The sequence below is a fragment of the Glycine max genome, chromosome 8, assembly GCF_000004515.6.
Source record: "Glycine max cultivar Williams 82 chromosome 8, Glycine_max_v4.0, whole genome shotgun sequence".
Lineage (NCBI taxonomy): Eukaryota > Viridiplantae > Streptophyta > Magnoliopsida > Fabales > Fabaceae > Glycine > Glycine max.
The window spans coordinates 14,678,583-14,749,774 of record NC_038244.2 but is presented as its reverse complement, the minus strand read 5'-3'; the positions used below and the strand labels follow the sequence as shown (position 1 = coordinate 14,749,774).

General features: G+C 29.9%; 8 protein-coding genes and 1 pseudogene across 13 annotated transcripts; 2 read left to right on the top strand and 7 right to left on the bottom strand.

Moving 5' to 3' along the window:
* LOC100788907 (WAT1-related protein At1g68170-like) overlaps positions 1–304 on the bottom strand; it is a 1,240-nt pseudogene extending 936 nt beyond the window's left edge.
* An 8,452-nt stretch (positions 305–8,756) lies between these two features.
* Positions 8,757–15,546, bottom strand: LOC100788378 (WAT1-related protein At1g68170). Of its 4 annotated transcripts, none has more exons than XM_014779074.2 (8): positions 15,046–15,533; positions 14,262–14,324; positions 12,413–12,529; positions 12,048–12,303; positions 11,624–11,782; positions 11,206–11,357; positions 10,089–10,405; positions 8,757–9,185 (listed from the first exon to the last, which is right to left on the bottom strand). In XM_014779074.2, the coding sequence occupies exons 1-7, from the start codon at positions 15,234–15,236 to the stop codon at positions 10,102–10,104; spliced, it is 1,242 nt and encodes a 413-aa protein (XP_014634560.1). In that variant the 5' UTR covers positions 15,237–15,533; the 3' UTR covers positions 8,757–9,185; positions 10,089–10,101. The 4 variants fall into 4 exon arrangements, with proteins under 4 accessions (XP_014634560.1, XP_014634559.1, XP_040874193.1 ...); XM_014779073.3 differs by lacking the exon at positions 8,757–9,185 and having other exon boundaries at positions 9,895–10,405; positions 15,046–15,307; positions 15,406–15,546; XM_041018259.1 differs by lacking the exon at positions 8,757–9,185 and having other exon boundaries at positions 9,895–10,405; positions 15,046–15,304; positions 15,406–15,533.
* Positions 15,547–24,367: 8,821 nt separating this feature from the next.
* LOC100787839 (WAT1-related protein At1g68170) lies at positions 24,368–28,629 on the bottom strand. Of its 2 annotated transcripts, XM_014779072.3 has the most exons (8): positions 28,405–28,629; positions 28,164–28,330; positions 27,860–27,922; positions 26,627–26,743; positions 26,265–26,514; positions 25,718–25,876; positions 25,275–25,426; positions 24,368–24,861 (listed from the first exon to the last, which is right to left on the bottom strand). In XM_014779072.3, exons 2-8 carry the CDS (start codon positions 28,307–28,309, stop codon positions 24,636–24,638), a joined length of 1,113 nt encoding a protein of 370 aa, XP_014634558.1. In that variant the 5' UTR covers positions 28,310–28,330; positions 28,405–28,629; the 3' UTR covers positions 24,368–24,635. The 2 variants fall into 2 exon arrangements, with proteins under 2 accessions (XP_014634558.1, XP_006585457.1); XM_006585394.4 differs by having other exon boundaries at positions 28,164–28,628.
* Positions 28,630–41,575: 12,946 nt separating this feature from the next.
* Positions 41,576–42,598, bottom strand: LOC100798232 (FK506-binding protein 4). The gene is made up of 2 exons (XM_003531519.5): positions 42,193–42,598; positions 41,576–41,852 (listed from the first exon to the last, which is right to left on the bottom strand). Exons 1-2 carry the CDS (start codon positions 42,358–42,360, stop codon positions 41,700–41,702), a joined length of 321 nt encoding a protein of 106 aa, XP_003531567.1. The 5' UTR covers positions 42,361–42,598; the 3' UTR covers positions 41,576–41,699.
* Positions 42,599–44,063: 1,465 nt separating this feature from the next.
* Positions 44,064–47,743, bottom strand: LOC100797157 (fructose-1,6-bisphosphatase, cytosolic). The gene is made up of 13 exons (XM_006585393.4): positions 47,582–47,743; positions 47,266–47,489; positions 47,071–47,118; positions 46,578–46,652; positions 46,384–46,445; positions 46,216–46,282; positions 46,000–46,113; positions 45,795–45,881; positions 45,269–45,339; positions 45,084–45,149; positions 44,920–45,006; positions 44,670–44,745; positions 44,064–44,326 (listed from the first exon to the last, which is right to left on the bottom strand). Exons 2-13 carry the CDS (start codon positions 47,422–47,424, stop codon positions 44,210–44,212), a joined length of 1,029 nt encoding a protein of 342 aa, XP_006585456.1. The 5' UTR covers positions 47,425–47,489; positions 47,582–47,743; the 3' UTR covers positions 44,064–44,209.
* Positions 47,744–51,366: 3,623 nt separating this feature from the next.
* On the bottom strand, positions 51,367–54,319 carry LOC100797704 (actin-101). Its single transcript, XM_003531518.5, has 5 exons — positions 54,017–54,319; positions 53,341–53,410; positions 52,832–53,225; positions 51,969–52,582; positions 51,367–51,834 (listed from the first exon to the last, which is right to left on the bottom strand). Exons 2-5 carry the CDS (start codon positions 53,398–53,400, stop codon positions 51,769–51,771), a joined length of 1,134 nt encoding a protein of 377 aa, XP_003531566.1. The 5' UTR covers positions 53,401–53,410; positions 54,017–54,319; the 3' UTR covers positions 51,367–51,768.
* Positions 54,320–61,280: 6,961 nt separating this feature from the next.
* On the top strand, positions 61,281–63,101 carry LOC100796100 (cytochrome P450 71D10). Its single transcript, XM_026129655.2, has 2 exons — positions 61,281–62,294; positions 62,471–63,101. The coding sequence occupies exons 1-2, from the start codon at positions 61,346–61,348 to the stop codon at positions 63,052–63,054; spliced, it is 1,533 nt and encodes a 510-aa protein (XP_025985440.1). The 5' UTR covers positions 61,281–61,345; the 3' UTR covers positions 63,055–63,101.
* Positions 63,102–63,456: 355 nt separating this feature from the next.
* LOC100787312 (26S proteasome non-ATPase regulatory subunit 12 homolog B) lies at positions 63,457–66,213 on the bottom strand. 2 transcript variants are annotated; one of them, XR_003267891.2, is made up of 5 exons: positions 65,648–66,213; positions 64,247–64,347; positions 64,053–64,165; positions 63,801–63,953; positions 63,457–63,701 (listed from the first exon to the last, which is right to left on the bottom strand). XR_003267891.2 is itself a non-coding variant. In XM_026129656.2 (4 exons), the coding sequence occupies exons 1-3, from the start codon at positions 65,803–65,805 to the stop codon at positions 64,080–64,082; spliced, it is 345 nt and encodes a 114-aa protein (XP_025985441.1). In that variant the 5' UTR covers positions 65,806–66,213; the 3' UTR covers positions 63,457–63,953; positions 64,053–64,079. The 2 variants fall into 2 exon arrangements, 1 of the variants encoding a protein (XP_025985441.1); XM_026129656.2 differs by having other exon boundaries at positions 63,457–63,953.
* Positions 66,214–67,317: 1,104 nt separating this feature from the next.
* LOC121175311 (vacuolar iron transporter homolog 4) lies at positions 67,318–68,436 on the top strand. The gene has a single exon (XM_041018257.1). It carries the CDS (start codon positions 67,595–67,597, stop codon positions 68,246–68,248), a length of 654 nt encoding a protein of 217 aa, XP_040874191.1. The 5' UTR covers positions 67,318–67,594; the 3' UTR covers positions 68,249–68,436.
* Positions 68,437–71,192: the final 2,756 nt, after the last annotated feature.

The window sequence follows — 71,192 nt, the reverse complement described above, 5'->3', positions numbered from 1 at the left end:
GTACGGACAAATTGAAGTGGCTGGTGATTAAGTAATTAAGCTAACCTGAATGATGAGCCATAATGCAAAACAGAAGCAACTTCCAAGACCACAAAATATCCCAAGCAATTTACTACCAGAGTTACCATTTAGTGTTCCCGTGGTACCCTTTTTATGCAAAAGGTTAATGTGGAAGGTCCAAATGTTAATTTCTACAGCTTTGAGAAATGCATGTCAGCATCATTGCCCCGCCAACTCCTGTTATCGTTCCAAGCACCTTAGCCTTGCCTGCTGCCCTTTGCAAATTTAATTTTTTCGTAACTAGAGAAATTAAAAAAGAATGTTGATTTATCAGTAATCATCTATGTCATATGAAAAGTATAGTGATTGGGGGAGGGGGGTGACTTGTGTGTTGATGATTAATCAATTTCAAGGATTCGAAATAAAGGTTTTGGAATTAACTTCCCCTCTGTTATGTTATTGCTTGATCATGTGAAAAAGAAATAATTGTTAAAAGCTTTACTAATGACAATTAGTCGTGGAGCTTAAGTGGTTAATAGAAAAGATAATAAATTAATAACACATTCGCTTTCTTTAGTCAACAATATTTTTTTTTTTAATCAAGAAATTGTATTAATTCAAAAACCAAGATAGGTACAAGGTGATCAAAAGATCCAACCACAAAAAGACTAAACAAAATAACCTAGCACATCAAATTAGCAATGTGTTTTCTAAGTTTCTTTGATGACCAACCCCTATACATAATTGTTTCTATAATATCATCCTTTAGATCTATACTAACATATCTTTGATCTCCAAAAAAATTTGCATTTCTAAGTCTCCAAATGCTATAGATTGTCTGAGTAAAAGCTAATTGAAGCAATCTAGCTTTCCAACCTTTCTTCACAATATTCTTCAAAATCTAAACAATTTCTTCATTCCAAGGTTGAGGACTATGTTGACAATCAATCCAATTTAACACCTCACTCCAAACTTTTTTGGATTCACTACAAGCAAAGAACAAATGATCATGTGATTCATCTACTTCGTTACAAAGGCTGCAAATTTTCTCTTGGATCAAACCAAATCGACACAATCTATCTTTAGTGGCCAACCTACCATGACAAGCTAACCAAGTCGTATGAGAAGCGCGAGGTCTAGCATAGTTCCTATAGAATAAGTGTCTCCAAGCAATTCTAGAATGATCATCAATCATAACCGTATAACATTTCCTCGAGGCAAATCTGTTATCCATCATCAACCTGTCCCAAGTATATTGAAATTCACCAATAAACTCTCTTTGATTCATAATATTCTGAAAAATTCAAGAACTATTCAACTTGGGTTTGACCTCCATAGTATCTTTTCCTTTCATGTAGTGAATATGCACCCACTTCACCCAAAGATTATCAGTCTTTTCACAGATGTTCCATAAACACTTCAACAGAGTAATTTGGTTCCAAACATGTAAGTTAGTCAACAATATTAATATTATTTGTTATGTATATTTAGATAAGAGTTATTAATTTTTTTAAAATTTTCAAAATTTATAAATTAAAAAATATTTAATATATAATTTTTTAAAATCATTTTATATGTTTTTATTTTGAATAATTTACATATTTTTATTTTATCAACTTATAACTAAATTTCATAAATTAATTTTAATATATAAATTATTTTTACTCTAATTATTTACATAAAATTAAAAATATTTATATATTCAATATTTTTTAATTTGAAAAAAATAATAACTCTTCATGAATATTAATGATATATAAAAGTTAATGTTAATATATTTAACTAAATAAATCAAGTATTTTTATTGTCTTGTTTAAGAATAATTTTACGTGAATAATTAGAGTAAAAATAATTTATATATTAAAATTGATTTTAAAAAAATTATGTAAATAATTTATATATTAATTTATGACATTTAATTTTAAATTGGCAAAATAAAATAAAAATATGTAAATTATTCAAAATAAAAACATATAAATTATATAAAATGAAATTAAAAAGATTTATAGATTAAATATTTTTTAATTTATAAATTTTGATAATTTGAAGAAAAAAATTCTTTACTAATGATACATTGAAAATAATATTAATGTAGTTAATTAAATGAAACAAGTGTCTTAGTAATTTATTACTTTGTATATAAATAAATAATCATGAGTTCAATTTTTATTAAAATATTTTTATTTATTTATTTTAATTATTTTCCACATAAACTCTATGTAAACAAACTATCATATTAAGGGTAATTAAATCACGTAAACTTACCCAAATAGGCCAAAAACAATGACTTATAAATCACCCTCCAAGTCAGCTTTGGTCTGTTTTTCATGTAAACAGTAATAAAGAAAAAGGCATTTTAACCATTCATATTAGTAGTAATATCGGACAACACTAATATGGTTTGATATATAGTAAAGAGTGTGGAAATTAATGTATATAGGAAGTTTTTATTGCATGGTACAAAATTATTACATATTTATGATTTATGTCAATTTTCAATTAAATTTTGTTAACATGTCGCGTAGAAATTGACATAAATGATCGGGAGCAAGTGAGCATGTCATATTCCGGACCATGATTTTAAACTGCAACTGTAATTGTGATTGTAGTGAGTCAGAAAAAAATTTATATTACGAGAAAATGTAATTGATATTGTCGTGATTATAATTACTAAATGTCAAAAATACCTTTATGTTGGGACCATAATTTAACACTATGCTCTGGATCGAATAATAATTTCTTGAATTAAGCAGTGGGATATGGAAGTATGGACCTTTAAAAAATAAGAGCAAGAGGAACTGTAGAAGCTGTTGCGAAAATGAGACCGTAGGCAGTAACTATTCTGACACTCATTCCATCGTTTGTGGCAAGTTTGTGCACCGAAGCAAATGAAATCTGAACCACCAACATAAGCAAGGCTGGCTTCAACCCATGCACTACTTTCCCTGTATCTCTCCTTTTTACGTACGCTTGTACTAGATATATGTATGTCTATATGATCACAACTAGCTGCTGCAAAAGGGTTTGCAATTGAAGCAAATAGAAAGCGTTATGGAGTTATGAAATAACAACTCAACCATGACTTGTTTATATAAACGATATCGGAAAACACTAAGATTTACAAATTCTAAGAAGCATTTAATTATTTTGCTCCTCTGAGTTAGTCATTTTGCTACATCAATTGCCTTTCAATTTCATCTTGGTTTCATATTGTTAAAGGTTGGACCGTGAAGATCATGTGCGTCTGCTTTAGCGTCGGGAAGTCAAATCTTTGTACACTTGTATTTGTGCAACTGTTGCATGTCATATACCATAGTTACATGGGATTATGTTTACACTTTACACCTAGTGCTAGGATCAGAGGAATTTCACACTTTAAACTACATTTTTCACTAAATTAGGTTGTTTTCGAAAACAAATTATCCAAGGTGTAGTATGAGAACAATTGTAGGAAACAATAACAAAAGTTCATAAGATTCTCGTTAGTGACCTAGGTATCCATGCCAAAAGTTAAAGTATTCTTTGACTAAGGTATGACGTTTGAAGAGGAAAGTTTAAAAAAAAAGACACATAAAAAAAGAAAAAAAAATTGAGATAATGAAAAGTCAAAAAATAAAAATAATATTGTATTTTTACTTTTATTAGACATGAGACAAAGAGTTGTACAGAGTTTAGTGAGCTACAAGTTTTTAAATATTTTTCCTGTCTATCATTTTTTGTTTTATATTATCTCTCAGTCATCTTTTAACTCAAATGTTAAACAAAAATTTTTGTGATGTCAAATCCCTTATTTTTTAACGAATTAAATACACCTTAAATGTTACTATTTTTTACTTTGTACATCAAATTATATATATATATAAAATGTAGAAAGTGAAAAAAGGAAACACTTTTTAACTATGTGGATATTTTATTGAAAAAAATATTTTCTGTAATAATATTTTTTAAAGACGTTTAGTTTTTTTATATAAAAAATCCTACAATTACTTTTTCATAAAGACTTTTTAATTTTTAATTGTTTATCTAATAAAATGAACGATTCTTAATATGTACGGTTGAATTTATAGCGAATACGTTTAAAAAAACATTTTCTATAAAGTAAAAAATCCATCCAGTTTTAAACACAAGAACAAAATTTATATGAATATATGACAGAATTAATTTATAAGGTTAAGCAAATAAACAAACCCTTAGCTTTTATTGGTCATTCTTTTTTTGTGTGTGCACAGCATGGTAATTAATGAAAATAGAATACAAGACTTAATGTAAAATACCTATACATGCATCTTCCAACACTAGGTCGAGAGAGAAAACAATGAACGATTTTAATTTTAATGGTAGAGAGAGACTTGATTGAGAGACAAGAAAGGATCCACATACTTAATATCAGAAAAAGAAATTAAGTTGACTTATTCTTATGTTTGGAGTCATTCGGTAAAACGACAAAGCAGAAACGGCAACTTGTGTTGGGCCAAAGTATAAGAAAATGAAAATAGCAACTCTTCAAAACCAATAGGAGGATTCTGAATGGTTGCATTGTAGATCTCACTTAAGTCATTTCTTATAATAAAACGAATAATAAAGTCTCACAAATATGTTTGAACTGGACAGAGAGAAAAAATATAAATTATTAGACCCCGTTACAACGAGTATTAATGCAGCCACATAAAAATGTTTTTATTTTTATTGATTTTGTAAAATGACAATTAATTTAGAACCATTTTTTCTTTTGCTAAAATATCATATAAAATGAAAGGAGGGAAGAGGTAAGAATCCTGGTTATAAGAGATATGATTTTGCGTTTGATGCACGGGCAAGTCTTTGAGCACAAAGATTTGTTAATTTAATAACTGAAATTGTTCTAAAATAATATTGTCAACTCATCCTTTCTTTTTCAATATTTTTATTATCTCTCTTTATCATATTATTCGTATTGTCTTATAGTATTTATTTTTCTACTTTTTTTTATTGTAAAAAGTATTATAAAGAAAATTAACGAGGACAATGTTACTCGTTTTACTGTTCCTAAGTGAATATTATAATTGTTAAATGAACGTACAGAAAAAGCTTATTTCCACAATGACTAGTGGGATGACAGCACCCATCAGTTAGAATTCAAAATGGAAATAAATACTTTCTCTTGTTTTTTATTATTATTATTATTTGAAATTTGATTTGATTACTCTGACCTCTCGCCCCCATTCTGCTCGGCAAATTAATAAGGGTGAAACAGAGCTCCTGCTCGCGTGCGTCTTGGCTCTGCTCTGCATTCAATGTTTTTTTATGGATTAATATATTAATTTATTAATTTTATTTAAAATATTAATTGCAAAGATTCAAATATGCCATCTCTCCTAATAAGATGATTCAAATCAGATCCAAAAGAAGAAGAAAAAAATAATTTCAAGATTTTATTGGTTGGAGTTAAATATATATTTTATTTTACTTGTTTTAAAATAATATAATATTGACACTTCTATAATTTCTCCACTCTTCTTTTTTCTTTCACCATTATTCAATAAGGTGAATCTTATATCTCTCTTACACTTGTACATGTCACCACTAGCATATATACTATATTTTTATTCCTTAATTCTTGATTACTTTAATCTATAACTATTATTTGATTTTATTTTTCTTCTAGACTTTTTATCCATGATTATTATAATGTTTTATTTTAATTTCCAACAATGTTATACTTAATCATTCAACTAAAGGAGGCTTAACCTGTCGGCGGCATTCCACTAGGCTATCTTAGTTTTTAACCTTTACAAAATCTTTGTGTTTCTAAATTAAATAGTCTTAAGTTTTCTAACGACCTGTATTTTAATAGGTAAATATTAACGAATGTCCTTAAAACAATAATAATAGAATTTTAAATAAAAATATTTTATTAGATGAAAAAATTATATTATTATGATCTTTTTGTGCTCATAACCAGTGTTCTCGAAGTTAATAAGACCCCTTTTAATATATCAGTTACTTTTTTTTTAAATGACACCTTTAAGTTTTATCAATTCAACTCTTGAATCGTAACATTATTTTCGTGATCACATATCAAAAGTTAAATTATTCATATAATTATAAATATATAATTTAAACAGAGAAATTTATTTATGTTTTCAATAATATATTATACATTAAAATAAATTAGTAAGATAGAATATTAATTATTTTTTAAATTACGTGAAATCCTGTACACTTTTTTTATTTATTTATGAAAACGTTACATACAATGATTAAATTGAAAATAAATAAATAAACTAGCATCAGTAGAAAATTATTAGAACTTTAAAAATTTCAAATTTAACATCTGGTGGCGATGGTGTATTTAAGAGAGATATTAGTTCTCACTTCTCACATGTATCCTAGTTTAGAGACATGCAATCTTATTTTAAAGTATTATTAAGTGTGGACATTTCTCTCAATAAAAATGAACTTGGAGTTTTGGAATCATCGGGCCTGCATGATAGTCAATTTGGGTTAATGACCAAGGTAGTAGTTGAGGCAGTCACTTTTAGTTATAGTTGATGGCTGCTTAATACAGTGCTGTACATAAAAAATTTATCATCATAAAAAATATAAGATTGATTAAGTAAGAAAAAAAAATGAATAAAAAATTATATGTGAGTTTAATTTTTCATGTTAACAAAAAATTAATAATTAATATTTATAAAAAAGATTAATGGGTGGGCTATAGGTGAACATAGGTATAAGGAGAGCCATGGTAGGGAAATCCGCGTGAGATAGTTCATGGTAAGGAGGTGCTGGAAGTGTTGTTATTGTGGTTTCGTAATTGTTGATCATGTGCACGTTAGATAGTTCATGGATAAAGAATTTTTACTGATCATTCTATTATTTCTTTTTCATGGTTATATAATTGTTGATCTTGATGTTGATGTGCACGTTCGATAAAGAATTTTTACATACCATTCTATTTATTTTACTGGCTTGACTCATAAGTATTGTTCATATTTCTCCTTCATGGTCATATAATATAATTGTTGATCTTGATTTTGATGTGCATGTTAGATAGTTCATGATAGAGTTTTTACAGGTCATTCTATTTATTGGCTTGACTCCCTCTCCAGAAGTAATTCTTTTTATCTTAAAACCTCTCAATATAGATCAAGCATAATAATTTTAAATATATATATATATATATATATATATATATATATATATATATATATATATATATAATATTTATTTCTAAACAACATCGTAAAAATAAAACAATATCTTTTTTAAAAAAATTTAAATAATATTCTATAATTTAAAATTACAAATTATTTTCACACTTATCAATTGCTACTCTAAATTTGAAAATAGTGTGCACTTGAATTCCCAAAATCTAACTTTTTCTAATGCCACCTTGAACCAACCAACAACAAAAAAATCTTTCACAATAATTAAGAAACTTGCATCTAATTTTAATTTTTTTAATAGTTTTTTACCTTCATACATATATATATATATATATATATATACCCATTTTTAAACTGATTTAAATAGAATAACTTTAAATATTATTTTAAATAAAATATATTTTTTTTGAGAAAAAATAAATATATAATCCCTTCTAATAAGTACATGAAAAATTAAAGTTAATTACAGACGAATGGTACTTAATACACAAGAGATAATACTACATATTATTATTATTATTATTATTATTATTATCAATATTATTATTATTAAATTAATGTAAAATATTTTAAATAATTAATGGAATGAAATTAAAACTGTCTAATAATAAAGATCAGCATATTATAAATTTATGTAGTTCATGTAAATTTGTGACAATTGATTAGTGTGATTTTCAATTAATTTTTTATGTACATGTATTTTTTTAAATAAAATAGATTATTACTTGATAATTCATTTATATTATTTATTATATGAAAATACATAATTCTTTTAATAATTTTAAATTCAATTGCAATGAAAATATTTTTTATTTTAATTTTAATTTTAAGTTTAAATATCAATTGTCTTTAAAAATATTAGAAAATGTCATTTTTCCACATAAAATATTACAATATCATATTAAAATCAACACAAATGAATGTGATATGTAATATTCGACTGACTTCTAATAATTTAAACATGTGTTCTTAAATTTTGATTGTTTCATTCATTTACTTAATAATTTTTGTTTCAATTTTTAAAGGATGTTTAATTGATGAATTCCCTAAAAATAATTTTAATGGAATAATCTGGGAGTTGTGTTAGTTAAAAATATTTTTCTTATTATTTTTACTTGATCTTTGTTACATAGTTTAATTTGTTTGTACAAACTCCTTTGAGGTGTTTATTTCACAAAATCTTATCATAAGGATGTAGAGATTAGAATATAATATTATCATATTTGTTATAAGTTTTGAAAAAATATTGCTAAGCATTATTAATTTTTGGAAATGTTATAATTTACTTTTTTTTATCATGTTTTTAATATCTATATTCCCATGAGAAAAGGGATGAAAAATTGATATTCACATTGAAATGTGAGAATTTATTGTATACATGAAACTTTTTTATTTAAATCATTTTAAATTTTAAAAATTATTCTAAAAAATATAAAAATATAACCAAACATATTTGTTTTAAAATATTCAAGAATAATATTTCCATGTTATATTTTTGGGAATAATATTTCTAGTGGTATTTTGATTGTCAAATCTTAATTATAATTGTATAAAAAATAAGCATATTTAGTTATCTTGTATTATTTGTTATTAATGGATAACTTGATATTGTAAAAAAATTGAATTGATTTTTATTAAGGTAAAGCACCAAAGCTTCCCGTGTAACATCATCAAAATTGGTAGCCAACAACCTCACCTTATTTCGTTGTCCAACGTCCCTCGAAATTTTATCATCGTAGCTCCAAATTTCCTATACCCACCTCAGACTTAGGCTCCCAACAACAACACAATAACACCGTTCTCGTGTTCCCTTTCATGGGCCCATCACCAAGGTTAGGTCCACCATCATGGTACTGTAGTTTTTGGGCCATCATGACTTTTATGTGTTACATATTTTATCTGGTCGTCGGCATTTTGAGATCCACTAACAAGCCTTGTATTCCTAACTTCGCAGCGTCGAAACCCTTAAACTCCCACGTAAAACTCCAAAACTGACTTGGTCCCTTAAATTCAAATTTCTTTAGTAGCGCACTTTTCCTGCAAAAACAACCAGAAGTTTTTATTGTTTGGCGAAAGAGCTACTTATAGGGTACCATGAGCAAGAGATACCTTAGACTCCGGATGACAATTGGAATTGTTTGGGAATTTTTTATTGAAATTGAATTTGGGAAAAATGGTACATGTGAGTCACAATTCACAAGAGAACTAGCCGTTGTGGATTTGTACAACAAACAATCAAATACTAACCAAAAGTTACACACTAACAAGTAGAAAGACAAGACTAATGAATTTATAAAAGAGCAACATAGCAGGAAAAGTTTAAGAGCTCCCTTTACGAAATCTCTTTACAAACTTATTTGTTAGATAATTTCTTAATATTTACTTTGTGATTCAACATACTCATTTAGACTTTGTCTTTTAAGAAAAAAAATCATTTAGAATGCAAATCCAAATTTACATCAAATAACAATACCCCAAAGCATAAATTGAAAACACAATTTAAAAACAAACCTCAAAATCTATATATAAACAAAAGAAGCTTAAATCAATGAATTGATGTAAAAAGTGTTTAGCCTTGTATGGAGGCTTCATGTGATATTCTCAAAAGGAAGAAATAATGAAACAACAGTGATAAAAAAAGAGATAGAGAAAACCCTCAAACCCTATGGTACATGAGACCATGTGATAGAAAAAAAGAAAAATAAAAATGGCGTTACCAGTAAACTCATGTTTAAGTTGAAGTTGGTTGAATACAAGCTTTGTTTTTTGCAATTTGGGTTTAAGAAACCAATTACAACATACGGGACGGACCAAGACAAAAGATAGAAGTCAATCTAGCCTTGCCTTTCCTTCTCCAACAATACAAAAAAAAGCCCACAGCATGTTGGGGCGATTGGAAAAGGATGGCAAGCTATCTACATTGTACAATAAGTGTCTTACATGTATGAAGTGTTTAGGTACGTGAGACATTCTGAGATGTTACTTCTTCTTGCACCTTGCAGCAGTGTATATGTGATACATTGCTTTCACGTCCATTTTTCCATGAATCTTTATTATCCCCCGTCACATTTACAGAGTTAATGAGGGTATTGCTCTTATTGTTGCTTTTATCTTCTACACGAGGTTTGACCATTATTTCAATTGTGTCAGATTTATGGGTGCTTTCTGACTGACCAGATTGATTCTTCTTCATCTCTTTGCTCTTACCCCAAAGAACCACGTATAATCCGCAAATAATCAACATTGATCCAATGATGCTAAAATTAAAAGAAGTAAATAATTATAATCAAAACAAATCATAAACAGTATGTGACTACAAATTTTGACCACAAAAAGAATTATGATATATACTTGACACCACCCGTTATAAATAACTTGAAAAGGAAAAGGCTTTGGCGAGATTTACATGCATGTATGTCATAAAGTTTTCCCATTGCATCAATTATTGATGATATATCTAAACTATATTTTACTACCATAATCCAACCATTCTATCTAAACAGTAAAAAACATAGATAGGAGAAAATAGTTACATTGTTTTTTTTTTTTAACAGAGAATGTTAGAGCAACTCATAAGTTAGAGCGAAAAATGAAAATATAAAATGGATAAAAAAGAAAGAGAAAAAAAGATGTGAATTCAGTTATCTTTACTAATAAAATTAATATTCTAACAAATTATGTTTCATATTGTAAAATAAATTTATATAAAATTCAGTTTGTAGTGAAAAATTAGATTTTATGGGTTTGTTTGAATTGTTAAAAAAATATGATACTGAATAAGACATGAAAATAATACAGAATAAAGATTGTGTCTTTTTAATATAATATGTTATACGTGAGATAAAAAATATTTCATGATTTTTTAAATAACAAAAAATAGAGATTTTACTTTATTCTCATCTGTTTAATCTTTTTTAAATTAAACATAAAATAAAAATATTTATCTAGTACTTAACCAATCAAACTGACCAATGTGTTTTATTACATTTTTTAAAGATGAAGCAAAGGACAACGACAATTATAATTAAGATAGATATATATATATATATATATATACCTTCCAAGGTATAGTTTCTCGTCCAAAATAGTGGATCCAGCAAAGGCCACAACCACAAGCATTAGAGGGCTAAAAATGGAGACAAACAGTGGACCTCTCGTGCGTACACACCACGAAATCACGGCTACCATCACTCCAGAAACCACTATACCCTACATCAATAATTCACATATTATTTTTCTTTAGTCACTTATATATAATTAATATCGATGTAACCTTAGTATGAGGTCTCAATTGGTCAATTATAGTCATAGATATTCAATGACAGATCATGAAAGTCAATGCAAAGAACACCAGACACGATTGATCTGTGGGTTCCCATGTTCCCATCAACTAAGAAAATGTGCTATTATGTACATCTAGAATGTCCAAAGAAAAATTAAAAAAAAGTGAATAGACAAAGAATGGGGTACCATACCGCATAAGCCACAGTCAATAGTCTGATATTCCAACCCAACCTCCACTGACTCAAATCCCTTTCAACACAAAAAGCAAACGAAATGGATAACACTGCCCCCATTAGGGACATCAACGCTGTGCTCGAATAAGGACACGGGTATCTTTCACTCATCTTTGCCTGCGCTACATCAATAATTCGAAATTAATGAAATACTATAATATAATTCTCTAAACGACAGTAGCTGGCTACAACACAAAATTCATGATTTTAAATAGGGGTTTGCGATTGTAATTACGATCATAACATTAAGATATTTTGATTTACTCAACGCAATTACAATCTACATCAATCATATTTTTCCGTAATTATCTGCAATATAAAATTTTTCTGATTTGCTGCAAAGGCATTTTAAAACCGGCCATGACAAAATTAATAACCTGACCTGAATGATAAGCCACATGGCATAAGAGACGTTGCTTGCGACAGAAGCGAGAGCACCAAATATGGTCATAAGGCCAGAAGTAGCGTGTGGATGTACGACATGGCCGTTTCGGTGGTTGAAAAGGTTTACATGGAAAGACAGCATCTTAACTTCTGGGCCTTTAATGAATGTCAGTAGCATTGCCCCACTAATTCCAGTTATTGTTCCAATTATCTTCGCCTTCCCTCCTGCTCTTCTTAAATTTAATCTCTCCAATCTGAATTTAAGAGATTAAACGAAATAAAATCAAAGACATTGTTATAACAATTAGCATTTAGCAATAATAGCTAAAAAAATGTTGATGGATAATTTTATATGTTAATTACCCGAAGGAGAGGGATATGATAAAAGTGATGGCTGGAATGAGGTTGGATATGGCTGTTGTAAACGTTACTGAAGTTAAAGCAATCGCTTCCATGTTTAAGTTTTGAGGCAATGCTCCACTGCATATATATGAAATCAACATAAGTACTCTTCATATTCATTTGTCAACTTGATAAACAAATATAGTACATCAGACAGAACAGGACACCAAGAGCTCTACCTCGATCAAGCAATACTAAATCATTTTAGGAACTTTTTTTTTTTTAAAATCTTAGGAGTGAAGTAATCATTAACATATCGTTCCAATCTATTAATTATTATCTTCACATCTCAGCTGTGATCATCAACATATCTTAATGAAGGTAAATTCAGTCAAATTGGAATTAGATCTGTACAAGTTTAGTCTAGTAAATCGGCAACAATTTGGTCATAGGAAGTCAGTCCAAAATTTGAAAGTTATACTATACACTATACGGTACTCCAGCCTTGAGCATGAAGATGAAGATGAATGAAGCTACAATGACGTTAGAAGTTCAGGAGGCACAACATATATTCTATAATAATTTTAGCCTTTATTTATTCCTGGTTTAATTTTCCCCTCTTCTGAGCTGCCTTCAGTTTAAAGCTACCAAATCCTATGGCATCACACGTTTACCGATCATTCAATATTTTGCTCTCAATATATGAACAGCGTTAAAGTTGTCGTCTGGTCAATGAAAAGAAGGGCCAAGAGATCTAGCTTTGAAACTCTAGATATGTCTCGTAAATCATGGTTAAAAGTGGAACAATTAATTCATAGCCCACATCTGAATATTAAAAATGATACTGTAATTTGGGATTATAATTAGACCTAAACTTAATAGATTCTCGCAAAAATTACTGTAATGAGAGAATAATTACCCGCTTAATAAATGTGAATTTGAATAAAAGAGATTTTTATTTTCTGAATGTTTTAATAAAAGAGATGATACGGTACTGTCTTACATATCCCATACTCACATTATTTTCAATATTTTTTATAATCAAAATAAATATAACATTAATTTCACATGAAACTTAATTAACACAAAATTAGAAACTAGAGGCATAGATACAAATTATTTTATAATTCAGAATTAGAACTAATATTATAATTTCTGCCTTATAGAGTTATAATTAAAGTCATTCGGAAATCTAATCTTAATTATTAAGTTAAAGGAATTAGTTTAATTGATTGAATAAAATATATGAATTATTGTAAATTTTTTTATACTGTTTTCGATTTCTACGTATTAAAAATTTTAAAAGCTTTAATTAACACTTTTTTTGTTGTAGTCAAATATAGTTGTCTTTATTGCTATATATGTAAGGCTCACAGCTACTACGATATTGTTTTCCAATTTCGCTAGTTGAAGCCGATTAATAACTTTATCTTTATATGAGATATAAAATAACAATTTTTTTGTTAACGAAAGTGTGGGTAGATTCATGATAATTAGGTATTCATAAAATACAAAAATAGTTACCATAAAATAGAAAGAAAAAAAAATAGACACTAAAGTTTATGCTACGTGGACTTTAGAAATGGAAAATGGAGTATGCAATAATTTCTCTCACAAATAGGTGTTGTATTATTTAAACTCGGGCATGCATGTACCCTAGCCAAATATGTCTGCTCCATAACATGGCCAATTCCTTTCCGAAAATTTTATGTTAAGGGAAATGAAAAACCAATTGATTGAAAGTCCTAAAGAGTTACATACGTACGCATGGTTACGAGTCTACGTGGACTCGTTTGCAGCCAAATTGAACAGTAAAGAAGAGCAGTAAACGATAATGGGGAAGCATATCAATAAAGAACACATTACTTACCCAATTAAGCCGCACAGAAATGCCTGAAACAGTATCGTCCAAGTCATCTTTGTCCTCGTTTTCCTGCAAATCATTGTCAACAAACACCACATCTATTTATTGATATTTATCTTCATCCCAAATCTCTTCTTTTTTTTCCTATGATGTTTGACATTTAAGCATCTTCTTAATTTCTTTGAGCTAGACTTCGAGTAGGTACAATTTAACTACTATTGCTATTGCTTCTTAATTTATCTCAAACAGTCATGAAAATGAAAGGACATGTCATACAAATAAACTTCTCAACTCCGATGTATATATGCGTCTTTAGTGGGATGACTAAATTTGTCTGCTCAAATAGCAGTATCCACCAAGACTTCTAAATCTTTTAAACTACAAGTAAAAGCAAAACAATCATTCTCGAAAATCTCTATTTGACTGAAAAAAGTAATCATATATGCTTTCTGTTTCTATCATTCTCCATATGTATGATTCTCATTTTTCACAAAAAAAAGTAATAATGAAGTAAAAGTTGCTTTATTGATATTAAAAAAATGGTAGTATTATATACAAAAGATGAACAAGTTAAATTAAGGAATTAAACATGTTGAATCTACAAGGATTCTATCAATCTAAAGAAAACTTAAAATTTTATCAGCCGTTACATTGAAATTTTAATTTGACAACTGATTAATCTAATTTAATAAATATTTAACATTGGAATAACCATAAAGTAAAACCAAGCCAAGACCAGAAGGCTAATAATAATAATAATAATAATAATAATGATAATGCAAAGAAGAACCTTTCAACAATGAAAGCAAGTGGAGCAATGAAAGCAGTTGCAAAAACATAACGGTAAGCAACAATGATACTCAAGTTCATGCCATCGTTAAGCGCGAGCTTGTAGAGAACATTGACCCAAGCATTTGCAACCTGCACCAGCACCATTAGCAGAATGGGCTTTAACGCATGCACTACGTTACACATATCCATCGTTGTTCTCACCCTGTCTCTTAATAATTATACTGTATCACCGCCACAACAGACGGCGGCGTCACAAACTGCTGCAAAAATAGGTTAAATTGATAACTTAGATGACAAGAGAAAGAAATTAAAGAAAAGAGAGATGCGTTAATTAATTTAGGTTGTGTAAGGCACTTGCAATCACTGAGGTGAGGAAAGGAGTATTATATATTTGATTGGCAGTGTAGATTTCAAAGCAGAAAAGAGGCGGTGCTCAATTGTTTGCCACTTTGGTTTTTGTTTGGTGTGCGAGAGAGACAAATGATAATAATATTTCTTCTGTTTTCTTTATGGATATTTAAGGGGGGGAAAAAGTATTTGGATACCCATACACTTAAAAAATAAAATAAGTGATTGATATAATTATTGATGTGGTTTGATAAAAGATGAGAAATATTAAAACAACATTTAAGTGTTCAAATATCATAATTCTTAATATCTTTAAAAGAAAATTGTCTTTTTAATTTTTTATTTGTGTAGAAGTATAAGATAAAATCAATTTATTATCACAGTATCATCACTCCAAGATTTTACAATTTTAAATATCTTTCTATCTGGCTAGAAGACTAGAACATTCTTTTCTATTTTATTAGTCATAAATAAAAGAACACTTTAAATAAAAATTATTCAAATAAAGTGATATAAAAATACAAAAGAAAATAGAGGTATTTAAATTCAAATTAATCCAAAATAAAAATAAAATTCAAAAATCAAACCAAACATTAGTTTTTTTTTATTTGTTTGAGTGGTTTTATGTTATACCGATGAGTCCGGTTCAATTTAGTGCTCAAATATAGATTCAAATTTTTCTCACTAATTAAAAAGCTAATAAAAAAGAAGAAGCAAGATCCATGTTAAAAAAATTGTACCAGAATTCTTCCTCTTATAACCAGATGAACTTAATTTGAAATTCCAACTCATTGAAAGTTATCCTTTGCACTTAATCTATTAGGTTGATTGATAATTTAAAGGATAAAATATTAATTGTTTATAAAAAAAAATCCTAAGGTTTAACACTTACCTTTCTAAAAAGACTTGGCATATAATACTATTTTAAAACAGAAACTTATAATTTAATTAAACTGCTTGACTATGATCTTTGACCTAAAGACGTACAGCTTGTATGGTTATTTCCAGCAGTTGCCTATGCAGAACCTCGTAACGAGTAAAATTGAAAGCCAAGCAAAACGGTGAAACACATAATATTAATACCTATCTAGATCGAGAAAATGAGAGATTTTGCTAATTGTCATTCTAAAGTATAGGATTTCCTCCGTCCTATTACTGTTCTCTTTAAAAAAATTGAGAATTTTTTTAAATGATAATAAGACTAAATTACTCTTACATTAGAAATATTATTAATACTTTATTTCTTAAAAGAATAATTATTAGACACTAATTTAAAGAAAGACGATAAAGTTGAAAAATAATAAATATTTTTATAATATTATAATGTACAATAAATCATTTGAAAAAGTTATTTTAAGAAGCAAACAAAAGATATTACTAAGAAAAAAAGCTAAGGATGAAGCACACAAGATCATTTGAACAAGAAAATTTCACTAACAAGTGGACAAAGGACCTTGTGCGGTCAACTTCAGGTTTCTACAGTGCAAGTCAACTGCAACTGCATGAATCTCATAATGAATTATTGAGAGGTCTCTCTCAGTACCTCATCTCTATTCGTGGTCTATCTCAAACATCAAATGAGAATATTTTGATACGATTTGTTGTTTGTACCTGCAATTCACCATGAAATTATATTAGTCCAGTTCAAACAATTTGAATGAATGGTTATTATTTTGATAAGTAATATAAAACCTTTTAAAAAAAAATTAAACCATATATAGACTGAATTTATTCTTCCATTCGATGCGAATTATCGAATAGAATATCAAACTAATTAAATTAGTATTTGATACATACGCGTGTGTACGTCAAGTGCGTGTCAGGTAAAATATTTTATTTAATTCCGAGTGGGTTTGTGTGGCTGGGAAATTAATGTAACTAGTTCCAGGTGATCTGCCAGATCCCAATAGATTTTGATTATTTTTAGAAGCAAAAAAAAAAAACATTGATAAAAGAGCACGAGTTGTGCCTAATTCAATACTCGCGTACAATTCTTACTCACTAAGCCAATAGATTTAGGTTCTTATATCTTCTTAGTTAGATAAAACATTAAAAATCTTCCAAGGTTAAGAACATGGGATGAATGTTCTCGGAAAGGGAATTCGTATAGTTGTTTCTAACATTCAGATAATTTTTAAATACTTTTTTCAGCGTGTTTTTTGGACAATAATCAGAGGTTGTGACTCTCAAGTCTCAACTTAATCTACCGCAGAATCTAAAAGGAGAAGCAAATGCCAATTTGGATCTTATATAGAGTACTTGGTTAAATCACAATATACTGTACACACAAAATGTAAGGATCGACATGTAAAGCAGCACAAAAAGGCAGAGGTTAGTGGGGGTCTCAGAATTCCATTATTTTGTTTCTCAATAAACTAAAGAGAGGAAAAACTTTTTAACGTGCTTCCAATTGGAGTGGCGTTGATTGTGATACAAGCATGTTAGTGGATGGTGGTTGTAAATACCAATAGGAAATACATATTTGTAAATTCTAGGTAAAGAACTAATTAAGATGGGAAAAGCTGTGTGACTCTTAATCATACGTTTAATATACAAAACTGGAAATGAATTCCAACAGAATTTCAATTCAAATTTTTTATAGGTAAATATTAATTATTATTTTTTTAATAAAAGGGAACTTGCTATCTTTGTATTTTTTTTAATCTTCCAACCAATTTTATATCGTAAATTTAATCTAATTTGATTCTGAGTTTGATATAAACTCTTTTTTAAAATTTAAATTCAACTCAATTAATGTTTGCAAGCAATGTAACTTCACTAAAATTAATAACCTGATTTGATTTAAAATTATATATATATATATATATATATATTAATATTAGAGTAATTAAAAGTTATATGAAATCAATAATATATATAGTAGTATTTAATAAGTGTACACTATTCAATAATAGAATGCATATTATTTAAAAATTGTGTTTATTTAAAAAACACAATTTTTAGCTCATTAGTTTTATAAACTAAGTTCAACGAATTAATTATATATTAAATTTGATCTCAAACTAATTTTGAATTAAATCGGTTCATCATTTTCCTTTTTAAAAGACCTTTTAAAAAATTATTAATTTTTTTATTTTGCAATAAAACTGAACAATTAATTTTTTTCCAATTCTATCTTTATAAAGTAACTAGTGTATACATCTAAAAAATATAACTAGTCTATATAACGGGCAGCCTTCTTTTAATATAATATATCAATGCTGGTCCTTCGATTCATTCATATGTACCTTTCCTCTTTCGGTCAGCATCCACTCACCACAAAGGAGCCCTATTTAAATGGACCTAATTTTCTATCAATTCCTGATGCACGAGCAACTACAGCCACAAAAGCAAATTTGGCCTGTTCCATTACAAGCAATAACTCTTTGGTGAAGAGTTTAGTGATATCAATTGCCACCTAAACCTTATGGTGGAAATGAATGACAAAGCCACTTGGCTTCATGCATATATATATATATATATATATATGTACCCGAGCGGAAAACTTAGTGCTGCAACCCCCACCTCCATAATTCCCTAGCTTATTTTTCCTTTCAGTCGCTTCACGTACATTAATTTCTTTTACCTTTTTATCCTACTTAATCTGGTAAATAATTGGCATGCATGATTCTAAAATTCTAAAAGCTAGTTAAGCTATATATCGTACTCCAATCATCCATGCATGCGTCACAGTTGATGATGGGTTTGAACTTTGAAGAGCCGTGGAAGAAAGGTGAAACCAAAAAAAGATCAAAAAGGGCAGAAAGGGTATTCGGGTCCCATTCAAAGTGTACGTACTACCCCCTTTTTACCATCGCATTTTTGTGTGAAGTTGAGGTTCTTACGTTAGTATGTTACTAACTTTCGATTCCTGCAGTCTATGCACACTTTCGTTAGTATGTGTAATTAACATGCTATAGCTATGCATCATTTATCACTAAATGTTCAGCACCATAAGTTTCTGATATTAGAGAGAGAAATATAATCAAACTGGTCGAGCAGAAGTCTTTGACTCGCTAGAATTAAAAAAGCATTTCCCCAATTATTATAACTAGCTAGATTTGCAACAAATTGATAAATAAAAATTGAAAATAGGAAAATTGACAAACAAACTGTGTTTGGATTGGTAGTTAAATTTTAAAAACCATGTTATCCCACCATAATTTTCCACCACACTAATAAATAACTTTTAGGGCTACCACAATTTTTTCAACGTGGTCCACAACATTTTCAAACACTCACAGAACAAAATATTTGGAATTTAACTCAAACAATAATTTAAACATTAAAACAAATTGTTCACAATTTTTTTTGTTTGTACAATGGCAATAATAAAGTTCAAACCTAAAAAATAATGCAAATTATCCTAACTTCTTACCACTAGATCAAATACATATATAGCGTTCATAACCAAATGGCTATGATAGTAAAAATGTGAGCATCTACAAAGATTAACAACTTAGTTAGTGAATAAATGATAAATTTAGTTCCTAATATTATATCTTGTCACATTAATCTTTGAAACTAAGAAAAACTCAAACAAATTACTATTTTTTAAAGTTTCATTTAAGTTCTTAAAATTAATATCACTTTTCTTCATTTTAGTCCCTAATCATATGTTATTATCATTTAAATCTTTGAATTACGGATCAAAATGAAAATAAAAAGTATTTAATTTTAGAGACGACTTAAATGACACTCTAAAACATTTCAAGATTTTTATTTTTTTTATAGTTTTGTGTGGACTAATTTGACAATGAAATGCAATTTGAGAGACTAAATTATTAGTAATTCACTGTTAATTGGTTTAGGCATTTTTTCAATCATGTTGATGCTGGCAGAAACAAACTGAAGAAAAGGACTAGATCAAACACCAATGATAAGTTAGTTCTCTGTTATTTCAAACTATGAAAATAAAGTGAAACTACACATGGAACATTATAGGCATGACTAGCTAGCAATAACACATACATTGTTCTTTAATTTTAACTAATCAAGTTTCATGATAGAGTATGGGTGAAACAAACAAATTAAAAATTAGAAAGCTTTCTATATCCGAGTGGCATGGTAGTATCCTCAAAATACACAAAAAGAAGTCTCCCCCCCCCCCCCCCCCCCTTCCTCTCTTTTCCCTGAAATGCCTTCTGTTTTTTTGTTTCTTTAAATAATAAAATATTCAATGGAAAAGGAAAATCCACTACTCCTCTTGTTTGCTACATTCCTTCTCCTTATTTCCTGGACTTTGCATGACTCCTCTTAACCCTTGAAAAGAATCGAACCATTTCCTTTCTTTTGTTGTGTGTGCGTCTTTTTTTTTTTTAAACGCTTTTTAGAATGGGCCTTGACCTTTGTGGGAAAAGAAAACCAATAGTGGCAAATCCCCAATCCACGTTGTGTCTTCCTTCTTTACACTTTTGTGCTTTGCAGTTTCACCTTTTAATTTCCTTTCCTTTCAAGCTCAACCACATTCCACTGTTGTAAGTTGTAACCATCAGCTTTTAACTTTTAAGCCTAGGGCATCTAGGTTGTGTCATGTGTGTGTTCCTTTGCAGTGGCAGTGGATTACTTGGATACGCTTCAAATCTTCAACACGTAAAGGAGAACGACTTGGATGTGTCGCTTGACATAAAAAACGGGTGCAAGTCGTGTCTTGATAAGACATGATTGAAAGTGGAGATTACAAAAAACAAACTAAGGGACATGGAGGCTTGAGCTCAAATGTCATGTTTGGCAGAGGTTCGGTTATAAATGGCGGGTTTTCTTGGTTCTTGGTTGTGAAAATTTTGATCGGCAAATTTTAATTTGGGCTGCCATTTTTTTTTTCATTCATTTTTATTATTTCTTTTCTTTTTTAGTTTTCATCCTTTTTTTTCTTCATTCATTTTTTATGAGATTCATGAAATTGATCTTTTAATGATAATAAAATAAAATAATTAGATAAAATTGGGTATTCATATGACAAAAAAAAAAAAACTCAACAATTCATCCGATATTGAATTGACCAGAAGTTACCACGTAGTTTTTTTAATGTGTCAGAAGTTAGCACGAGTTAATGTGCACATTTTTTTCCTAATTCTTTTGGTTTGGATATTCGGATATTAAATATAATCAAAATATAATTTAGGAACAAATTATATGCATGATTGACATCGACATGAAAATAAATAACTATATATTGTGTAAAGAATAAAAACTAGTAAGAAAAGTAGAGATAATGTTCTCCAACTTTTTTCTTATGCACACAAGTTTCTTTGAACAAGTTTAATTAATTTGAAAAAGTCATTTCAATTGAACTAATGTTAGCACAACTAAAGAATATCTGTAAATCACACTCACGTGTGTGTCTCTCTATATATAACTAGGAAAAGAGAGGCACTTCATGCCTCTTTAATTTTTTTAAATAATATAAAAAAAAGTTAAATGCCGTTAATAAAAAAATATAAAATAAAAAAATTAATAATATAAAAGTAGTGAGAAATTAATGTAAGTTAAAAAAAATTAAAATTTAAAATTTAAGAAATAATTTAAAGGTAAAATTATCTAATGAAAATAGAAAATGATCGATGGATGGCTATTTAATTTTGGTTAATGGGTCAATTTTAATCTGGATAATTGAAAAAATTAATTATTTTTATTACTTTAATATTGTTAAAAATATGAATAAAATGATCTAACAATATGAAAATAAAAAATAGTTATATATATATATATATATATATATATATATATATATATATATATATATATATATATATATATATATATATATATATATATATCCCATTGGGGGGATCCAGGTTATAGGTGTGGGGGAAATTGCTCCCACGAGATTGTTTTAATTGATCTCCACTCATATAATAAAAAAAACTTGCCCCCATAAAAATATAAATATTGTCCAATAGTATGAATTATTTTAAAATGAATGTGAGAAAATATAAGAAATAAAAAAGAGAGAATAAATTAATATCAATTTTACTTTTTTATCCTTCTAATTTTTTATAGTATCCACAATAAAAAATTCATAAAATATTTTAAAAATATAAAAATATATAAAAGATAATTGTAATTTGTAAAAATAAAAGTATTTTATTTTTTTTGTCATGATATTAGGTATTTTGTGATAACTAATGGTATTTTTTTTGTCATAATATTAATGTAAACGATTTCGTGTTCTGACTAAGAAAGAATTTATGTATCTGTACCCTAACACTCCTCTGTATGAGGTCTTAGAGAGATTCACAAGCGCATGAGAGGTGTTTTGTATCCCATCCCCTTAAAAGGAAGATAGAGAAGTCTTCTCGGAAGAGATAGAAAAACGAATCCGTTGTTATCTAACCCCATAATTTAGCATTGTCGTTTCAAACGTTGTCCCTGGAACTTGGCAATGGAATTATGCACCTATATAGAGAGTTGCAGACTTGCAGTTAGTTAATATGGGACTGGTGCATGGTCTTATCTACGGGACCCATTTGGTTCCCCACACCAGTTGGGCCATTGCTTCCTCTACTCCACCTTTTGTTACCCGCACCTCCTTATTTCAAATATCCTGAAACTACCTTCCGTGGAACCTCTGTCTGAAACTGTCACCATTGTTGCTCTTTTTTCCTCTGTCGTCACCACAGTTTCTCCCTTTTCCTGCCTATAAAAGCCTTTGACAACATAGTTGACCTCCACGGGTCACTGTTCAATGATGTTCGTTGCTATGCATCGAAGAGGTAAGTTCCAAGATATTTTTTTCGAATCTTGTTATAATTCCAGATTAGAGAATCTTAAACAGAAAAAAAATTCACACTTCTAGATTACCCATTCCCTAATTATAATTATGATTTCTGGATTGCATGCATAATTCTGGATTGCACATTTCAGAATTATGCATACATAATTTTGGAATGAGTACTTTGGAAAACATGTTTTTCGGATTGTCCATTTCAGAATTATGTATGCATAATTTTAGAATGGACAATCATAAGTGTGAATTTTTCGTATTCCAAATTTTCTAATCCGAAAAGATATCTGGATCTGAAAAAAAAAAAGAACAAAAGATATCTTTGTCTATATTCGAGTTTTCAATGGGTTGCAGAAGCAATTGGCTCTTTGCTGATTCTCAGATTCTGCGTGAATGGTGATTGCATGTCCATGCGACGCAGTGTCTTGCTTTAGTTTGCTGTTTGTCTTGGGCCTTCAGGCCCTCCTTGTCAGAAAAACAAAAAATCTATCCCACCATTTGTCAAAATTAACAAGGTCTTGCTTAAAATAACGCAAACTGGTGTTCTCCTAATACATTATATTACTTGTTTATTTTATTCATTTCTTTTTTGTCGTTTGTGTACATAGCATATTTAAAGTTATGTTTTTGACAAGTTATTCTAATAGTTTAGGAGTTGGTTTGATCAAAATAAACTTTTCAATCCAAATTTATTTCGGTATTTTTTAACGTTTTTTTTATAAGTTATTTCACTTACCTTTTAACTTGTTAGCTATAATATTTTTTTTATCCTCTACAATTTATTTAAAATATTTTTTAACCTTTAAATTAATTAATTAATTAATTTCAACTAAAATATTTATTCACTAAAAAAAATTCAGTTTTAACTAAAATATTTAGTTACTAAAAAATTTGGTAAAAATACAAAATTACAAAGAAGAAAATAAATATATTTTAAAAAATAATATTATTAAAAAAGTTATTCAAATATTTAAAATTGATTTTAATAATATTAATTATATTATATTTTTTTGTGAGAAAAACACATCACAAAAATTAAAGTAATTAACTACGATCATCCATTGTTAGTTTTATTAAAATACCCTTATTTTCTTAATTGAGTAAATACATTGTAGATTTAGAGCTGAAATCTTAATTACTAATATCTAATCGTAATTGTATTTAATTGTCATATTAGTAATGATATCAACAAACACAAATTTTAAATTAATTGTCAGATTAGTAATGAATCATTTACGAAAAGCCAAAGTGTGAATATATAAGAATCTATAAAGATATTTTAACTTACTAATTAGAAAGTGCTTTCCATTTTCCAACACTACCAAAAATGCTTAGCACATTGGTTCGATTTGAAAAGGATGGCAAGATTTCCTTTGTTGGATCTAATCTATCTAGTCGTAGAATTTAATATCATATGTTAAAAACTTATGTGAAGCATTAATATTATAATTTTCTTGTTCTCCGTTGTTTCCCTGATTGTGTTCATTTGAACAATGCCCTTCGTGACCATCTGCTCATGAATCGTCATTATCCCTAACTACTTTTGCAACAATTTCATGGGTTTTGTTTTGGTTGCTTTTATCTTCTTGTGCAGACCTCACCACAATTTCGACGACCGTATTAGATTCATTGTCATGGGGGCTTTGTGCTGGCACTAATTGATTCTTCTTCTTCATCTCTTTACTTTTACCCCATAATACCACATATAAACCACACACAATCAGCACTGCTCCAATTACGCTGAAATTTACCAAAACAAACTCATTTATACAAACGGTCATTGATCATGGATATAAATTAATTTCTAAACATGAAAATTCGAAACAATACTATATACTTAATCATATATATCCCTTAATGATAAACATGAATGCTAATCACTAATCAGGTCCCCACATCTTCAATTGAAGGTTAATAGTGCACATGCATTATTTTAGATAAGAGATATTTATGTACGCAGTATTAAGTTGTCACTTTCTTAAGACTAGGGGCATTAGTTGAATGAATAATTATCAACCGTTCGTAACTACTAATTAATTGCCGGCCTAAGCACTTGTTAATTTCCCTTTGTGGGTGATAAATTAAGTTCTAATGCACTGTGTAAACCAAATTACAATGATTGCAATTCTGAAAATAACAAGGCATGCACATACCAACCAAGGTGTAGCTTCTCGTTCAAAATCGTAGAACCAGCCAAGGCCACCGTCACGAGCATCAGGGGGCTGAAAACAGAGGCAAACAATGGGCCTCTCATGTGGACACACCATGAAATCACAACCACCATCACCCCAGAAACCACAATACCCTACACCAATAATGATAATTTCTAAAATATTTTCATTACACACCATTTTTACATTATTCTTTTAGATAATAAAATTAAAAAAAAAACAATCACACGTACATTTCAATGTGCACATGCTTTTTATCTTTATTTTGATATGTAAAATATAATTATAAAAAAATCCTAAAATAATATATAGCATTATATAAACTTACTAAATTCATGATTATAGCTCAAAGCCAATGCAACTTATATAATTCAATATTATATACACTTATTATTATTATTATTATTATTAAGCAAATATCATACCGTATATGCTGCAGTCAAAAGCCTAATATTCCAACCCAACCTCCACTGACTCCAGTCCCTCTCAACGCAAAGTGCTAACACAATGGACAGCAGTGACCCCCAAAGTGACATCAACGCCGTGCTTGAGTAAGGTCTAGGGTAACTTTCACTCATCTTGGCCTGCACAAAAATTATACAAAATAAATTAAAAACAAAGTTAAATAATGCTAATATTGATTAATTATTTGCAAAATATTTGCCCAACATCCTTTGACAGAGTTGTGACTCGTGAGACAGTTGTATAAGTAAAAAGTAAAAACTAGCTATATCATTGTCCGGAGGCTCCTCAATATACGAGGGTATGGAAAAGAGACATTGAATGCAGTCTTATCTTTACATATATAAAGAGACTTTTTCTGGATTCGAATCCACCCATGACCAAATGGTCATCAAGACACAATTTTACTGATGAGTCAGGACTCGCCCTTAGATGGTTGTATAAGTGAAGCACATAAAAAAAAATGAGAAGTAAACAAGAAAAGGGTTTATTTGCAAAATGAAAATGGACCTGAATGATGAGCCACAATGCATAGCTGATGCCACTAGCCAGGGCGCACAGAGAACCCAAGAGGGTATGAGCACCGGTAGCTGAATGTGCGTGCGTACCGTTTTGGGGATGCAAAAGGTTCAAATGAAAGGACCCGAATTCGATATGCACACCTTTAACGAAAGTAAGTACCATTGCCCCACCAATTCCAATTAATGTACCCACTATTTTGGCCTTTCCTGCTGCTGTTCTCAAATTTAATCTTTCCATACTGATAACAATTCAATAACACAATATATATTCCATTTAGCAAAACATACAAATTTTGACAGAGAATTATTCGATAAATAATAATATTTGAGTCTATATATATATATACTTACCCGAAGCAAACGGCCAAGATAAAGGTTATGCCTGGTATAAGGTTCGACATTGCGGATGCAAACGTTGCAGAAGTTAAAGCCAGGGCTTGTAAGTAGAAATTTTGAGCTAATGATCCCCTGCATATTAAATCATAGGCTAGCACCTCGTCACTTTAAGTGAAATAATATAGTCAATTACAAATAACATATCTCCATGAATTGATCTATTCCTTCAAGACAAGTAATGCGGAAAAAAATCAATCCCTATATATTAAAGACAAGGAAAAAATATGTTAAGGCAGTTAGAATTTTTGCTTAACATAAATTACTTTAGTTATATAAACTAAGATTTTTAATTAATAAGCATTCTTATTTACTAATTTATAACTAATTTTTCTTTCATTTCTATTATTATTTTAAAATATATTTTCTTATACTTAATCATTTTTGTGTTACTTTATTAACTATTTTAATAAGTTTCTTATCTATTTTGATATACTTCATATTAATATTAATTTGTAATAAAATGTTCAATATTCAATTTTTAAATATGTTAGTAATAATTGAAAATTAATAAAAATTAAAACTATAATTATGTAAAATTATATTTTGATTTATAAAATAAATGTAGAATTTAAAGAAACAATGTAAATATATACTTTATTTTTAACTATTTCAACAATTATTTTATCAAAAACTTCTAATTCGAAAAACTAACAAGTATACAAAAAAGGTGACCATGAATTTGAACATGAAAATATAGTTATCTTTCAATTATTAAAAATTACACACACACGCATCTGGGCTGCTCTGATATCTAAGAAGAACCCAAAAAAAGAGAGTAATATGTTGATTTATTTCATAAAATAAAAATTGGTGTTTTATTCATAGAAAGTTCCTGAAAAGTTGCCGCGTCATGGGAGACACATGCAGAAGCAAAATATGGTTTGATATTGAAACTCTAGACTAGAAGGAGATGGCGTAAATATAGCTACAAACACAAACTGATGGTGCAGAAAGAGTCACGCATGCTTAATTAAGAGGTCTATATATATGCATGTGTTGTTGTACAGAAGAATTGGTCTCCCCATATAATTCACCCTCCATCTTTATACAAAATTGAAATCGACTTTTGTTTTCGCTGCAAATTAAGTTTGAATTAAAACTAAAGCCGAAAGAAGAACATCGTCAAGGAAACGATGATGAAGGAGCAGGTCAATAAATTAAAATTAAAAGACTTACATACATACATACCCAAATAAGCCGCAAAGAAATGACTGAAACAGTACCGTCCAAGTCATCTTTGTCCTCTTCTTCCTGCCAATCATGCATATCAACGACAAAATTAGTTTGGTATTTGTCTTCATTATTGCTTCTTAGATCACTTTTTTAAAGCAGTAATGAAAAAGCATGCACAAAGTGGGCTTAATAATTCCATCAACTAATATTTAAAACATATAGCAGTGCCTAGTTGATATATATATATATATAAACAAATTAATAAAGATGAATGTTGTGAAAACTGAGAAGCTAGCTAATGAATTATTGAAGAATGAACCTTTCAACGATGAGAGCAAGTGGAGCAATGAAAACTGTGGCGAATACAAAGCGGTAAGCAACAACGACCCTCAAGCTCATGCCATCGTTTACCGCGAACTTGTAGAAGACATTGACCCCAGCAAATGCTATTTGCACCACTACCATTAGCAGCACAGGCTTCAATCCCTGCACCACATTGCACACATCCTTCATCTTTCTAATTACTATTAATTTGTTAAACTATGACCACTGTACGTTACCACGGCCAACCACCAATGGCAGCGTTACAATATGGTGGAAATTAATAAAACTGGTACTGGCCTGCTTGCTAGCTAAGTTAGTACTGTAATTTTATAGTAAAATGTAATAATGGAGAATTAGAGAAACGAGGAGTGTTGGTGAGGGAGTAGATGAAGGGAGAAGAGGGTATTTATGCGCAATCCAGGTTCCAAAGATGAAAGAGGCAGCATTTGTTTCTTTCCCACGTCACCCTCTGTGTACCTAATACAACTACTACTACTGTTAAAAAGACACACGATTCTAGCTCTTGCTTGACACGTGCCAACACCGTCTTCCCCTGCTGCCACTAACATGCGTCAGTGTTCGGTGAACTTGTAGGATAGAAGTTAACACCTGATTAAACTGCTTTCAGGTTGGTCTAATTTAGGATCAGATCCATAGAGTCAAATGAAAAGAAATAAAAATAAACCGAGATATTTTTTTTTTAAAATTAGAGTAGAATATAAAAGTGTCATTCCATCTTATTTTATTCTTTATTTCACTTATTTTTTGTTCTCTTAATTCAGTACAAACAAACACACCTTTAATCAGATTTTGAATGAATTTTTGGTGTATTTGAGCAGAAAATTTTGAATAAAATCATAATTGTATAACAAATATTACATTGAAGAGAGAGAAAAGAGAAGTATGATTATGTAATAAAAATAAATAGGAAAAAATATTATATAAATGATGAGAAAGTAAAAAATTATATACATTTTTGTTAACAAAACACTTAATATATTTATTTATTATTCAATATTTACTTTTTAAATATTAAGAAGACTTATTAAAAAAATGTAACACTATTGAAGAGTTATTATTTATTTATTCTTTTATTAATTGATAATAAAATTTATCAATATCAACCTTAAGACTTACGTGAAGAAATTGAAAGTAGAAATTTTATTCAAAGATTAAATCTCTTCCATTTTGTTATGAAAAATTAAGATTATTAATTTTTTAGAAGTTTAGTTCAACTTTTCCTTTTCTTTTATTTATAAAAATGTGTTTGAATTAATATCTCTATCTAAATAAAAAAAACGGTAAATAAAAACAAGTCAACTACTACCTAAGATTCTATTACACTGTTTGAGATATAGAGGCTTATTTTAATTTTTTTTAAGAAAAAATGAATTATTATACTATTTATCTAATCCTAAAATATTTAAATAACTATATCTACTTTAATATAAGGAGACAATATTTCGTTTAATTTGACGGAAGCCGAATATGAAAACCCAATTAAATATAATTTGTAGGTTTATAAGAGATTCAATTATAAACTTTTAAAATAAATTATTTACTTAAAAATTTAAATAATTTAAAGATAAACATAGTAATTAAACCATATATAAGTATAATAAGTATTATGAATAATTTTAATTTTAAGAGATTAGTTATTTAAAATCAATCTTCAGGAGTAATGATAGAAAAACTATTAAAAATAAGATAAATAAATAAATAATATTAGTTAATTAGTCTCGATCTAATTTTAAATATTTAAAAGTGAAAATATTTTATTAGAAGAAAGTAATTTATTATATCAAAATCTAAAAAATCATTTATTTTTTAGTACTATTATTAAATGTTTGAAATTAGTCTTTAAGTGTTGATGTTAATGAAATAGAAGGAAAAAAATTTACATAAATTTTTTTAAAGGCATGAAAGGACATTATATAGATCAGGAAAATTAATTGTTAGTATTTTGGTAAAATATATTTTCAATCTTTGTACATTCAATTCAATGAAACATTATTTTAGTCTCTAAACTTCAATTTTAATCAATTTAATTCCTAACTTTACAAAAATAATGGTTTTTGTCCCTCATCACAAATGGTTTACATATGTGAAAAGGGATGCCAATCACTGTTTTTTTTTTATAAAAAAAAAATAAGGAATCAAATTGTTCAAAATTAAAATACGTGGAATAATCTCTATATATTTTTACCTTACTAATTCTAACCATTTTTCTTCCAATTTGAACTTGTTTAGGAAAATGAGAAGATTAAGAGAGAATGTTCATTGAAAAATATTTTTTATTTTATTGTATTTAAAAAAATGGTGTAAATAGTAACATATTTCTATATAAAATGGGAAGATATTTTTTTAAAAAAATATTATTCTTTATTCATTGTTCTTGCAATCTATTCGAGTAAATATAATTTAATGTTTTCAGGAAATTTACTAAAGCATGTTATTTTACCAAAAAAAAATTATTAATAATTTGTATTATTATTATGATTATTTATGCTTTAATATTTTCATCATAAAATAATATATATATATATATATATATCATTAATTTCACAAATTTTTATGATAAAATATCTTTATTTGAAAAGGTTATAACTATTTAAGAAGTTAAAATATAATTATAAGTGAATATAATATTTACATAAAATCAATAAATAAAAGTAATATAAAAAATAATCAATGTTTTCTTTATTTTTTATTATTTTTTAAGATGACTAATATTTTGCAGTAAACAAAATGTCTAATAGTTTGAAACAAAACAAAATACTCAAGATACCTATAAGTTTTTTTTTTTTGACGGACAAAGAAGCCTGTAATAGAAAACAGAATAAATATTATTTTGTTAACTAGTTAGTGTCTTTCGGTGTTTGGACAATTTTTCCAGTTTGTCATTTACATCGATCTTAATCTACCCATAGGAATAAAAGAAGCAAATACCATTTTGGATGTTATAATAAAATATCTTTCTTTGACAAGGCTATCATTATTTAAAAAGTTAAAATATAATCATGTTTATTTAAATGTTTACATAAAAAATGAATTGTTGAAATACAAAGAAGTGGAGTCCTATATCAAGTAGAAATAAAAAAGTTAAACATCATATATATAAATGAAAAGAAAATTTATAAATTTAAGTTTTAAGGTTTTGGATTAAGGTTATATAATTATTCATGATCCATTAGTGTAAATTTTCTCGGTATTTACCCTCCTCGGTTGTACAACAATTGATATCAGAATTGATTGTTTAACTTGATGACCATCTCAGACTAGTAGGATGATGGTAAAAGATTCATGGATATGGAGATCTCTTATATCCAAAATCTTTCTAGTGACTGAGTCCATGCATAGAGGTTAGGTAGCGGCTTTCTAAGGTGTTATGATGAGGTAAAGTATTAGAGCATGTCGACGACAATGACTAGATGAGCCGAGATAAAAATAAAAAAGTTGAACACAAGTGAAGAAAAGACTCATAAATTCGAACCTTAAGACTTATTTATATAAATCTCCATAATGTTTACCCTAGGTTGTGCAACATAAATAAAGGCGATATAAAAAACAATTAATGCTATCTTAATTTTTTAAGGTGACTAATATTTTGAAGAAGAAAAATACTCAAAGAAACCTATAATACTAATGCTTTGTTAATTAGTGTCTTGGGGTCTTTGGACAATTAATATTTGGAGTTTGTCATTTACACCTTAATCTACCGTGCATAAAATATAAGAACCAAATACCATTTTGGATGTTAAGCACACAGATTTGGATAACGTCCATGAAGACACACTAGACCGAAAATTAAAGAAGGAAATGAAAAGTTGCAGAAAGGCTATGGCCACTTAGTGGGGTCTTATAATTCCATTAATTCATCAAGAATCAAAAGAGGGACGTGTGTCTTGAAGCTATCTATTGCAGCTTCTGACGTGCTTCCAATTGCAATTTGTTGGAATGATGTTGATAGCGATATAAGCATGTGCACACTTACAAGTGCCACTAAAAGACATTGGCATGTTATTGGGACAAAGAACTAAAATGGGAAAGGTTGGTCAGAGTATGTCTAATAGGTTCTTTTAAAGAGTTTCTTAAGTGGACAAACAGTTTTTTTATAGTTTTTTTTATGGGAACAATTTTACGCGGAGAATTTTTTTAAAATAAAATTTGTATTTTATGCATAAAATAGTTTCTTAATAATAAAAATAATATTTATTTGACACATACTAATACTATAATTAAATCATAAATTAATAAAAATATAAAAATATGAAATTTTTGAAATTTTCTAAAAATTTTATCATAAACAAAATTATGTATCAATTTTTTTCAATAACACCGTGAGGATAAAAAAAAATCATGTAGAAACCATAAAAAATAAGTTAAGAAAACAAATTAAAAAATTCTCAATGTTATTAGTTCTTACCTGAATCACATCACATGGCTGGTGTTAATTAAGCAAGATCTTCACTTAATTAGTCAGCTGGCAACAAATATCCTAGTACTACATCCTTCATGAAGCAAAGTGCGGCGTACGGCAAACGATATTTTATCTATGATGATATGTGTGCTAATAATTCATATAAATATCATTGTGTTTCATCTTGCTTATATCTTTTAAAATTAGTATAATTGTTAGAAATTACTATAAATAAATTATACTCGGTTGGATTCAATTTTATTCTTATAATATTATTATATAATTAATTTTAGAAAATTTATTCTAATTTTAATTAGTAGTTACCCGAGTTTAAAAATTGAATTTCTTTTTGCAGGTGTGAATAAATTTAATGATTCGCTCACTTTTTTTTTAACGATATACGACTATTAATAAGTATAATGCGTCACTCGATCTTAATTCAAGTCTCATCAAACCAGTGTTTTTTTCTTCTTAAGATTATTGATTTTTTTATGGGATATAATTAATTTTTTTAATTAAGTCGGACGGAATTATTATAAGCAAATTTTTTTTTTAAAATATTTAACATAACTCTGTATTAAAGACTTGAATTATTTTAAACCCTTTAAGTTAAAATAAAACAATCCCGTTAATTGATGTACAAAACTTAATGATATCAAACTTTTTTTTGTGTGAAGTATAATGAAATCAAACTACTGTACTTCTTGATTAATATAGAATGGGTTATGTCATCTTGTTTATATCTTATTGATGCCTAACGTATATAAAGTTTAACAAAATTTTAAATTTTTTGACGAATAATATAGCCATTTTAAATAAAATGTTTTTTTATTTGTGCTTCTAAATGTTTTGAGCTGAAATTTAATTATTATTCAATTTTTGGTAAAAAAATAATATAAGTGAAATACTTAATTTATAGACTTGGTACTTTAATAGAATGGCCTATTGGTAGTGTAGTACTGTACTACGAAATTTTGACAGTTAGAAGGGTTATGTGGTTTGGAAGACTTTGGACGAAGAAAATGCAAAAGATGCTATTATTGTGATTTGTGAAGAGCACCTTCATGATAGACTAGAGATGGAAATGTCCTGGAACTAATTAGATCACTTTGAGATCTACGTACGTACCTTGCTCTTTAACTCGTGTGCTTGTACAACTGATTCGTTTTTCTTTTTACTAGCTTGCTTTCAGATTAACTTGTCATGATCGATGGATTTCTCTAATCAAAAGTAATATAATCCTTGACCTGTCCCTTCCAAATTTATCTTATGATCTTCCCATCTTAACCACATGAAACTCTATAGTAATGGTTGTAGAATAAGTGATGATTCACTCAAACAAAACGTGGTGTCTTCACGAAAGTGATTATAATTAAACGGTTTAAATGAAACAAATAACATATGTGATCAAATTATCTAACTCTTTCGTATTCACTTATGCTATATTCACATTATTAACCAACAAAGGAATGAACTCATATATGATAGGAAACTGGATTTGATTTTCATTGTCAAATGTTTGAATTTTGTCCGTGAATAATCTATAAGTATTTTTGTAATCGTTTGTTGAACTTAAGGTTTGTTCTGATCCTAATAAGCCTCTAGATTTCAACTCATTAATTAATTCGTATATTAATTAGTAAATGAATGGTAACTAATATTGTACATATTAGTTAGAATTTTAAAATAATTTTGATCTTAGATGAGAGATCACAAGTATCTTTCAATTCATTGTGTGAGAGATTAATTACACTTGCGATGTATGAGTGTCGTTTATCCAAGAAATTTTTACGCACAATGAAAATTAAATGTAAATTCTCCCTCGAAATAAATTGTTCTCACTCATATAAACACAATAAGATATTACAACATTGTGTCAACCCTTTTTATTAGAATTTTAAAATAATAGATAAATACTACATTAGTATAGAGTATACACTTGCTTGATTAATGAGTGTATTAAATAATGAGGTAAGTAATATACAACATTAAACACGTGCAAATTGGAATTAATGAATACTTATAACATATATTAAGTGGCAAAACGTACAACGGTAAACTAAGTACAAAACCAAATAATAAATAAGTGGCCACTTACCATTTCGATTAATGTATTGCCTTACGGACAAGATAAAGTAGCAAATAGAAGTCTAGTAAGTTAATAACAAAGACAACTTTGATTGTACAAGCATGTTTCCCTCTCTCTTCTGTTGCATTTTTCTAATTCTAATTTACATGTTTTTCTTTTCATGCATGCTTACCTATGAGCTGAGTGGGTGGTTGTGAAGAATTTAAAGAACAATGGAATTCAAACCTTCTGGAAAATCATCTCACTCTTTCTGGTTTCTCACTTCTCTGTTGAATGAAAGTTATAAATTAATATAATATTATTTTCGTTATATTTTTAAATGAATTCTTTAATTTTTCAAAAGTTGAAGATAATAGTAGTATTAATTATTAATATATATATATATATATATATATATATATATATATATATATATATATAAATATATCTTAATTTATGTACGATTTTTAAATCTTGTAAATATTTGTGAAAAAAATAATAATAATAGTAATAAAGATTTTTTTTGTTAATCCTTTGGTTCATAAAAAAAATGAACCCAAACTAATCCAAAGTTTGATTAAGAGGTAAGTAAAGCATGATCATAAATTATTTTTTCAAAGAATCAAACTCGAATAATATTTAAAAGATTCAATCTGATTGAGTTAGGATATTGTTCACCACTTGCACGAAGAAAGGTAAATTTGGCTACTTGAACTACAAAAAATGCTTCCAAAGATGATTGTTTGTGGCTTTCCACGAAGATTTTTAACTGCCTTTAAATCTGTTATCATGAAAAGTCAACACTTTCTACAACAATTTTTAAATCATCTTAGAATTTCAAATTCTACATAAGTTTTCTTAGAAATTACCTTAGAATTTTTTTTTTTAAATGTTAAAAACTTAAGGATTCTAAGACAATTTTTTCAGAAACCGTCTTAGAAAAAAGACTTTCTAAGATGATTTTTTCAAAAATTGATGTTTTTTTTTTATTTTGTTTTATAGATAGGTCTAATGCTAGATTATACCAAGTTTTGAACCTCATAATTCTAATCTAGTAGTATATAATTGTTTAAAATAAATAAAGCTATGATACTAAAACCTAAACTTTAAAAATATAGGGACCAAAATCATAATAGAAAAAAATTAGAGTGACCAAAAATATATTAGAATCAAATATATATATGTGTGATTTCATCACACCAATCCAAATATAGTCTCACCTATAAGGTTAAATACTTCATTGAGCATCTTGGCATCAAAGTAATAACAAATTAAATAAACATTAACAAAGTTACAACCAAATTATCAATATTCTTTAAATTGATAAGAAGGAAGAAAACCATCTCAATTGAAATAGGATCCATGATTTGTTTATCAGCAGGTGCTTTGAAAAGCGTATTGCCACTTGTAGCACGGAACAACATCTTTTCAAACGTAAGAACTTTGGATTTGTAAATTATTCCACTGATAAATCTTTTAAGCCATGTAGAAGTTGCAGGTTGTAAACTCTAAGATTAAGCATCATACTTAGCTAAGATCAAACACAGTAAAATACTCATCATCATCATCATCATTTAGGACTTCAATCCTAAGCTTTTTTGTGGGAAATATAGGATTTGGAGGTTCTGTATGAAGCAACACTGCTATTGTTATGAGTAACTGAAAGTTGAGGTACTTCGACTGTACCCTTGCCATGTTCTTCATTTCTTCTAATTCTTTTTCATAGTGGATAATCTACAATTCATTGATTATTGATGAAACACAAAGTATTCGTAATGCTAAAAGCACTAGATATTAAGTAATCACAGACATATTTTAATTTGTATATTTATAAGAAAAATAATAATTTACTAGTTTCTTTGGTGAACAGACACAACTCATGAATGAGGAAAGTTTTATTTAGCACAGGATCGAAATAAACATGCAATGGACTAAAAATGGGTGTGTGAATTTAAGGTGGAAAACTGCAGAGTTAATAAGTACTAGTAATTATTAAAAATTTAATGAACTAGATTGTATTGAAACACAAGTACATGAATTTAAAGAATGAAATTCGTAAAAACTAATCATAATCATAATGTATACAATCAATGTGACTTGCAAATAGACTACTTAGATATAGGCTTCTCTTGGCATATTGTTGCTTGTTATTTCCAATTAATGCCAATATATTGGAATTATGTAATGCAATACTTGATTCTCTAAAGATAAAGCATAAGAGAGAACATAGAATATACAAGAAAATTTGTTGTTGTCATTCCCCAGTATTTCAATGCCACCAAATCATACGCTCTAGCTACTTTTTCTTCTTTGTCATAACTTCTTGCAGATACACAAGAAATTATATTTGTGAAGATCAACTAAAAATCACATGATGTCAATATTATGAGGAAAAAAATGTTTCTATTTTTTTATTATACGTACATTCACAATGTCAATGAAAATAGTAGAATCATATTTTCTCTTTTATTTAACTATCCAGTCCCTAAATAAATTTTAATATTCTTTTGTATGGAAAAAAGTTGACCCAAAAAAAAAATATAAAAGCCTATTTGTGAAGATCAAAACAAAAAGAACTATACTATACATTACTAATATTAATTAATTAAACATACAAAATATGCCACTTTTTTGCACTCACCCAAGTAAATTGCAAAAACGAAAGTGTTGACGAAGGTGATACCCCATTGAAGAGATCAGGGACAACAAAAAAATTAATTCAAGTTAATACTAATGAATCTTAGATCTTTTTTTAAAAAAAATGCAATATATAGAGACGATGATTGAACCAAAACTCTTGGCAATGTATGAGAAAATTAATTAATTTAATCTCACCTTGCTTTCCTTTGCAAGTTTGTCATTCTCTTCTACTACTATTGTCCCACAGGGGAGCCTCGTATCTACCTGTCCATCTATGCCTTCAAAATCAACAAACCTTAGCTAACTCCATCATTGCACATTATACAAACACTGGAAACCAAAATCTACCATGGAGATTCAGAGGTGAAGGTGAAGCCAAAGTGAAACTTTAGAAATTAACCAAAAACAAAAATAAAAGATAAAAAATGGAACTTTTATAGGATTTCAAGTTTTTAAGCCACACGAAAAAACTTTATTTCTTACACAAGCTTTTGGGAATCAAACTCTTCTTGGTCAAAAAATGCATCTATTATGCTGCCTCATTATACACCATAACACAACTCCCCACACCACCATTTTGACCTCTTCAACATGGCTCCTCAACAATCTTCTCTGCTACATAAAATGCATTGAGGCTATCCCAAGGAGGACTAAAGTTGAAAAAGACATCATTGCTAGACTCCTCAGTCAAAGCACAGAGGACATAGGGTAAACTCTAATGGAACTTTTCTCATAGCCAGATTTTATCTCGAAGGGAGTCGCTGAAGCAAGGTCCTACAAATGAGAATTTGGACCTTTGGTAGCACATGCATTTGGCAAATGTCATTAAACATATGACACAATTACCTTCCTTCTTTCAACTCACTAATAGCCAAGTAGGCCAAATTCATCAAGTACCCTCCATTAGATTCTTGTAACCACACCCAAGAGTACTCCTCATTCATCTTTATTGACACTTGGTCCTATATTTCATGTAATTCCAATCTCATATTCTCTTCCCACATAAAACAATTTCTCATCCAAGTAAGATTACAATGCCACATTTCACCTCTTCATTCAACCATATTATCTATAGTATATGTTTGTTGAAGTGAGATAAAAAAAAAAATAGTCTAGGAAAAATATACACCAAATTTTCCCTTCCCAACCAATTATCAAACAAAAAGCTCACCTTCCCACCATTCCCAATCTTCCATTCCACCATTGTATCAAACCAATTCAACACATCTTGTCCCCCACCAAGTAAGCACAAATTTATCCACTAAATGGAAGGATCTTTTTTGGAAAATTTGCATCCACAAGACCTTTCCACCCCCTCCTCCCATATTTCAATTCAAGAACTTTAACCCAATAAGTCTCACTTTGGAAAAATAAATTCCATCTCCACTTACCTAACAAAGCTTCATTGAAATAGACCAAGTCCCTAACCCTAAGCCCCCATAACTTTCTTGCCAAAAAAACTTCCTCCGCTTGACCAAGATATTTTCCTTTCATTTGATCTCTCTCGCCCCCATAAGAAATTCTTTTGCAATCTCTCATTATTTTTAACCACATCCATATGCATCTTATAAAAAGACATATAAAAGAAGAGGGAAAGAAGAAGTTATCAAATTAAGCAAGCAAACCCTTCCCGTAATGGATAAAGTTTTGTGCTTCCAAGAGTGCAATCTTTTAGTGATCTTGCCTACTATGGGCTTCCATGTCTCTTCCCTCCTTGGGTTTGCATCAATAAGAACACCAAGGTAGATGTTAACTCGTTGGCAAGTGTATCAAATCATCACAAGTAGTAAAGTTCTCGGAAGTCCGAGTATCGAATCCACGGGAACTTTGTTTGTACTTAGATTAATGCAAACTCAATTTAAAAGCAAGAGGTAATAATTTAAAATAAAAGATAAAGAAAGATAGAAGATAAGGTAAAGAAAAGATAAGATATTTAAAGATAAAATTAGAAGATAAAAGAAAAAAGATAAAAGATTGAAAGATCAAAATAGAAGATAAAATATTTAAATTGTGATATGATAAAGATAACTACTTCTACGAAATTCAAATAAAGGAGAAATAAAATCTATATAATAAAATTGCTAAAACCTAACAAGTCTATTCAGCCTAGATATATGGATTCAGGATTTGTCTGTTATCAATACCAGTTAACTAATTATGCCCTACATCTATTCATCTACTTGTCCCTGATGCCTCACGATGACAAGCCTACCTTAATTACCTATCTTCCAAATGCCCTTTGCGAAGACTCAATAACTAAGATGCATTATGATTACATTCTAGATGTTTGCTGAAGCATGGGCATTGGGGCATTAAGTCGTGCTAACCCAATAATTTCTTTCTTTTATTGTTCTATTAAGCGTTACCCTCTCCCAAGTGGCCTAACCCTTAAAACCGATTCACGCATTCATTCCTTATCCCTAATTAGGCTTTACCCTATCCCGAGTGACCTAAAGACTAACAGAAAATAAAGTCTGAGATGCAGAATAAGCAAGAAAGAAAAGCAGATAAAAGAACCTGGAAGGAAACCCCTCTAAAGATAATCCGATAATTTCTTCCTTTTAGTGTTCTCTTAAGCGTTACCCTCTCCCGAGTGGCCTAACCCTTAAAACAGATTCAAGTATTCATTCCTTACCACTAATTAGGCTTTACCTTCTCCCGAGTGGACTAAACCCTAACAGAAAGTAAGTTCAGAGATACAAGATGTAAAAAGAAAGAACGATAAATAAATAAAGAACCTGGAGGAAATTCCTCTTTTTATTGATAACTCTTGAAATGCTCTATACATCATTGGCTTTTTAGGCCTGCCAGGCCCTAGCTAGGGGATTAGCCACCCATGGTCATGAGGGCTTTACAATGAGAGGAGGGGTTAAAGAAAGAAAGGGAGTAAATGAAACCCCTAGGAGAAGGGGGTTCTGTGGTTGTGTGTTCTGTCCCTTGGACTGACCCTCTATTTATAGTTGCTGAAGTGAGCTTTGGGCCTTCGTAGGCGCGCTTAGCACGACACCCCGCGCTTAGCGCGTGTACTTCCTGGTCCGCTTAGCCCGTGACACGCGCTGAGCGCACATATTGGGTTGGGCCTTCTTCAAATTTTCTTCTTTTCTTCAATTTTTTTACCCTTTTTGCTTGTTACACCTCCAATTTTTATATCTGCACCCAAAAATTCAATTTAATTAATTTTCTAACTTTTAATCACAAATAACTGCTAAATAATTAATTTCAGGCCAATATTTGACTAATTTTCTACTATCAAAATACAATTATTTAGCAGTTATCAGTAAACAAAAGACAATTTTATGATTTGACAATTAATCATTATAGCATAACTCTCCAACACCCTTCCCTCCACTCCCAATGCACCAAAAAAGCTTTTGTGGAAGTTCTCTTTTAAGATTGAAATGAGTTCAAAACACCTTAGCATTGTAACCACATTATTAAGGTAGTCTCTCCAAAGAACAACGTATCATTCACATATTGAATTTAAATTAACCCCCACTATTGAGATTACTCTAAACTCACCCAACGATGTTGGATTGTCCACTTTTGATAATAACTAATGATAAAAAAAAGTGATTTTAGAATCATTTAAATGACAGAATAGTTAGACTAATGGAAGGGGATAAGTGATTTTTGTCCACAGACAATAATAGGATTCAATCTATCATGTATCTCATTAATTATTTTTGTATTATATCTTTATTTAGTGCTACAATAAAAAAATAAAAAAAATCATTTTATAATTATATTACTAATTCTTTTAAAAAAATTATATTACTAATTAAATGGCATTAATAAATGTCAATTTAGAAAATTTCTAAGTGACTGCCAACATCTACATGTAAATGAATAAAAAAAAGGAAAGAAGACAAGCTTCTACCATAAAAATCAAGCAAACAATTTTGAATTTCGACTATATATTTGTTTGTCTCCATTATTATTCTCTGTTTGCAATTAAAATGCGTACAGTAAAATTTTTATTGCATCACATGAAACAAAAATTAATCAATATTATCTTTTTCCCCTTCATTAAAGATATCTTCTACCTTTAAAAAAGAGCACACGGTGATCCTTTGAAGTTCTCTCCCGACTTCTTTCTTTTGGTGACTATCATATTCCCTCTTTATTTTTATTTTACTTTTGTTTCACATTCTGTGTTGTGATAATTAATTAACAAATAGTCTCACTTCCATTTCTCATTATCTTACGTTACCCAGATGTGGTAATGTAAAATCAATAAACTTAAATATTTAATTTTAAAATAAAATAACGAATCAACAGTAATCAATTTCCACAATAATTTAATTTAATGAATCCTCTTTGAGCACAAAATGGAAATGAAACACATTTGTATATTTGAAGTATCACAATCCTTTTAGGTTTAAACTAACAACGTTTGCACGTTCTCAGTTGTCAGCCTTGGCTGCGGGTTTCTCTTCATTGGTTTCAGGCTTTGCCTCCTCTGTCTGGGCTTTCTCTTCTTTCTGGGCTTCAGCCTTCACCTCCTCGGTCTTGGCTTCCTCTTCGGCCTCAACTTGCTCTTCTTTCTTTTCTTCATTCTGCATGCATTATATATTTGAGAATCTCATGCATGAATATACGACCCCTCAAAATGATGATCAATTTAAAAGTATGTATATATAAAGAGGAAGGATTAACTTACACCACAATAATTGCACTATCAATGTAAAAATTTTATATTATCAGTTAATTAAAAATTAATATTAGTATAACTTTTAAACTATAAAAGTTAATAAAATTATCATAAGTGATGATTTGTCTCACAAGAGAATGAGGTTGATCGGATGCTAAGATGCTTCCTCAATCCAATATTAGTGTATAACTTATGATTTGATATACATTAAGCTCAATTTTAATTTTTGTAACTAATGTATATACCTCATTGAGCAAGGTGACTAGAGAGTTGTCAGCAGAGGCGACAGGGGTTTCCTCAGCCTTGTTCTCTTGCTGCTCAACCTTGACCTCCTCGGCGGGGACAGGCACAGGCCCAGGCACTGGGGCCTCATCACCTTCGTTGGTCTTGGGGTAGCTAGCACAGTTGCCCATGTTTTAATTTGTTAGATTAGATGTGGGAGAACGAACCAAGCAAGGTCTCTTCTTGATTGATTGTACGTTCTCCCTCGATGATCGAGAAGGAATGCTTTTGCATGTTGATTCCTAGCTACGTCACTTTTATAAGGCTCCTTTGGGACATTTTTGGCTGGTGGAGTTATTGTTTTGGGTGGCATGGAAAATTTTAAGGATGCCCATAGTTTAATTCGTGCCTTATATTTTGCAAATATTAACTCTTCTTTTTTAATCAAATTTGAACCTAACAGCTGTGTGATTGGCAATCACAGGCTGGGTTTTGTAGTTAATTAACCAATCAATGGTTTTTCATGACATAAATGAAAACAAGTTTTAAGGTTTGTGTGCATTTTTTTTCTTACGGTCAGTATGATATTGTACTTGTTTATGACATTATCTTTTTTTCTAATTTTGTCGTTATATTACTTGTTGTCACGCACTTTTTTTTCTTCTATTTCTTTCCTGTTAACTAACATTTCTATTTTTACGCGTAAAAAAACTTCTCCTTTTAAATATGCATGCTCCATAAATAGATATTCTGTAATTCTGTATTATTTTAGCTTCTGCATTGTCTTTCCAAAATTTACAATGATGATAAATCCACCCGCAACTATGGCAAGGTCACCTTACAGTCTCTACTGGTTTTTCATTTTGATCGAAGGTAAATTTCATTTATTTAAGTATGGAAAACTCCTTGCGGTTTGCAAAACTGATGTAACCCCTTGTTGCTGTAGCAAGAAATGTGATACGTACCTTATAAAACCCATTTGAATAGATTGACTCGATAATTTTAATAATTAAATCAAATCCAATTAAATTGATTTTAATTGGTTAAATTGATTTGCTTTAAAATATTTTTTTATAATTTTTTTAAATTTACAAATTAAAATCTATTGAATTGGATTTAATTTAAATTATTATAATTAAGGAGCATTAAATATTAAAATAAACTTATAACGTACGTATTTTAATAAGTGATTAAGGAGCATTAAATATTAAAATCAATATATTAGGATTAAGGTATTAAAATCAATATATTTTCTTTTCTTTTATTTAAAAGTTTCATTATTTTTTTAAAGAAATTATCGATAGTTAAAAATAATTTTATGTTACAATTAAAGTTTATCATTGTAAATATAAAATATAGTTTATATATTCAACCATATTTATTTATTATAGCTTTTACTTTAAAAACTAAAATACAAATTTTATTTTAAATATAAGATAAATCAATTATAATTAATTCTTTTGTTCTAAAAATAGTAAATGTATGCATTGTTTATTAGATCTCTCATTTTCTTTTACTTCTTTGGATGCAGAAAAAATCAAAACAATAAAAAAGAATACTTTCAAATAACAAAGTAACATTTATCGATAAAAATAAAAAGCTCGTCTACTGTGGCGGCTCCGCGGCTGTTTATTAATGAACATCCTATGACAGGCTATAGTGGTTTCGGTGCTCTGATCCGCGACGGTGATGATAATCGCCATTGGATTATTAAGTTGATTTTGGTCGAATTGTTAAGAAAAAATAAAGCAAATCCAATTCAACCTAAATAAAGGGATTGTCATAACTATGGCTAAGGATTTTTAATGTTGTGCTGCGTCGTGCAAGATTTTTTCTATTCTTTTGCACATTGAATGATTTTCGACCTATAATTGCAACTTAATAATGTTGTAAATTAAAGAAAATAATCCCATTCACCTTTTTCTTTTCTGTATAACTATTTTCAAATAAACACAATGTTCCACCTAAACAAAAGTTGTCCTACCCAATTAACAGCCAAGAGCTCAAGAAATAGTATATACTGAGATTCAAAGACAATATTCATGCATCATCTTCTTTGGATGCAGCATAAAGCTCTTTCATTTGCTCGATGTCATCGTAGCTGCCAAGGAATACTGGTGATCGTTCATGTATTTTTTTTGGAATCAAATCAAGAGCCTGCAATTTGCCAATACATTCAGAAACAAGATTAAGTATGCATAATTGCATATACATATGTTTGAACAACTCATAAGAATCGGTCGTAGTTCCCTAAACATCCTATGGCAAAGTAAAGGAATTCAAAATGGGGATCCATCAACTGTAACTAAAATCCTCCACTTCCTATGGCAAAGTAAAGTCAAATTCAAGAAGCAGAAATGCATCCAATGCAACCATTTATAAGTTATTTAGTTTTTACCATCTGGAAGAAACCGTTGGATTAATACATTGCATTTTTCAGCTAGAGTCTTTAACTGACAATAATAAACTATTAAATCAAAGAAAGAATAAAAAGTCATACCCGTTGTTTTCCTGTGAAAGCCTGACCTCCTGCTTGCTCCATCAAGTATGACATTGGAAAGACTTCATAGAGAAGCCTGATTTCACAGTGAAATTCCATAAATAAGTCATATAATTCAGAAAACAATTCTAGACTTGGAAAGTAGCATGTGCAACCGTGCTTTTTCTTTATCTTGTTAATTTTTGTTAGCATGTGCAACCATGTGAGTCAGAGTTGGCTTTCCTATAAGCAAAGTCAAAGTACATCGTACCGTAGCTTTCCGTTTGGACTCTTTGCATCAGCTGGGTACATGAAGATACCACCATAAAGCAAAGTTCGATGGATATCAGCAACCATACTGCATTACTCATCATAGTTAGAACGAAGACATTTTGAAAGAAAGCCAAGAACCACACAAAGTTCAGAGAAAAATACCTTCCTATGTACCTAAGAGACTTTGGTGGTGAACCATCCTGAGGAAACTTGCACATTTGTACATATCTAGAATGAAAAGTGTCAAGAATTTTGACATTTATGAAAGGAATCCTTTATAAATTAAATCAATTATTTCACGCTCAATTAGATTTCAAACACTGACTAAGAGAATCCCCATAACTTACTTAGTGGTTGGTTCATCCCAGTTTCTGGCATTTCCTTCATTCACCGAATAAATCTTTCCTTTACTTGGTATCTATGCAAGTAACACATAGTAATTAAACAAATTTGAAAGCTCGCTTTAATAGTCTAACTTTGAAACACTGGCACGCACACAAAAAAAATTATATGCAATGTTTGTAGAGCAAGGATTAAAGGACTCTAGGGTGACATATACACATCTTGACGCTACTATGCCCCATTACATGGAAGAACATTTAGAATTTCCTGTGAAAAATTCTAATAACTAGATATGCCAATTCGACTGCCACATATATATCTATGTATACAACAAGTGGCTGGTCTGTAGTGGATTCACTCCCTTAAGCAAGGTCTTAGGTTCGAATCCTATGAATGAAAAAAACGTGATTGGAAGGGAAGATTTTACTAAAGGTAGTTAATCAGGTTCTCCGATAAAGATTAGTCATTAACAAAACTGATGGATACTCTACACCAATCTCAAGGTGATCAAAAAAATATATTTTTATGTACCTTGATGTTTGGGTGAGTCAATATGAACTCCCCAAGGCTAGGATCAAGTGTAAAACCATTCACTCCATTTTCTGTGCTAAGCACGAACTGCAATTCCACAGTTAGTTTAATCAGCATCAGATATTTGTGACTAGAAAAAGAGAACAACTTCCATTAAAAAAAAAGTAGTAATACAAGCCGTGTTGCATAGATTGGTGTGTTTTACCGTGCAAGAGCTTCCATACATGCAGTAACCAGCTGCTAACATTTGGTTCCCAGGTTGCAATGCATCTTCAAGACTTACTTCAGCCTCATTCTTCACCATGTAAATACCAAAGATCTATATGCAACAGGGCAAAATGTTGGTTACTTATATAATTTTCTGTTTTGAAGTTTTCAAATGCAGCAATTATGTTTGGCAATTGAAATTAAAAATTCATACAGTTCCAATAGAAACCCCGCAGTCAATGTTTGAGGATCCATCCAGAGGGTCAAACACAACAATGTATCTGCAAAATCAAAATGAATTTGTTACTTTGATGAGATAATGTATTTAAACAATACCACTAAAAAGATGGAGTGTTAGTTGGTTCTAGAGCTTTAAACTGACTTGCCACGATGTGATGATGGCACAAATATAGCCTCTTCAACCTCTTCAGAAACAAGAAGGCACTGAAAGACAATAAATTTCATTTCACGCGAATCAGTCAAGAAAAGATGCCAAAAGGTTGCATATATGAATCAAACTCAAATTTATATCAAGAAAAGGAGAACATAGAAAGCAACAACTAGAAACAGACTTACTGTGCGTCCACTGCTGATTAAGGCTTTCACAAATACTTCATTTGAAAGCACATCCAATTTCTTTTGCTCCTCACCCTAGAAAAGGTACTTCGAATATGAGAAAACACCAAAGCTAAAATATAATAGTGTAATTGAGAAAACAAATCTAACTGAAAAAGTGAGGATTTTGTATTTAGATCATCCCAAAAATCTAACTCAAAAAGTGAGGATTTTCCAACCTATATATACTATTTTAGTCACAATACTAGTCAATGTAAAATTTCAAGCGTGAAGTATGTAGGACCGAGTATATGCAGATATCAACCTAATAGTGAATGTCTCAATAAGCCTAATAACAATCTTAAGGAAAGACTTTGATACCATATTAAAATTTGAGTTTGGACCTAACTCAGCCACAACAAAAGCTGCCTCAAAAGTGATAATTGGCCTTACTTATAAACACTATTTTAGTCATATCAATGACTACTTCCCAAATTAAAAACAGAGAACTCACTTGAACATTGGTCTCTCCAGCAAGTCCTATGAGTTTCGCCAATCCCGCCTGCCAATTAAAAAGTGGTCATGAATATATGTTCCGAGAAGAAAATGTCAAAACATGAGACCAAACATATTAACATGGTTTTCCCTACCCAGTCCAGTGTTTAATACAATGATGTTATGATGGGATATAGTAGTGAAAAAAAAATACCTTGTTAACAGCAGAACAAACGAATTTGCAGCCAAGAACAATGTGACTGAGAAGGATGGTGAAATCGCCACGTGATTCGGGATACTTTGACTGTTCATTCAGAACAAAGCGTGTGATAGTCATCAAATCAGTTCTGTTAGTGTCAGCTTGGTGGTCCATTCTTCTTCCCTTCTCTCTTTCTCAATGTTCTTTTTATAAATTATGAGTTCCCTCTTGTCCTTCTTCTGTGAATACCAGCAGCAATATATGCAAATGAATAAAGAAGATGATAAGAGTATAAGACTTATTCCAATATTTCAGGATTAAAAATTCTTACAGGTGTTGTGTAGAGGATGAAGATGAGAATAAATATTTCCTAGGGAACAGTGGAAAAAGAGAGAATTTCGGGGATATGAAAGTTTTGTCAACGAAATGATAGGAATGACACATGGGTACCAAGCTGTTATGTTATGGATGAATTATTCTCATAGCATAGCTTTGAGTGAGAAGGAAAAGAAAATACTAGCATGAAGGAAAGGAAATAAGAGATTTAGATACAAATAATTTTTTAATCATCGACAGCTTGATTAAAGGATCTTTTTGATGAATTATGTCATACTTTAATTTTTATTTAATTACAATGTAATGTTTTTTATATTATCAATAAATTAGAAATAAATAATCTTTTAGTATAATTTTTATAAAAGTCAATAATTTTATTAAACGTGACAGTTTCTTAATTGATAACATTGAAAAAAAAAATATGCTGTTAATATATGTAATTGAATTCACATTTTTAACAATATAAGAATCAGACTTACTGTTTTCCCTCTGAATCCTAATATTAAGGATGAGGATGACAACTTCCTCGCCTTGTCTGACTCACCCATTCACCCCACTTTCATGAAAGATTAAAGGAAAACGCGTGATTTGAATTAAGCAAACCTGGTACGGAAAGACCGGGTGATACGATAAAATAATATGAATTAAATATGTTTAAGATTTTAGTAAATGACTCAATTTTGTTTGAGATTTTTAATAATTTTTTTATTATTTTGAGACTCTTATTTATTAAAATTTTGTTTTATCATTAATTAAGTGATAATGTATCACTTATTTAAATAATAATAATAATATATTATCTTATAAATTATTTTTTCTAATATTATTAATAATTATATCACGTGATCATATTAAGGACTCTCATCGTATTAGGGACTCATGACCAAATAACATGTACTTCGAATTTGAAGAAAAAGTAAAATAAGCACACTTGTCATTTCACCCAAATCAACTTCCATTAATTGTTTATGATTGTCCAAACGGGGAAATTAACTCCAATAATATGCAAGGGCAATTTGTGACCATAAATTAGACTGGAAAAAAAATACTCAATAGCTCAAAAAAGCTTAGACTTCAAGTGACATAATAGATGAAATAATTTGTTCCTTTAATTTTAAGCTATGGTATGTTTTTTTTTTTTAAACAGCCTCTAACTGTCTAACATATATGTGGAGACAGTGGAGTGTTGTTCACGAAATGTTTGATATTTCCTTTTGACAAATACAAAATACATATATTTCCCAAATCCCACGTCATCTTTTAGAACGTCCTTTCAGGCATTTGATAACGAATACCTCACGCCACTTATTAAAAATATTTTTTGTTTATATTGAAAAGTCAAAATTATTTTTAAAATTCGGACAAAAGCAAAAAAAGAAAAACACTAAGAAGAGGTCTAATAGGAAGAAAGGTTTTAAGTTTTTAGGAATTTGAAGTTAAAAAATAATAGTTTCTCGTGTTTGATATATAATTTTAAAAATATTTTAAAAAATATTATTTTAATAAATATTCATGATACACTTTTCCCAAAACTACTCCTGTAAATTGGTAAAAAAAACAAAAAAACTGGCAAAAAAATCAATTCACAACTAAGTAACAAAAAAAACTGTTTAATACTAAATTTTTATTTTTCAAAAAAAAATAAAAAAAAATTATTATTTAAAGCAAATTACAAAAATCTCTCCTGGGAGTTTCCTCAATTTACACATATCTCTTTTCCTTTTAAAATCATTACATTAACATCCCTTGTTATAATGGTGTTAAATTTTTGTTTGAAAATTAAAAGATATTTACATTAATTTTTAATTCATTTTTAGGAAAATCTGAAATTGTCCTTTACTTTAATTACAATTTAGGTGTGAGTCATGTACCCCTTTATATTTCTCATTATTTTTATTGTCTTTCTTATTCCTGTTAATGTTTCATTTTCCTTTAACTTTCCTATTAAGTTCCTACTACTTCTTAACAAAAGAATATTAATGTGAAGAAGACTTTTAAAAAGACTATCAGGCTAGCCCAGACTTTTAGAAAAGTCAGGCCGAACCAAAATAAAAGCCTTTGACAGGCTATAAGTCAGGCTCAGACCTCAAAAATTCATCGTAGGCTAAGCTCAGGCCTTTTAAAGTCTGGCCTAGCCTATTCTCACCCCTACTTTTAAGTGACTCTAACAGAGAGAAATAAAATTGTGCTAGTTCTTCTTCCTTCTTCTACATGCAGTCAAAGGGAGTTGCATTCGTCGCCATCGCGCCATATGTCTCCTCCGCGCTTCTTTTCCATGTGTCTCGTCTACACTCCAGGTGGTGCTAGGCACTTTCCTCCTCCGCAGTCATGAGGCAAGGCGTGTTCTCCTTCGCATTGGTGATAGGTAAGCCCTTCTCCCTCGTTTTCATCGTGTCGTGTTGTATCCTTCGTGTTTCTGTTTACATCTCACAGTGGTGCTAGGTACCTTGCGTTTCTCCTTCACCTCTTATTCCCCTCCATGCTTTTGTTCACATCTCGTAGGAGACATGTGTATCCCTTGATGTTTTTAAAATGTTACACATGTACCCTCCTTAGATTGTAAAAATATTATACATTCACCCCCTATTTTTTATAAATAATACATGTGACTCCCCCTTGTTTTATAAAAATTACACCTGATATCCCTATTCCCTCTCACTTGTCGGATTGTGAAAGAAATGCAGCGTAATAGTTGAATATCATAAAAAAATGAAAAAAAAAAATCAACACAGTGAATATTAACCTACGAAAACAAACTAGCACCAATTTCACCGCACTCAACAACAACCCAGACTCGTAAAGATTCAATAGTGATGTGTTAAAATTAGAAGTTTTAAACAAAGGAAGGAGATAAGGATAATTTTAAAATTAAAATTTTAATAAAAATCATATGACTACCATGTGATCTAAAAAAAACAAAGTTAACACGATGAAGGGAGTGGAAGTGTAACGGAATCACAAAAGTTAAAAGATTTTATGTAGTGTCAAAAAAAGAAAAGAGGTGAGACATGTGTAAATAATACATACCTCATGAAAAATTTATGTAATTTGTCCTATTATTTATTATTTAATGTCATAAAATTATAATTTTTATTGATAAATATTAATTATTAATTTGTTGTTATCACAAAATTCAAACTCACCACATATACCTTCTACATCCTTTACCATTAGGTCAACATTTTATCTTCATTATAAAATTATTTTACTGTATTTCTTTTTATTTTATATATTTTTTTCTATTAATACTAGTTCGATCAATTATGACTAAATTATAAATTAATGTCTTCGACTTGTTCAATAATTTAGTTTAATTTTAAAGATACTAACTTTATATTATGTATGTTAATTTTTATTAATTTTCATAAAAGCTTTTTTACACTTCCAGTAAAATGTAGTAAAACCCTAACAATTGACTTCAAATTCAGCTCAAGCATTTTTCATTAATTTAATTATTACCAACGTGATAAATGATTCATTAAAGCTATACTAAGGGGAAAATCCAGGCAAGCCAAATGGTATGGGTTTAAGCCGCATGTCAAATGGTATGGGTTTAAGCCGCATCAAGGTAGGGTCCATTTTTAATAATAATAATAATATTGAACTTTATTCTTGAATGTTGGCAAGGAGCATACACACACTATTGTCTAATGTCTATTGTATTGACACTAACCTCAATTCCTTGTCAAATACATGCCAAAGGCGCATACAAATAAATTTAACCAAATGGTGTATAAACGATTAATCACCTCAAACAACAAAAACATTCTGATTTCTGAGTTTAATGCAAACATAAAAACCAATTAAGCATATAATAAATATAAACAGAAACTGACTCAAAAATCCCTCTGGGAGAAAAGATACTAGACTATCGTTCTCCTAACTCGAGGCACCTAATTCTTGGCCACAACAAGAAAATCGAATAAAAGGAAAAAAATCAAACCAATCAGAACCTACAAAGTTCCAATACCATCCGCCAATTGCATAAAAAAGTCTGGCTTCCAAGGGGACCTAACGGAGAAACTTATAACATACTCAACTTACAAATCCATTCATTAAACTAGATATATCTATTAAAAACCCAAAGCTTCAAATATCAAATAAGTCAACCAAACTTGACTGAAATATGGCACAGGACTGGGTGCATGAAGAACTTGATCACCATCCAGCTCTTGACCCAACTTAGAAGCACTTCCGATGAACGATAGCTGGCCCAGATTCATCATATTCGCCCTTAGAGATCCACATCTGCATATAAGAGAACAAAGTAAACACTCAATGCTTTCCATAAACTAATACATTTTACTTGTAAGTACACATAAAGGGGGGAGGTGGGAGGGGGGATGTTGAGAATAGGAGGGGGAAAAAACATCAGTACAAACCTGTTGGAAGGTGCTAAGTGATGCCAAGATAGAGCCACCAATCCAGACACTGTACTTTCTCTCAGGAGGTGCAACCACCTTGATTTTCATGCTGCTGGGTGCAAGAGCACCAATTTCCTTGCTCATACGATCAGCAATTCCCGGAAACATAGTAGACCCTCCACTAAGCACGATGTTTCCATACAGATCCTTTCTAATATCAACATCACATTTCATGATGGAGTTGTACGTCGTTTCATGAATTCCAGTAGCTTCCATACCAATTAGAGAAGGCTGGAACAGTACTTCTGGGCAACGGAATCTCTCAGAACCTATTGTAATGACCTGTCCGTCAGGCAATTCATAGCTCTTTTCCACTGCAGAACTACTCTTAGTAGTCTCCATTTCTTGTTCAAAATCAAGGGCCACATATGCCAATTTCTCCTTCACATCACGGACAATTTCCTTTTCAGCAGAGGTGCTGAAGGAGTATCCTCTCTCAGTAAGGATTTTCACCAAGTACTCCGTTAAATCACGGCCAGCAAGGTCCAACCGAAGAATTGCATGAGGAAGAGCATACCCTTCATATATGGGAACTGTGTGGCTCACACCATCACCAGAATCAAGCACAATACCTGTTTAATGCCAACATAACAAAGACAAGAAAATAAGGAAATAATACTGGTCGTGAGGAATTAATGTGGAAATACATGTATATCCCACTCATGTATATGTGCCACATATAACCTTGAACACTGCCTCAAATCAAACCAGAACTCAGTCAACATACAGCATTTATTCAAATAACTGGCCCAATCCAATTGAAATCACATGACCACAGTATAGTAAAATTGGTAAATCCAAGATCAATCACAGAAACAAACCTGTAGTTCTTCCACTGGCATACAGAGACAAGACAGCCTGAATTGCAACATACATGGCAGGCACATTGAAAGTCTCAAACATAATTTGGGTCATCTTCTCTCTGTTGGCCTTGGGATTGAGGGGTGCCTCGGTAAGAAGTACAGGGTGTTCTTCAGGGGCAACACGAAGCTCATTGTAAAATGTGTGATGCCAAATCTTCTCCATATCATCCCAGTTGCTGACTATGCCATGCTCTATAGGATACTTCAAGGTGAGTATACCCCTTTTTGATTGAGCTTCATCACCCACGTAAGCATCCTTCTGACCCATCCCAACCATTACACCGGTATGGCGTGGTCGCCCAATAATACTGGGGAACACGGCCCTAGGAGCGTCATCACCTGCAAAACCCGCCTGCAAACATTGGAGAAAAAATATATATTAATATCATATTTAAGCAAGCACAGAGCGAACTGTCTACTTCAATAGCACAAGAAGCACTCATCAATTGGAAAAAACATGTTCTAACCTTGACCATTCCAGTTCCATTATCAACAACAAGAGGTTGAATGTCCTCAGCATCAGCCATTTTTTAAAACCTGTAGCAGAGAACGGGAGATAAGTTGTTCAGGAAAGGAAATAAAAAACAAAACCAAAGAAAAGATGAAGCAACGATCAAAAGTTTGAAACTACTAGAGAGGCCTTTTTTCACTATCACTCAATTATGCAAAAATTCATCAACTACTACTCACAATGATTTCACTTTTCGTTCAATCAAGAAAAGAAACAAGTAATACCATCATTTCCATGCAATTGCAATGAAAATCTTTTAACACACTCGAAAGATCCTGAAAGCATGCATAGCAGAACATATCCACAAGACTCGTAAAAAAAAAGGCACACACATAAAATTAATAAGCTAAGCAAGAATATCATCTTCCAACTTGATCGGATAAAAACAAGCCGAAAATAAAAACCGATGCATCAGAAAACATCTCATCACAAAATTAAGCTAAAACCAAAACCTACACACACAAGATGCAGGTACGAAGTAGATCCACATCAGCAAGACCAAACGAAGTCAAAAGAATTTCGATCCATAAAGCACAACAAAAGTTTACGGATCCAGTAACCAAAAACGCCATGTAAACACAAAAATTCATCAGACGAAAACGCAAATCGCAGAATCGGTGAACAAAACACACCTTGTGCGAACTAAACGTGATTTACAGGGGAAGTGGGGAAGTGATTAGGTGATGGAGCAACCGCAGCAAGGGGAGTGTTTCGCGAAAGAGCGTCAGCGAAGAAGGAAGCCTTTTTATATTCGATGAGGAGAGCTAAATGAGAGTGAAATGAAACTCAAATGCAAATGAACTTTCAACTTAGACAACACCGTTTAGGGTGCGTTTGATTCCGGATAAATCTATATCCCGTAACGAGACTGTAGTGGAGAATGTTGGAAAGAAAAGAAAAGTGGTCTCTTTAGGACATCAAGCAGCAAATGGAAAAACACAGCCGTGACTTTTTTAATCGGAATCATTGTTCTTGGATTTACTTAGAATCTAGTAAATGAAGTATTTTTAAAATTCAAATAGTTTGTTTTAAATTATTAAATTTATTTTAATAAAAAATTCATCAAATTCATAATTAAAAATAATAGTAATAAATAAAATCCTACTTTTTCATTTTAGTTGAATTTTTTTTATTATTTTGCACTTTTAATATATTTATATGTTATTCTTTATCTTATGTTCTGATATAAACTATGTCGTTTCTTTAACTTGATCGAATCCTAATGTAATAGTATTTTAAATAACGATAGTATATAATTTAAATTATATTAAAAAAATGTGTTATAGACATTTAAATTATATTAAAATATCCGTTTGTCACGTTAATATGACTAATTCCATATAAATATTTAATAATAGAGTATACTCTTTTATTAAAAATTGTAATGAATTTATTGCTATCAAGCAAGTGATTATGCATTATTTTATGAAATAGTATATAAATATGTTTATTAATTGATAAACGTATTGTTATATATTCCTCGAGAATTGTGATGAGAATAAAGCTTGGACATCTAATTTGACCTGAAACTGAAATAATGTATTTTTTTTTTATCAGCGACCTGAACTAATGTCTTGATTATATATGTAAGTGAAGGATTCAGTTATAGATATTTTCCATGATATATATTATTGTTATTAGTATTTGCAATCTTTTTATTGTTTATGATTAAGTAAATATAAATTTTAAGAGTGAATCAAAACTCAAGTAATTATTAAATTCCACATTATGTTAATTTATTTGATTAATTGTTAAACTAAAAATAAATTAGAAAAGTCATAGTATACAATTTTAAAAAATAAATAAATATTTTAAACTAAACTATAAAAAATAATTTAATTTAAATTTAATGTTAGTATAATTTACCGTATATTAAAATAATTTGAATATTTCAGAACTCCAGATATTCAAACTCAACTAACCGAACCATATATTACCATACGACTAAGTTCTCAGCCGTCCATTGATTGTGATGTTTATTTGGACGGTATGTTTGGTCTGCTGCCACGTCACCCTTGGTGGCTACGATGGGCTCGTGGACCCTATTAGTGCCGACCAATTCTTGAAAGTTTTGCTGTGCCCCATCAGATCCACCACCTCTTTCAATTCATCATCAAATCATCATTCAACCCTTCTATGGAATTATTCAAATCAAAATCAAAATTGAAATTAGAAAAGGTAATATAAGACTGCGCAGAGAAAAATAAGGATTAACATAGTATTAATAAATTAAGCCATCAGGGATGAAGAAGAAAGCAAGAATTAAATAAAGGAAAATGAGTATAGGCATTGAATGAAAAGGATTGCATTCCAAGTCCAACATGGAAAATTTTTCAAATGAAAAGATCATAACAATTTGTTTACGTTTACTTCACATTTGATTAAGACTAAACTTAATGCGTTGCATTTTTTTTTTAAATGCATAAACTCATATGATTTCATTGGCAAAAACAACAATAATACAATGATCCGGAGGATAAAGAAAATATTGAGAGGGCCACCATATCCTCTGGAAGCCTGATCAAGATATGCCTTACTAGATTAGTTTATCTTCTAGCAAAACAGACTCTTACAATAACTAATAGTAGTGTCAAATTCATGGATTCAAATCACGAGTCTCCCTGTGTCATACATTATGTCTCACTAATAAAAATTTAGACACATATATTAAAATAAAAAGTGAAATTGTTATTTTTTTTATTGTTGGGACATAATGTGAGACACATGAGTAAGATAGGTGATTTGAATCTCAAATTGATGTGTCTACATCTACGCTTAATTGTTAGAAAATTAAAATAAAATAAAATAAATAGATAAGAAGAAAATGTAAAATCTTAAACAAAATAATAAAACATAAATGTCTTTGGAGAGAATGTTATATACCATACAATAAACACAAAGGAAAATAATTTAACGGAGAAATTTTTAATTAATCTAGTTGAAACACGCAAATGTTATCCTTGGAGAAAAAAGACCCCAATGGACGAGTAGAAAATTATGATTGTGTTTCTCTCCCAGAAAATACCTGTTTGTTGGTTCCAATGATATGTAACCAAAGGATCCGAAAAAAATTATAAGAAGGGAAAAGAAAAAATTTAGAGGAAAAAGAAAACAAATTATGTACTTGCTAGTGTGTTTTTGCTAGAGGATGAGATATATATATATATATAGACCTAGACTCTCTTATACACCCAACAACAAAAAATCTTAAAATCAGTTAATGGTTAGAAACTAATGTGCTGAACAAAATAAACATAACAAACACATAACAAATTATATTAACTCACTAAAAATAAAATAATAAAAAGATAAGAATTCTAATTTTATATAAAAGATCCTACGATAAATATTTTATTTCATAAAAACAGAATTAATATAAGTAATATATTTTTATAAATTTTAAATTATAAAATAAATATTTATTAACATTAATACCATTTGACACTAACTGATCACTTAAAAAATAACATTGTTCATATTCATACTAATGGGCCACCTAATAGCTTCCATCAATGCTAAAGCCTGCCGGTGAACGTGGGGGTAGAAGTTCAAAGCCTGAGATTATGAATATGTAAGAACTGATGACCTTGATGATCCCTCAAACAAACTCCAATGCACATAGGATTAGTTTCCTTAAAGAAAGTCGCGTCAACATTACACTTCACTTTACCTTCAGACAGAGCCATCCAATGCAAAGTGTCGTGAGTTTGGATACACTGATTTCCTCTACCAGCTAGCTAGTTGACCTTGAGCACTGAACCACTGGGTAAGAGTTTTTATTTTTATTTTTGCTCGAAGAATAATCTGAGCAGTAGGAACATCAAGCTCTTCCCACAACCTCTCGTTCCTGCTAGCACGACAAAACACCATACAACACTCCTTGAGTTTATCGTCCCTGAAAATCTCCAAGAGCCTAATTAAACATCAATTCAACAAAGCCTTCCACCTCATGGATTAAAGATTCAATATTAATTAGATGCCATATCTCCAGATCTATCCAGCATTGCTGGGCTTTATAACATCCTACCATAACATGCCAACAATTTTCCAGCTCTCCTTCACAATAATGAAGTGTTTAAATTATATCCTTGTTTCTGTCAAAAAAAAAAAACAAACAAACTATATCCTTGTTAAAAGGAGAAAAATAATAATCTATGAAATGGCAAAACAATAAATAAATGAAATTGTAATAAATTATAAGTAAACTTAATAAAAACAAAGAAATTATTTAGTTTTCTTAATTTATGTAATATAATTTTGAGCAATAAATAAAAAAGAAGGAAGAACTATACTTATTTCGATGGTAATTAGTATTATGAATATTGATTAAGTGGATTGAAAATTATGATAAAAAAAATTAATTCTTTGTCTAATACTAAGACATTTGTTTGCATTATTCCTTATTTAAATGATTATACACGATTTGAAACAGAAACATTGTAACATCGAAGTCACCTGTACTGGACCAGACAGTGATCCATATATATAATATCATTGGATGAGCAACGACAAATCTGGCAATGTAAGGCTGAGTTTAATTACAATAGCGCTTTTAAAGGAAAAGAAACGTGTGTTGTTAAAGTTTGGATACCTAGGCTGAAATAATCCTTCATTTTTTTATAGGAAATCCTTCATTATACATGCATAATTTTTTTTTTAATCCATGTATTATGGAGGATATTATTCCAGCATAAGTTGTGTACGAAATTTAAATAAAAAAGGATGACATATTCTAGTTCAAAAATTTTCTTTTCCAAATTCCCACTTAGTCAGCTAACCAATTCCTTGAAATTATCAATCTCTTAATAAAATAGTTAAAATTTATTTTATCTATCTTTAAAATTAAAAAATATTTCTACATTAATGTTAATGTTATGCTAGTTTTATATATTACTTGTGAAAAAAAGTACTTTGTACCTCAAATTGAAAGTTACTTATATTTGTAGTTAGGTATAACTTGTTTTGAAATATGTGTAGATGTTGTTGAAAGTTAAAATAAAATATTATACTATTTTGTAACAGTTGAGGATAAAAATTACTAGAAAAAAAGATGACACTAAATGAGGTGATGTTTTTGAAAGTTAAAATAATATATTATACTATTTTTTTTAATAATATATATATATAGAGGTACATTAAAAAATGGGTTTGTCTAATTAATCACGCAAGATGAAAAAATGGGTTACATAATCTCATGTTTAATGATGAATAGAATTTAGACATTTGTCTTATTTTTAATTTTATCATTAATTCGATTATTACTATATTTAATGCACCACTCTTTCTTTCTGATGTTATTTATATTTGAATGTGATTCAAATTATTTTTTTATATTTTAATGTGATTTAAAGAAATATTTTCATGTGATTCAAATATATAAAAAAAATAGTTTTTTAATAATATTTTACTTTTATTTTAATTTATTACTTAACGTCTTATTATATGTAGTTGTTAAATTTGAACCAAATTCCTATTTTTTAAACCACTAAGAAATTGATTTTTATTTCAATAAAATCTACTCTTAATTATAATATAAATTTGAATAGTCATTTTGAATCAGAATGTGTGTTTATAAGTTATTTTTAAAGAAGAATATTTTTAAGAATTATTTGTGAGTTAACTATTACTTTGATCCTTGAAATTGTGATGCATTGATTTTTTTTAAATTTTAATTTTATATAGTTAATTCAGATTAATAAACTAAAACTAATTTTTATAATTTTAGAATAAATTTCTAAAGTGAATAAAGAGTATATATTTTTTATAATTAATTATAAAAATATTGAGATTTAATATTTTTGTAATTTATCACATAAATTTATGCATTTTAGTATAATTCTAATTATTAGCTTTTAATTAAAAATTATAATTTAGTTTTTTATCTATTAAAGTAATAAATTGTTAAGTAAAAAAATATTTATGTTTTAAAGACGAATCATGACTCTTAATTATTTTTATTAGATGCAAATAAATATAAATTATAAAAGTTATGTCTAATAAGCAATCAAATCATGATATACATTTGTGCGTCTGAAGTTTCAAAAGGTGCACTTATAAGATGATCTTGTATGATAGTTAAGTAATGCATTTAAGATATTTATTTAATATTATGTGTTTGAGATTCTTTCGTGCAAAAAAATTTTCTTCTAAAATCTGTCAAAGTCCTATGAAAAATATGAAGTTTATAATTTGAAAGGCATTGACCCTAATCAAAAGTGCATTCTGTTGTTACAAACTTATTATGATAAAAGAAGTGACTTTCATGTTGGATTACAAGACATGTTAGTCTATCAACATAGAATTTGCATGAAGAATGAATGTACATGTAATGCAAATATTAAATGTTCCCATGATCTTAAGACTTCAGACAAAAAATAAAATGAAGAGTCTAACTATATGAGACTATATATAGAAGAAGTTTTACAATACACAAATCATCCACATGATTTTATCCTTTCATTCTTTCTTGTAAATTTTTTTTATAAATTCTTGTAAAGATACTAAACTCTCAAGATACTTTGTATACCTTGAGAGAAAAAACTAAAAATATTGAGTGATATATCCATTTGTAAGACGATCACATATGCAATGTTCCAACAAATTAATCTTGTTTATTTGTTTAAAGTCAGCAGTTACCTAGTAGGATAAAAAATATTGATTTTAAGTCAAGCTTGTTGTACAACTTGCAAATATAAGAGTAAGAAGTTGCAATAAACAATACTTGTAATTCTCATAAATTAGTGAAAAGTTAGTGATTGTCAAGATTTGAACATAGTCTCGGGTTTGAGAGAACTAATATAATTATTTGTGTGTTTCTCTCTTTTGTCTTAATTGACAAAGAACTTGAATTTATTTTTAGATCTTATATCTTATTTTGCTTTATAAAGAAAATTAATTTTATCATCATTTGTCATAGTATATTTTAGGTTCATTTACATTAGATGATATACATGTTTTTAGTCAAAGATAAGATTTAGATTTCCAAAAATATGATTAAATCCCTCTTCTTGTGTTATTTGCTTCTATATAAATTCAATTTTTTCAATTTTTATTATTTATAATTTAACAATTATAATTTTTATTTAACAATTATAATAAAAAAAGCTAAAAAAATACTATAGGTATATGTTGCAAAATGAATAAAATAAAAATAATAAAAAAAGTGTATCAAAAGGAAAATGTATGAAATGTACTATGTGTATTATAAATGAAATTTTAGCTTTCATGAGAGAGAAAAAAATAAAACATTAAATATGGTAGTACTTACAATGATAGAATTTAAAATAAAATAAATATTTAAATTTTATTGGTCATTAAAAATGTGTTGTTTAACCCGGCCCATTTTTATCTTGAATTAATCAGACAATCCCTCCAAAAATAAAAGACTTAATTGTATTTTTCTCCAACATTTTAATTTTTAACTAATTTCACCTCAAACTTTTTAATTTGATACATTTTACTTTGACTTTTAAGAAACTAGCAAATTTTATCTCCAATCATTTATCCATTAATAAGTATAAAATTCTGAGGTAAAATTTTCCAAATATTAAAAATTTAACAGTAAATTATTTTGTTGGGATAAAATTTTAAAAAATAAAAAAAATGAGAATAAAAAGTATAATTAAGACAAAATAAAAAGGGGTGATGTTTGATAAATATATTGGTTGACCGTACCCATTAATTTTAGTGTGATTGCACTACACATGTTTTTTTTTCTCACGGGGTGCCACGTACGTATCTCGTTTCTAGCCAAAAGCCAGTTTGTAGTTTGCACGTCATCATGCCCAAATGGCCGCGAATGCAGCAATCACCGTTTCGTCCGTTCTACGTGACTACCGAACACCACATATTTCAGTAACATATATCCTTCCATAAATGCAAATCCTTTTTGTTTTTATATGTATAGCTAGGTTCCTCATTATCTTATATTTATATGCACGGTTCCTCCTAGATCTATCATCATGGTCATGGAGGTTCACGACCACACCTCTTACTTAATTTACTTCATTAGCTCTATTATTGTCTTCGCGTTATTCAAATTAGTTCAAAGATCGGATTCCAAAACCTCCTCTACCTGCTGCAAATTGCCCCCAGGACCAAGGACACTACCGCTCATAGGAAACATGCACCAGTTTGTTGGCTCACTGCCGGTTCATCACTGCTTAAAAAATTTGGCAGATAATTATGGGCCGCTAATGCATCTAAAACTAGGAGAGGTATCTAACATCATAGTCACTTCACAAGAAATGGCACAAGAGATTATGAAGACACGCGATCTCAACTTCTCTGATAGGCCAAACCTTGTATCATCTAGAATAGTTTCTTACAACGGCTCTAACATTGTCTTCAGTCAACATGGAGAGTATTGGAGGCAACTACGAAAAATATGCACAGTGGAGCTACTAACTGCAAAGCGCGTGCAGTCTTTTCGGTCCATAAGAGAAGAGGAGGTGGCAGAACTAGTTAAAAAAATAGCTGCAACTGCAAGTGAAGCAGAAGGGTCCAATATTTTTAATCTCACCGAGAACATTTACTCGGTGACTTTTGGGATAGCGGCACGAGCGGCTTTTGGTAAGAAGAGCAGATACCAACAAGTGTTCATATCAAACATTGATAAACAGTTGAAGCTTATGGGAGGGTTTTCTGTTGCTGATCTCTACCCTTCTAGTAGAGTGCTTCAGATGATGGGGGCTTCGGGGAAACTTGAAAAAGTGCATAAAGTGACAGATAGGGTATTGCAAGACATCATCGACGAACACAAAAATAGAACCAGAAGCAGCAGCAACGAGGAGTGTGAAGCAGTGGAAGATCTAGTTGATGTTCTTCTCAAGTTTCAAAAGGAATCGTCGGAATTTCCCTTGACTGATGAAAACATTAAAGCCGTCATCCAGGTTAGTAGTAATCGATCTATTAAAAAAAATCAAATAATATCTATAAATTAATTAATAATTAACTAATAAAAATTATTTTATTTTATTGTGTGTGTGTGTGTGTGTGTGTGTGTGTGTGTGTGTGTGTGTGTGTGTGTGTGTGTGTGTGTGTGTGTGTGTGTGTGTGTGTGTGTGTGTGTGTGTGTGTGTGTGTGTGTGTGTGTGTGTGTGTGTGTGTGATGTCAGAAATGTTAAGGAACCCGATGGTGATGGAACAAGCACAAGCTGAGGTCAGAAGAGTATATGATAGGAAGGGACATGTAGATGAGACAGAATTGCACCAATTGGTATACTTAAAGTCCATCATCAAAGAAACCTTGAGGTTACACCCGCCTGTGCCATTGTTGGTTCCTAGAGTAAGTAGAGAAAGGTGCCAAATCAATGGATATGAGATACCCTCTAAGACTAGGGTCATTATCAATGCTTGGGCAATTGGAAGGAATCCTAAGTATTGGGCTGAAGCTGAGAGTTTTAAACCCGAGAGGTTTCTTAATAGCTCCATTGATTTTAGGGGCACAGACTTTGAATTTATCCCATTTGGTGCTGGAAGGAGGATATGCCCAGGCATTACATTTGCCATACCCAACATTGAGTTGCCACTTGCTCAGTTGCTTTACCACTTTGATTGGAAGCTTCCCAACAAAATGAACATTGAAGAACTTGACATGAAGGAGTCAAATGGAATTACTTTAAGAAGGGAAAATGACCTCTGCTTAATTCCCATTGCTCGTCAACCTTAAAATGTATGAACAATTAATGTCATAAACTATTTAAGTTTTATCTTTTACTACTTCCAGCATTTTGTAATTGGACAATGACTATGATTAACTTAAGTTACTTCCTTATGATTAACTTGACATATGAATGAACATTTCTAAGATAAAACACATTGACTATTGGATGCATAACTAGTTACTAGTCCATAATCTAGATAGTTAGCATCTCATACCTAGCTGGATTATTGGTTTTTGCCCAAGTAAAAAAAGGTTGTTGAAGTTACAATAAGAGAAGTTAAGTTAATAAAACCTCAAATGAGGATAATGTACTGTATTAAAACAAAGAAAAGCTAAAATAGAAAAAAGAGTTAGCATCATGACATCAATAACGAAAGGCTTGTCATGACAGCAATAATTGAACAGAGATAACAAAAGTTTAAACGATTTTTTTCAACTAGTATCCACAAGGCATTTAGAGTACAAATACAAATAAGGTAAATGTAGACCAGATTTTATTCAGCTGACTAAGTCACAAACTGAAGAATTGCCAAAATAAAAGGGAAGGTTGCAGTAAAGGTAGACAATATCATAACCTTAAAGAAACAGTTACCATATAAATTATATTAGAACTGAATTTTTAAATAGGATACAACACCATCATCGTGGACAACCTGCAGTAGAAACAAAGAGAGAAGATATCAACAAAATACCTCCCAAGCAAATTGAAGGGAGGAAGAGGGCAAAAGAAATATACAATGTAAGGGAATTACATGTTCAATTACTCTTTCCCTCATATCTTCAGCTACTTTTTCACCCAAATTCTTTCCTAAGTTACACTCTCATTCTCAAACTCATCCTTGTATGAATCCCAAAGAGTTGTGCACTGGATAACCTCCATAGTGACCAACTGTTTCAACAGTAACCTATGGAATGATATATAGCATGTGCATCAAATTAATGAGAAGGGAAAAATAAGTAAAACATCTAGCAAGACACGCAACTCCAAGATTAGGAAGACATACTTAAAGTTTCGAATCTCAGACAGATTCTTATCCTCCAAGGTAGAATTGATAAGACTTGACTGCATTGGAATACGCAGTGATAGAACCAAATACCAACATATTTTCCTCAGGATCTACATGAAAAGAAAATATTCAGAGAAAAAGAAACACAATCTGACAACAGATAAATAAAATAAAGAGTAGGGAAAGCCTACTGAAATCCACTCTGCAGGATTTTCTTTTGACAGATGGAATCTCATATATTGCCTTGTAGCAACAACATATTTCAAGATAATCATTTTTATGGGAATAATACCTTCAAGGACAAACAGAAACCATCATAAGACAACAAAAAATTTATGATCAGCACACAAACATCATCAGGAAGTAGGCATCAAAAGAATGCAGCACCAAGGCAAATCAAACAACATTAATAAATATCTTAGCAGATTATTGAAATTGATTTTGAAGAATAGCACCAAATTGAAAAGGCTGTGACCTGTGGGTACAGGGTATCTTTTTGTTTACAATAATTGAACAAAGTATCAATTCGGAATAATGACAAACACAAAATAAAAGTCATTTGATAACACTCACTAAATGAAAATTTGATAATGGAGTTTTAAAAAAGGGTGTCAACTTCAGAGTTCACAACATAACATATTTACAGAGTGATAGTTATTCTCAAAACAAAAATCAAGAGTAAAAAGGGCATCTTTACGTTTGTAAGGAAAGGAAATGTATAACCAGCATGTTGTTGACTTCAAAAATCATTCCTAATATTTTTAAGGTCAATTAATTCATGACATTTTGATCATCTTTTTTCATATAATTCCCAGTGAAAGACACAGTTTGTATCATAACAGGACTGTTAGGACAGACAGATAACATTCCATAAACATTGGTTGGTAAGTTGGCTCATTTGATGAGAGATTTTATACGTGGTAGTCACAAAAAAAAATCCTTCGTTTTTATTTCTCCTCTCAAACAAATAGTGGAAATTTGGTATTTCTATCCTATCTTCCTCTTCTCCATATCCTTCCAGTCTATTTACACACAAACAAACATAACGTTTAGGAAAAGAGAAGCCCCAAAACTGGTCCAAACATTTAGTGTCCTTGGAAAGTGAGAAGCTTTAAATCTACTCTGTACCCTCCAAAGTCCACAGTGGGATATCTAGAGAGAGGCACTGTTCAACGCTTCAGCAAAGTACAACAAAGAAATAAACACTTGGCAAAAGCAAAGAAAGCCTGAGATTCTAATTTGTTTTTTTATAAATAATACAGAATCCAGATCCCCATTCCCTAGATCAACCAATGAATTAAGTTCCCTAGATCTAGTTAAAAAGATTGATAAAGAAAGATTAAAAACCACTTATTCCAAATATGTGGAAGCAAAACTGAAAAGTTGAACGAGCCAGATGGAAAAAGTTCTTCTAAAGTAAGTTGGTCTTTTAAAGTGCACGAACTAGTGGGTTCATTGGGTTTCTATTGCAGCAGTGGTGCTATTCGCTGCTACTGACAACTATGTAACAGAACAACATCCACATTTTAACACCCCCTACCAGGCAGCAAATTGAACAAGCAAAATAAGACAACAAGTAGGGAATCAGTTACCGAATCATTAGTTCATAGTAGATCCGCTTCAACTCTGGTAGAGATGGTATATCTGCAAGAGCTTCTTCAACAACATTATCACCTTCTTTAGACTTTTTCTTTTCTTTTGTAACATTAGCGTCAAACACTCTTGTATGGGATCTGCTGCTTCTCGCCATTTTCAGCTTCAGCAGAGGGCAAAAGTCATCTGGAAGTTTCAGAAGAGGATAGCCTCTTTCTGGAAGCTTCTAGAAGTTGGTGAGGCACTCCACGCCCGCCATCATCTTCTTGGTGTCCTTCGCGCGTCATAGTTCCAGTGCTTCCTCCATTTCTTTCTTCGATCAGATCTGAAGAAGAATAGATCGTTGGTCCGTTTGGTCGAGTCGAGATCGACGTCGTCATGGATGCATGTCCATCGTGGCGGCAGGATTTTAGAGTTCCTCTCTGCTATGAGTGAGTGTAACTGAACTAGACGTGCGCGAACCTTTAGATTTTTAATTGCCAGAAGAGAAATGAAAATAGGACGGTTTTACTAAAATCCAGAACACAGGTTTGTAATCAGATTTTTGTAAAACTATCTTTGTTGAAGTCATTTATATTACAAAAATATCACTGCAATCAAATTTAAGTAGAATGTTATTTTTTTAGTAGTGAATATTCCTCAAGAATAAAATATAAATTATTTAAATCCTTTATAAGTTTTTTAAAGGAAATAATTATTTCAGAATTTAAAAATGGAAGATATATTGATATTAATGGCACTGTTTATCCTGTTGCAAATGGAAGATATATTTAAACCTTGATGCTAAGTGTCTAGCTCGATAATTAGATTGTTGAATTGTTGATGGGAAGGTTAATGTATCTGTTAAACATTTGCAATTATAGAAGAATATTTATTTTACTTTACCATTTTTTGGGTTTCATGTTTATAATAATTCCATTTTTGGCAATTTGGCAGATGTTGTTACTTCTACCGGAATATTTTTTTTGAGTTGTCTGACTTCTACTAAAGTATGAGTGTATATTTGAGATTTTTATAATAACAACTGTAATTTTTAATGTTAACGCACACGTACCTTACACGAAACAATAATAGTACAAGTGTGAATTGTGATTCAAAAAAAAAAGTGTGGACTACTGTGAAACAACATCAAATTTTCCTTCATTTCCTTTACATGCAAGATATATTAACATTATATTTTATAAATGACGCTTTGACAAAGACTTAAGTTTTTATATATAGGACAATAATAGAGGTTTAAATTGTGAATATTTTTTTTTATATGATTCATGGTGCACAACACACGGTTTAAACAATTCCAACACCTTAAACTTTTGACAACACAATGTGAGAGCCGTGAGATGCTAAAGCTAACTATGAGTGAAGAGAACATGAGAATCTGGACTCTCTGACATCTTTATTTTTTTATTATATCATATAATGCATTGAGATTATAAATTTTTCTTGTTTTTTTGTTAGGTTATTTGCATGGAGACTTAATTTTGATTATCACATCTAATTAATTATTTTTAGTAAAAAAAATTCTCTTAATTATGTTTTTTTAATTGGTAAAATTTATGATAAAATCTTATTTAAATAATATTACTAGAAGATTTATTATTTATTCTGTTGGAAAAAATATAAATCTCATATTAATTAAAAAATCAAATTATAATATATGAGTGTATAATATATGAGTGAGGAATAATTCTCACCCCTTAAATTAATTTATAGGGTTAAGTTAAATCTCACATTCTAAAATTATAATACCTTCCTTCCAAGTATGAACCGTATTAGATTCCAAAATTACTCAGTGTCCTACCTGTCTTCCACTACCGTATTCTATTTCCCACTTGGCTCTCCTTCTATAAATTTCTTTATCCCAAGGCGTGTGTCCTCCACACTCCATTTCCCATCTCATACAACTGTACATTGTTTATCATATATTTCTCTTGCAGCAGCTAGCCATGGCAAACAACAATATTCAACCATGCCATGACGACCTTGATCCTAGAGAAGCCAACAACCCTTCAAAGATGTTAAACTTGGACGTGGAAGGACAGAGAGAGGGTTTTGACTATGCAAAGAGGGCACAGTGGCTTAGAGCTGCTGTTTTGGGTGCCAATGATGGTTTGCTCTCAACAGCATCCCTCATGATGGGAGTTGGAGCTGTGAGGAAAGATGTTAAGAGTATGATGCTGACTGGGGTTGCAGGGCTGGTGGCTGGAGCATGCAGCATGGCCATTGGAGAGTTTGTTTCTGTATACTCACAGTATGATATTGAGTTGGCTCAGATGAAAAGAGAGGGAAACATGGATGAGAAGAAGGATAAGTTGCCGAACCCCTATTATGCTGCTTTTGCCTCTGCCCTTGCGTTTGCTATTGGGGCAGGGGTGCCACTACTTGGTGCTGCCTTTGTCAATAGCTATAAGGCAAGGTTAGGGGTGGTGGCGGCTGTTGTCACCCTTGCTTTGATCGTCTTTGGAGATTTGGGGGCCTTTTTAGGGAAAGCACCCAGGGTTAAGTCCACTCTCAGGGTTTTGATTGGGGGGTGGTTGGCCATGGCTATTACTTTTGGTTTAACAAAGCTTGTAGATCATCTTGGACTTGGAGTAGCTTGATCCACACACACACACACACATATATATATATATGCTGATTTCCATTTACCTTTTTTCTTTTCTATATGCCTCTGCCTAGCTAGATAGATCTGGTTTCATTTGTTAGATGTTTTTTTTTTTTTTTTTTTACTTTCTTTTGTTACATATGTATGTTTTATGAAATGAATAATACTGTTTGGTATGAAAAATATACGAATTATATATTTATTGTGATTTACTGCCAAACAGACTAATTTTTTATTTTTCTTAACTATAAGAATATTCGCTATTATAATAGTGGGCTTCGAAAACCTACGGTGGTAAACCGATGACTTACATTGAACTAAAAGTTTTTTTTTGTAAAACCTCTGTCAGGAAATTTTATCGATAGTCTTGAAAAAGTCCTTTGTAATATAGAAAGCTTAGCTCACTATAATATAAGGATAATATAATGAATTTTCTTTTCGATAATATGAAGGAAATGTATGCACTTTATTCGTGTGGTGTTTTTTGGCACTAAACAGCAGGATTCGAAATGAGTACGTAAATATGATAATGATTTCAAGCATACAAGAAGTGATAAAGATTAAAAGATATATATGGAATTACTGCAAAGAGTTGAACATCCACCCTAATTAATTTTGGGGTAGATAGAAAAGAGAGAGATAAGAAAGTAAAAGATGTATTATATCAGGTAATGAGAAAGAAAGGGAGAGATGAAAAGAAAAATAAAATAGAGAAGAAGATGGATGAAAATATGAGTGCGATAATAAGCAATGGCAGGCAGTCCATTCCTGTTGGAGAAACACACGTATAATACGAAATTTTTCTTTAGGAAGTTATTTCTAGCTAGATAAAAAAATTTCACTCTTGTATTTGATATGAAGTCACAAAATTGATTCCAAACACTTTTTATTTTATTTTTTCAAACAGAGAAGCACACTTTAAAGTTAGACATGATTGGATAAAGAGAAAGGTTAGTGGCACAAAAAAGAAATATGATATTAGTTTCGAGAACCGTCAATTAAAACCGAATCACCCATAGAATAATCTCCTAGTGTGACGGGTGTGATCCCAATATATCTCTTGACAATAATAAATAACTCACACGACTGATTTTATACATAATTTTCTCGGTGCTGTTGATTTATGTAAAATAATATCATTGGATTACAAAATACTTTTGAAAAACATTAATTATTACTGTCCCAGTCAAACTTTTATAAAAAAATTGCTCGATCTGTATTCTTTTATTACTGCATTTATAATTATTTGATTTCACTTATTTTAAAATAAATATTTTTAATTTATTACAAAATTAAAAAGTAAGTAATTATTTTTTAATTTTTTTTTACTAAATATACACCTAATATATATTCTAAGACGAATCTCGAAATTAATAGATTGATATCTTTACTCATTCCTTTGTTATAAAATATATAAGGTATATACGTACATCATCGATTAAAAGAAATATATAACTTTTTTTTTTTTGGGATGAGAGAGAGATCAAAAAATAAAAAATATATTCAGTCATACAAATGAAATAAGGTTATAGTTTAAAAAATGTTGCGTAGCTAAATACCTTAAATCCAGAATTTACAAATATATATAATGTACTTCGTGCATGCACATTCTTAAGTCAAGGTAAAGAATTGGGTCTAAACTCCTGCTTATCCAAAAAAGCTAAGTTTGTTAAAAGTCATTCACCAGTCACCACCACTATAAAATAGATATATGCCATTATAAAACCAAGAGACACCATGATGAAGACAATGATGTGTCCAGGTAGAAGAGATGTAAGAGGCTAAGAGCATGTCTTATGAAAGAAAAATGTTATCATTTGTGGTAATTCTTGAGTCTTGAGTAATTTAGGCATGGGTTTGTAATAAGGTGATATATCAATGAATTTGAGGAAGATTTTTTAATTTTGTCTATAAAAAACTTTTAATTTATTTTGAAAAAATGAAGAATATTTTTTGTTCAAGTGTTACTGTGTGCATTGACAAGTGATGTCACATCATCTAAATTCTATACTTTTTTATTCCATAGTGTAGTGTTTTTTGTTTGTTCTCATTTCAATACTTTGTGTGTGATTTTAAGTAACAACTTATATTATAATGTATTCACCAAAAAAAACTTATATTATAATGTCTTTCCGAATACTACTAGAAATAATACCTAACCAGCTTATGATTTATTATGTTTCTATTTTTAATTTATCCTCAACATTTTAGTAAAAAGTTTTTCTTATTAGTAAAAAGTTTTTCTTAATATTACATATTCTGTCCCAACACGGAAGTGAAGTTAAGTTAACCCCTTTAATATTTCCATTTTTAATATTACGGAAGTTATTTAAATATCATATTATTTACTTTAACTTTAGGTAAACCAATTGATCTTTAGAGAAAATTAATAGTGTTATTTCAATAACCAGTGAAACTTTTCACTGTTTTTTTTTTCATTTATGTATGGTTGATTAGTTTCATAAGCTCTTTACTTCTCAATTGTTATGTACTCCAAAAAAAAAGAGGTTATATATAAGTGAACTGATAAGTGATTTCTTGTTTTTATCAAGGAATAGGGTAAAATTAATGAAAAAATATTGAAAAGCTAATACTATAAAGTTTTCTATAATTGCCTTGTAAACATGTTAATTCTTCTTTGGAGATGGAGCATGCCCGAAGGATAAGTAATGCCTTTCAAAAAATAATTAAATAACATGGGAGCCCACAATAAAGTCATTTTTAGTGTTTTTTCTTTTTTTCCTCATTTTTTTGAAAAGTAGTGCTAACTTTAAAGGTAGCTACTACTTATAAAACTGCTGAACAATCGCTTTTTTTCTTCATCATTCGGCTACAACCTGTATAGGCTATACACGTACACGTTTATATTAATAAAACTTGTTTCAACTCGATCTTAATTAAACTGTCGTAGTGGAATGATATATTAATTATCAAAAAAA

What these genes read in the sequence shown, in the direction of transcription:
- LOC100787839 (XM_006585394.4), bottom strand. Translation starts at nt 28,357, where the DNA reads ATGAAGGATGTGTGCAATGTGGTGCAGGGATTGAAGCCTGTGCTGCTA. An exon ending in CTTGCTCTCATCGTTGAAAG is followed by an intron (nt 27,923 to 28,163) that starts GTTCATTCTTCA and finishes CATGATTGGCAG; the next exon opens with GAAGAAGAGGACAAAGATGA. An exon ending in CATTGTGGCTCATCATTCAG is followed by an intron (nt 25,877 to 26,264) that starts GTCCATTTTCAT and finishes ATTTTTGTGCAG; the next exon opens with GCCAAGATGAGTGAAAGTTA.
- LOC100797157 (XM_006585393.4), bottom strand. Translation starts at nt 47,424, where the DNA reads ATGGACCACCAAGCTGACACTAACAGAACTGATTTGATGACTATCACA. An exon ending in TAATCAGCAGTGGACGCACA is followed by an intron (nt 46,446 to 46,577) that starts GTAAGTCTGTTT and finishes ATTGTCTTTCAG; the next exon opens with TGCCTTCTTGTTTCTGAAGA. An exon ending in TGGGATGAACCAACCACTAA is followed by an intron (nt 45,150 to 45,268) that starts GTAAGTTATGGG and finishes TTTTCATTCTAG; the next exon opens with ATATGTACAAATGTGCAAGT.
- LOC100787312 (XM_026129656.2), bottom strand. Translation starts at nt 65,805, where the DNA reads ATGGCGAGAAGCAGCAGATCCCATACAAGAGTGTTTGACGCTAATGTT. An exon ending in TACTATGAACTAATGATTCG is followed by an intron (nt 64,348 to 65,647) that starts GTAACTGATTCC and finishes TTGTCCTTGAAG; the next exon opens with GTATTATTCCCATAAAAATG. An exon ending in ATCCTGCAGAGTGGATTTCA is followed by an intron (nt 64,166 to 64,246) that starts GTAGGCTTTCCC and finishes CTTTTCATGTAG; the next exon opens with ATCCTGAGGAAAATATGTTG.
- LOC100796100 (XM_026129655.2), top strand. Translation starts at nt 61,346, where the DNA reads ATGGTCATGGAGGTTCACGACCACACCTCTTACTTAATTTACTTCATT. An exon ending in GGTTAGTAGTAATCGATCTA is followed by an intron (nt 62,295 to 62,470) that starts TTAAAAAAAATC and finishes GTGTGTGTGTGT; the next exon opens with GTGTGTGTGTGTGTGTGTGT.
- LOC121175311 (XM_041018257.1), top strand. Translation starts at nt 67,595, where the DNA reads ATGGCAAACAACAATATTCAACCATGCCATGACGACCTTGATCCTAGA.
- LOC100788378 (XM_014779073.3), bottom strand. Translation starts at nt 15,236, where the DNA reads ATGGATATGTGTAACGTAGTGCATGCGTTAAAGCCCATTCTGCTAATG. An exon ending in ATCATATCCCTCTCCTTCGG is followed by an intron (nt 12,304 to 12,412) that starts GTAATTAACATA and finishes TCTTAAATTCAG; the next exon opens with ATTGGAGAGATTAAATTTAA. An exon ending in TATTGACTGTGGCTTATGCG is followed by an intron (nt 11,358 to 11,623) that starts GTATGGTACCCC and finishes TTATTGATGTAG; the next exon opens with GGTATAGTGGTTTCTGGAGT.
- LOC100798232 (XM_003531519.5), bottom strand. Translation starts at nt 42,360, where the DNA reads ATGGGCAACTGTGCTAGCTACCCCAAGACCAACGAAGGTGATGAGGCC. An exon ending in TAGTCACCTTGCTCAATGAG is followed by an intron (nt 41,853 to 42,192) that starts GTATATACATTA and finishes TAATGCATGCAG; the next exon opens with AATGAAGAAAAGAAAGAAGA.
- LOC100797704 (XM_003531518.5), bottom strand. Translation starts at nt 53,400, where the DNA reads ATGGCTGATGCTGAGGACATTCAACCTCTTGTTGTTGATAATGGAACT. An exon ending in ATGGAACTGGAATGGTCAAG is followed by an intron (nt 53,226 to 53,340) that starts GTTAGAACATGT and finishes CAATGTTTGCAG; the next exon opens with GCGGGTTTTGCAGGTGATGA. An exon ending in TGCCAGTGGAAGAACTACAG is followed by an intron (nt 52,583 to 52,831) that starts GTTTGTTTCTGT and finishes GGCATTAAACAG; the next exon opens with GTATTGTGCTTGATTCTGGT.